General features: G+C 44.3%; 1 pseudogene; it reads left to right on the forward strand.

The window, feature by feature from the left end:
- Window positions 1-25,749: 25,749 nt before the first annotated feature.
- LOC120993580 lies at window positions 25,750-47,056 on the forward strand (annotated as a pseudogene).
- The last annotated feature ends 13,892 nt before the right edge of the window (window positions 47,057-60,948 follow it).

Here is a 60,948-nt window from a genome sequence, read left to right on the forward strand (position 1 = left end):
TATTTCTCATGACATCATCTCTTTAAGAGAGTCGCCACTGCAACCAGTGACCACATCCGGCGTCACGTGTGGACGGGACCAGCATGACAGTGGGATGGGGACACAGCATTTTATTTTTTTTTACATTTAGAAAAAATATAATATAGCAAATAAAAAAATAGATAGAAATATAATACTTCAGGAGCTTTACTCTTAAGGGTACTTTCACACTAGCGTTAAAGTTTTCCGGTATTGAGTTCCACATCAGTTTTGTCCTAATGCATTCTGAATGGAGAGCAATCCGTTCAGGATGCATCCGGATGTCTTCAGTTCAGTCCCTCTTACGGTATTTAGCCGGAGAAAATACCCCAGCAAGCTGTAGTATCTTCTCCGGCGCAAATTCCCGGAATACTTGCCTGAATGAATGAATGAATTTCCATTGAAATGTAATAATAACAGATCCGGTACCAGGTGTTCTGGTAAAACGGATCCAGTTTCCCGGTCTGTGCATTTGCAGACCTTTAAAAATGTGAAAAAAATTAATACCGGATCCGTTTTCCCGGATGACAGCAGAGAGACGGATCCGTTATTTTTAATGCATTTATCAGACAGATCCGGATACGGATCAAGAAACAAATGCAATCCGTTTGCACGCGAATTTACGGATCCGGATGGCAGTTCCGGCAACGTAACTTCCTGCCGGAATCCAACAACGCTAGTGTGAAACTAGCCTTAGTCTCAACACCTCTGCTTGCCTGTCAATGAATGAAAACCTTTGCTCCCAGAGGGAGGAAAGATTGCCCATACTCTAGAGCTGCTCGCTGTGTAACTGTGGCTGGACATGGACATTTAGGTCTCTTTCACACTACCGTATGGCTATTTCAGTGTTTTGAAGTCTGTTTTTTACGGATCCGTTTTTTTTGTTTCCATTGTGTTTCCGTTTCCGTTCCGTTTTTCCATATGGCAAAGAATTAGATGATCTACTAGTTGAGGAAATAGCTAAAATGACATTGAAGGGGGAAGTTATCATTATGGGAGACTTCAATCTTCCAGATGTAAACTGGAAAACCAAAATAGCTAGTTCTGCCAGGAGTACAGATATTCTAAATTCCCTACTGGGATTATCTCTACAGCAAGTAGTGGAGGAGCCAACCCGGAAGGAGGCCATTTTAGATTTAGTATTCACAAATGGGAATTTGGTATCTGATATTACTGTAGGGGAAAGCTTGGGATCTAGTGATCACCAGTCAGTGTGGTTTACTATAAGTACAGTGACTGAGTCACACCACACAAAAACAAAAGTTTTAGATTTTAGAATAACAGACTTTTCTAAAATTAGATTAGTGGTATACAAGTCCCTATCAGACTGGAACAGTTTCATTGGAGTCCAGGAGAAATGGGACTACTTAAAAGTGGCACTATTGAAGGCAACAGAAAATTGCATTAGGCTTGTCAGTAAAAGCAAAAAAAGGAAGAGACCACTGTGGTACTCAGCAGAAGTGGCCAAAATCATTAAAAACAAAAAGATAGCATTTAGGAATTATAAAAACAAACAAAACGAGGATGACAGACAAATTTATAAGATTAGGCAGAGAGAGGCCAAACAAGTTATAAGAGCTTCCAAAGCACAGGCAGAAGAGAAATTAGCTCAGTCAGGAAAAAAAGGCCAGAAGGCATTCTTCAGTTACATAAATGAAAAAAGGAAACTAAAACAAGGAATTACCAAATTAAAAACAAAAGAAGGAAGGTATATAGAAGAAGATAAAGAACTAGCTGACTGCCTCAATGAATATTTCTGTTCAGTTTTTACAAAGGAAAATGAAGGAGAAGGACCTCAGTTAGGAAAGAAGACTAATGAATCTTTTGATGCATGTGTCTTTACAGAGGAAGAGGTTCTAAGTCAGCTGTCTAAAATTAATACAAATAAGTCACAGGGGCCTGATGGGATACACCCAAAGCTATTAAAAGAGCTCAGCGTTGAACTAGCAAAACCATTAACAGATTTATTTAACCAATCACTGGCAACAGGAGTCGTCCCAGAAGATTGGAAATTAGCAAATGTTGTGCCCATTCACAAGAAAGGTAGTAGGGAGGAATCGGGCAACTATAGGCCAGTAAGCCTGACATCAATAGTGGGGAAATTAATGGAAACCATACTTAAGGAGAGGATTGTGGAACATCTAAAATCCCATGGATTGAAAGATGAAAAACAGCATGGGTTTACTTCAGGGAGATCATATCAAACTAATCTTATTGATTTTTTCGATTGGGTGACTAAAATAATAGATGGAGGAGGTGCAGTAGACATCGCTTATCTAGACTTTAGTAAGGCTTTTGATACTGTCCCACATAGAAAGCTTATCAATAAAGTGCAGTCTTTGGGCTTGGACTCCCATATTGTTGAAGGGATTAGGCAGTGGCTGAGGGACAGGCAACAGAGGGTTGTAGTCAATGGAGTATATTCAGTCCAAGGTCTTGTTACCAGTGGGGTACCTCAGGGATCTGTTCTGGGACCCATATTGTTTAATATCTTTATCAGCGAAATTGCAGAAGGCCTCGATGGTAAGGTGTGTCTTTTTGCTGATGACACAAAGATTTGTAACAGGGTTGATGTTCCTGGAGGGATACACTAAATGGAAAAGGACTTAGGAAAACTAGAGGAATGGTCAAAAATATGGCAACTAAAATTTAATGTGGATAAGTGCAAGATAATGCACCTGGGACGTAAAAACCCAAGAGCAGAATATAAAATCAGTGATACAGTCCTAACCTCAGTATCTGAGGAAAGGGATTTAGGGGTCATTATTTCAGAAGACTTAAAGGCAGGCAGACAATGTCATTGAGCAGCAGGAAATGCTAGCAGAATGCTTGGGTGTATAGGGAGAGGAATTACCAGTAGAAAGAGGGAGGTGCTCATGCCGCTCTACAGAGCACTAGTGAGACCTCATTATTGTGCTCAGTACTAGAGACCATATCTCCAGAAGGATATTGATACTTTGGAGAGAGTTCAGAGAAGAGCTACTAAACTGGTACATGGATTGCAGGAAAGATTAAAGGACCTTAACATGTATAGCTTGGAAGAAAGACGAGACAGAGGGGATATGATAGAAACTGCTAAATACATAAAGGGAATCAACAAGGTAAAAGAGAAGAGAATATTTAGAAGAAGAAAAACTGCTACAAGAGGACATAGTTTTAAATTAGAGGGGCAAAGGTTTTAAAGTAATATCAGGAAGTATTACTTTACTGAGAGAGTAGTGGATGCATGGAATAGCCTTCCTGCAGAAGTGGTAGCTGCAAATACAGTGGAGGAGTTTAAGCATGCATGGGATAGGCATAAGGCCATCCTTCATATAAGATAGGGCCAGGGGCTATCCATAGTATTTAGTATATTGGGCAGACTGGATGGGCCAAATGGTTCTTATCTGCCGACACATTCTATGTTTCTATGTTTCTATGTTTCTACAGTATAAAGTAATTACATAGAAAAAATTGGGCTGGGCATAACATTTTCAATAGATGGTTCCGCAAAAACGGAACGGATACGGAAGACATACGGATGCATTTCCGTATGTGTTCTGTTTTTTTGCGGACCCATTGACTTGAATGGAGCCACGGAACGTGATTTGCGGGCAATAATATGACATGTTCTATCTTTCAACGGAACGGAAAAACGGAAATACGGAAATGGAATGCATACGGAGTACATTCGTTTTTTTTTGCGGAACCATTGAAATGAATGGTTCTGTATACAGACCGTATGCGGAACGCAAAAAACGGTCCGCAAAATGGGAAAAAAAACGGTCGTGTGAAAGAGGCCTTAGGCCTAGTTCACACGAACGTATGGCTTTTATAGTTTTTTGCGGTCCGTTTTTCATGGATCCGTTGTTCCATTTTTTTTTTTTGTTGTGTTTCCGTTTCGGTTACGTTTTTCCGTATGGCATATACAGTATACAGTAATTACATAGAAAAAATTTGGCTGGGCATAACATTTTCAATAGATGGTTCCGCAAAAAACGGAATGGATACGGAAGACATACGGATGCATTTCCGTATGCATTCCGGTTTTTTTGCGGACCCATTCACTTTAATGGAGCTACGACCCGTGATTTACAGCCAAATATAGGACAAGCTCTATATTTGTACGGAACGGAAAAACGGAAATACGGAAACGGAATGCTTACGGAACACATTCCGTTTTTAATGCGGACCCATTGAAATGAATGGTTCCGTATATGGACCGTATAAGGAACACAAAAAAACGGCCCGTACACTCGCAAAAAAAACGTTTGTGTGAACTAGGCCTTAGGCCTCATGCACACGACCATTGTGTGCATCCGTGGCCGTTGTTCCGTTTTCCGTGATTTTCTGCGGACCCATTGACTTTCAATGGGTCCGTTGAAAACTCGGAAAATGCACCGTTGTTCATCCGCGGCCGTGATGCGTGATTCCTGTCCGTCCAAAAAATATGATCTGTCCTATTTTTTTGACGGACAACGGTTCACGGACCCATTCAAGTCAATGGGTCCGTGAAAAAACACGGATGCACACAAGATTGGCATCCGCGTCCGTGATCCGTGGCCGTAGGCTACTTTCACACAGACGGATCGCAGATATATACCCCTCTCTCAAATCTTAGAATAACATTCATCCAGTTCACAAATTCCCGCTCGGTGGGCAGAGTCTGTTGTATCCAGTGCTTGGCTATGAGAACTCTGAGAGTTTTAGACCATCCCTAAATTGCGCTTGAAACACATGCCTCAATTCTAGAAATTGATAAAAATGTAATATGCGGAAGACCAAATTCTGACTGAAGTTGTGCAAAAGATTTGATAGCTCCCTCCGTTTGGATCTGGTGAAGAAAGAAGATACCTCTATCTTTCCAAGGAAAAAAGCCTTCTAGCCTAAAAATTTCCGGTAGTTGTGGGTTATGCCACAGGGGAGTAGCAGTGTAATGTCCCTCTAAGCCTATCAGCTCTTTAAATTTAGACCAGACTTTGGATATCAGGGAGATTGTGGGGTAACCTTTAAAGCCAGTTTGTAGTTTAACTGTCTCTGCCAGACTAATGGGTATCCTCTGTTTCGTTATAAATGAAACTAACCTTTCTGAGGGTCCCAAATCTACATGCTGCCCCCAGCTCTTGACTCGAGATGTTGCAGCTGTGCGGCTATAAAATAGAGCCATGGAATTGGTAGTGCAAGACCTCCCTCCTCGTTGCCCCTCTGAAGAGTTTCCATACGGATTCTAGGTTGTTGCTTTTTCCATATCAAAGAATGGAAAAATGCCCTGAACTTTATAAATATTCGCTGTGGGATCTAAATGGGAGAGTTATGTAGCACGTAGAGTAATTGAGGCATTAATATCATTTTGATCAAATTGCATCTACCAATGACTGAAAGGGGAAACTTACACCAAGTATTAACTTTGCCAACAAATTTAGCAATTAAAGGGTCAACATTATTCTTTGCATAGTCCATGAGCATTGGTGGGATCACTATACCCAAGTATTTAAAACTTTGGACTACCTGTATTTGGGTATGTGACAGATCAATCTGTGACGGTAATGGATCTAGAGGGAGAATGACGGATTTGTCCCAATTGATCACTAACCCTGATCGTTTCCCGAAGTTAGTAATATCTCTCATAATAGAATGTATAGAATGTTCCAAGTCACCCACATAAAGAAGCATGTCATCGACGTACAAGGAGACCCTCTCTTCCCCAGAGCCCATCGGAAATCCCTTCCAATCAGGTGAGGAGCGCAGAAGACAGGCCACGGTTCTATAGCGAGAGCGAACAGCAGGGCGGACAACGGGCAGCCTTGCCTCGTCCCTCTATGCAATGAAAAATGTTATGATAGCCCCCTATTTGCTCTGATCCTGACTACTGGAGAGTTGTAAAGTAGTTGAACCCAGGGCTCGAGTCCTGCGGGAACCTGTGGGAACGGCGTTCCTGCACTTTTTTCATAGCACAACGCCGTTCCTTTCAGGGCCGCCCGTCTTTAATGCCAGGCAAAAGGACCAGGAAGCGGTGAAGGCTTTGTACTCACTGCTTCATGGTCCTCTGTAAGTAACGCTTGAAGTTAAAATATACCATCGGATTGGAGAAAACTCTGATCCGATGGTATATTCTAAATCCAAAGCATTCCCATGGTGATGGGGACGCTGCATCATTGGTGGGCAGTGTGCCCTCCCCGGTATTCCGGTATTAAAATCATTGGTGGGCAGTGCGCCCTCCCCCCGCCCTTCCCAGTATTAAAATCATTGGTTGGCAGTGCGCCCCGGATCAGAGCTTTTTCAGAGCTCAGTTTTCACTTCGTGAAAACTCAAATCCGACAGTATATTCTAACACAGAGGCGTTACCATGGTGATGGGGACGCTTCAACTTAGAATATACTAAGAACTTTTTACATGACTGCCCCTGCTGCCTGGCAGCACCCGATCTCTTACAGGGGGCTGTGATACACACAATTAACCCCTCAGGTGCCGCACCTGAGATGTTAATTGTGCGTATCATAGCCCCCTGTAAGAGATCAGGTGCTGCCAGGCAGGAGTGGGCAGACCCCCCTCCCCTGTATTTAACTCATTGGTGGCCAGTGCGGCCCCCCTCCCTCCCCTGTATTTAACTCATTGGTGGCCAGTGCGGCCCCCCTCCCTCCTCAGTATTATATTTATTGGTGGCCAGTGTGGCCTACCCTCTCCCCCCCCCTAATTAAAATCACCCCCCCATCATTGGTGGCCAGTGCAGCCTCCCCTCTCCCCCCCTCCCTAATTAAAATCACCCGCCCATCTTTGGTGGCCAGTGCGGACTCTCCTCTCCCCCCCTAATTAAAATCACCTTCCCCTATCATTGGTGGTAGCAGAGAGTTCCGATAGGAGTCCCAGTTTAATCGCTGGGGCTCTGATAGGTAACCATGGCAACCAGGACGCTACTGCAGTCCTGGTTGCCATGGTTACTTAGCAATTTTTAGAAGCATTATACTTACCTGCGATGTCTGTGACCGGCCGGGCGCTCCTCCTACTGGTAAGTGACAGGTCTGTGCTATAGGCAATGCGCCGCACAGACCTTTCACTTCACTTTAATTAGGGGGGGGGGGGAGAGGGGAGGCCGCACTGGCCACCAATGATGGGGGAAGGTGATTTTAATTAGGTGGGGGGGAGAGTAGGCCGCACTGGCCACCAATGAGTTAAATACAGGGGAGGGAGGGGGGCCGCACTGGCCACCAATGAGTTAAATACAGGGGAGGGGGGTCTGGCAGCACCTGCCTGGCAGCACCTGATCTCTTACGGATGGCTATGATATGCACAATTAACCCCTCAGGTGCGGCACCTGAGGGGTTAATTGTGCTGATCACAGCCCCCTGTAAGAGATCGGGTGCTGCTAGGCAGCAGGGGGCAGTCATGTATACAGTTCTTACTATATTCTAACTTGAAGCGTCCCCATCACTATGGGAACGCCTCTGTTTTAGAATATACTGTCGGATCTGAGTTTTGACGATTTAACTCAAATCCGATGGTATATTCTAACATAGAGGCGTTCCCATGGTGACGGGGACGCTTCAAGTTAAAATATACCATCGGATTGGAGAACTCAGATCCTATGGTATATTAACTCCTGACTTTACATTGAAAGTCAATAGGGGACGGATCCGTTTGCAATTGCACCATATTGTGTCAACATCAAACGGATCCGTCCCCATTGACTTGCATTGTAAGTCAGGACGGATCCATTTGGCTCCGCACGGCCAGGCGGACACAAAAACTACTTTTTTCTTCATGTCCGTGTATCCTCCAAAAATCAAGGAAGACCCACGGAAGAAAAAATGGACACGGATCACGGACCTATGGACCCCGTTTTTGCGAACCTTAAAAAAAACAGACCTATGGACCCCGTTTTTGAAAATGTCACCTTTAAGGTTTCCATTCACTGCCAGCAAGCAGAGGTGTGGAAAAGGTAGGAGACCTCTTCTGAACTAGCCTATGCTTAACCCCTTATAGGCTGCTTTAGTGCCATTATCCCTCTTTTTAATTTTACCACATGTCTTTGGAGCAGAAAGCAGCACCTAACCATCTGCCCATCACCTGAGATGTCAGTAAGGCTACTTTCACACTGGCGTTTTGGCTTTCCGTTTGTGAAATCCGTTCAGAGCTCTCACCAGCGGTCCAAAACGGATCAGTTTTGCCCTAATGCATTCTGAATGGAAAAGGATCCGCTCAGAATGCATCAGTTTGCCTCCGTTCCGTCTCCATTCCGCTTTGGAGGCATACACCAAAACGCTGCTTGACGAAACTGAGCCAATGTAAGACAATGAAGACGGATCCGTTTTCTCGGACACAATCTGGCATAATAGAAAACGGATCCGTTCCCTGTTGACTTTCAACGGTGTTCAAGACGGATCCGTCTTGGCTATAGAAGACATAATAGAACCGAATCCGTTCATGACGGATGCATGCGGTTGTATTATCAGAACGGAAGCGTTTTTGCAGATCCATGACAGATCCTCAAAAAACGCTAGTGTGAAAGTAGCCGGGCACGGACATCGCCGTCCTTTTCTAGATCGTGCAGGAACTCTGTACTGACCTCCCAGCACTGCCGGGGTCGCATAGCATTATATTGATTTATGATGCTATGTAACCCTTACAGTTCTGGGATGTATTGTAAAACACTGACAGCATTATGTTAGTGAACCAAATAGTGTGTAGAGCAACTTTATGCTCGATAAAGACTCGGTGTTAGTCGAAACGTTGCTGCTTTTTATGCACCTTTTTGTACATGTTTTATGGACTAACTGCTAATAAAGGATCTTTGAAAGAAAATGCTGCCATCAACTTCTATTTGAATAGCATTATGTTAGTGTTATCCAGTACACTCCAGACCTCTAAGGGTTATATAGCATCATAAATGAATATAATGCTTTGCGACCCGGTTAGTCCTACACAGGCGAGGATGGCGGATCCCACCGACATACTGTGGTGTGAAACCAACACAGCCGGTGCTTCTACATGTTCTAACAGGGTTTACCGATTTCTGGCTTCTTCTAACCTCATGGGGACCCAGTCCTATAAAACACACTAATAAATCTGCATGCCCAGTGCCTAGTTCTCTCAGCCGTGGACTGTGCGGGAGCTGTGTGCGTCCCTAGCCGACATGTCTCCAGAAGGTCACTTCCACCAGCAGCTCAGCTCCACAGCACAGATTCAAACTTGCCAGACAGCTGGAGATAAAAGCAGGAACCCAAGCCACGTCCACCCTCTATGCGTGTCTAGGTTGTCTGGAACCCGGGAAGGGTCCTTTCTCTGCCCCCCCCCCCTAATACTTAAAAAAAATCGTACTCCCTCACAGTAGTATTGCCATCATTGTACAACCTTCACAGTAGTTTTGTACAGATGTGTGCCCCCTCACAGTAGTTATGTCCACATTATGCCCCCTTAAAGTACTTATCCCTTCATTGTGCCCCCTTCAAAGTAGCTATGCCCTCATTGTGCCCCTCTCAAACTAGTTATACCCCCTCTGTGCCCTTTTCACAGTAGTAAAGCCCTATCTGTGCCCCTTTCACAGTAGTAAAGCCCTATCTGTTCCCCTTCACAGTTGTAATGCCCTCTTTGTGTCCCCTTCATAGTAATAATCCCTAGAGGTCCGTTTGTAAGCCCTCAGTTGTCACATAAACCAGAATGTCAAGGAACTGTAAAGACTGTGTAGAGTCCACTCTCGTAAATTTAAGCTGCACATGTATGTCATTCAAAAAGTCATGGAATGCCTGCAAATTGACCTCTGTCCCCAACCATATCATAAATATGTCATCGATATACCGCATCCAACCCCTCACATATCGGTAAAGGGCGGATGGCTATATACAGTACAGACCAAAAGATTGGACACACCTTCTCATTCAAATGACTATGAAAATTGTAGATTCACACTGAAGGCATCAAACCTATGAATTAACACATGTGGAATTTTATACATAACAAACAAGTGTGAAACAACAGAAAATATGTCATATTCTAGGTTCTTCAAAGTAGCCACCTTTTGCTTTGATTACTGCTTTGCACACTCTTGGCATTCTCTTGATGAGCTTCAACAGGTAGTCCCCTGAAATGGTTTTCACTTCACAGGCGTGCCCTGTCAGGTTTAATAAGTGGGATTTCTTGCCTTATAAATGGGGTTGGGACCATCAGTGGCGTTGAGGAGAAGTCAGGTGGATACACAGCTGATAGTCCTACTGGATAGACTGTTAGAATTTGTATTATGGCAAGAAAAAAGCAGCTAAGTAAAGAAAAACGAGTGGCCATCATTACTTTAAGAAATGAAGGTCAGTCAGTTAGTCGAAAAATTGGGAAAACTTTGAAAGTAAGGGCTATATGACCATGAAGGAGAGTGATGGGGTGCTGCGCCAGATGACCTGGCCTCCACAGTCACCGGACCTGATTCCAATCGAGATGGTTTGGGGTGAGCTGGACCACAGAGTGAAGGCAAAAGGGCCTACAAGTGCTTAGCATCTCTGGGAACTCCTTCAAGACTGTTGGAAGACCATTTCAGGGGACTACCTCTTGAAGCTCATCAAGAGAATGCCAAGAGTGTGCAAAGCAGTAATCAAAGCAAAAGGTGGCTACCTTGAAGAACCTAGAATATGACATATTTTCAGTTGTTTCACACTTGTTTGTTATGTATATAATTCCACATGTGTTAATTCATAGTTTTGATGCCTTCATAGTCATGAAAATAAAGAAAACTCTTTGAATGAGAAGGTGTGTCCAAACTTTTGGTCTGCACATGTATGTCATTCAAAAAGTCATGGAATGCCTGCAAATTGACCTCTGTCCCCAACCATATCAGAAATATGTCATCGATATACCGCATCCAACCCCTCACATATCGGTAAACGGCGGATGGCTATATATATGACTCTTCCAGGTATATCATGTAAATATTTGCATAAGTTGGGGCCATATTTGACCCCATTTCGGTCCCCCGACATTTGATATAAAACTCCTCCTCAAAGCAGAAATAATTACATGTCAACAAAAATTCCAACAGGGAACACACAAACTCACACAACTCCGCTGGATAGTTAGTAGAACCCAATGACCATTGTATCGCCTCCAGACCCCGTTCATGTTCAATGCTGGTACAAAGGCTAACCACGTCAAAGGACACTAGCCTGTATCCTTCACTGAATGTGATGTCTCTCAATTTATTAAGGAATTTGGTTTTGTCTCTCACGTAAGACGCGGCCCCCATCGCTGACGTTCTCAACATTTTATCTAAAATGATAGCCGCAGGAGCAAACACAGAGTCTGTCCCCACGACTATCGGGCATCCAGGTGGGTTTAGCAAAATCTTGGGCAACGTGTACAGTATTTGTGTTACCGGATGTTGATGTATGAGAAAGGAATGCAATTTTCCATCAATAAGATCATTAGCATAAGCATTATCAGCCAAAATCTTAATCTTCCTTATAATCTCAAATGTTGGATCCATACTAATGGGTCTGTGCACTTCCCTATCCTGCAACTGACTCCTAATCTCTGCAACATATTTATCCGAATCCATGATGACAATCACTCCTCCCTTATCAGCCGCTTTGATGGTTAATTCCTTACACCAGCTGACATAGAGGAGGGCATCACTTTCTTCCCTGGTCAGATTGGAACCCGTTTATCTAACATCTTTTTCCTCAACTTCATGATATCCGATCTGACCAGGGAAATATATGTGTCCACTGCCCTACGACTAAGCGGAGGCTGAAAGTCACTTGCAAGATGTAGGCCCAACCCCCTAAGTGTAAGCATACTGTGTTCTACATCCATAGTGCCTGCTGGACTGGACCTGTTCATCGGCTCTTGATCATTGAAGAACAGAAACATCCGAAGTCGATTTGCATAAAACTTTGTTCTAATACTGTACGGAGAAGGAGCTCTGTACAGTATTAGAATGTATTGGCTCAGATGAGCCGAAGTTATTGCGTTGCAAAGTCTAGCAAGACTTCGCGCAATAACCTTTATAAATTAATTTGTACTGTAAAAAAACATTTCCCGAACTCCTGTTCGGTTCCAAGTTGTAATTATTGTAATTATTATTGTTAAAATGATATACAGGAGATGCCCAACACGAAGCGCAAGGAAATTCAAATTTGTTCCAAATGGAAGTTTTCCTAAACTTCGGACTTAATTCTGCCTTAGATGTTTTACCTTACTCAACACCATCACTATATATAAGAAGATGTATAACATATCAAATGTACTAAATAATTCTAATGCTAGGACATGTCTGAAATACATTTGTCTTGGTTTGGTACAAATGGATAACATGAGAAAAGAGAACATCTGCATCAGGAGACATCACTGCAGGTAAGAGGTATATCGTACTGTTGGTAATGGTTACGGCTCATGCACACGACCGCGCCGTATTTTGCGGTCGGCAAATTGCAGATCTGCAAGACATGAATGCAGGCAAATTTGTGGAACGGAAAAGGCGGCTCATGATAGAAATGCCTATTATTGTCCACAAAATGGACAAGAATCGGACATGCTCTTTTTTTTTGCGGGGTCATGGAACAGAGCAACGGATGAGGACAGCAAACTAAATGTTGTCCACATATTTTGCGGCCCCATGGAAGTGAATGGGTCCAAATCTGAGCCACAAACTATGCAGCCTGGATTTGGACCTAAACAATGGTCATGTGCAGGAACCCTTAGTTCAAATATGCCGTTAACAGTAGGGCTGGGGTAGGGGCTGGATTGAGAATTTGGTAAGGTGGAGACACTATTTAAATTTTTACCACAGGCAGCAAAAAGCTAAAATCTGCCCCGGCCACAACTTTTGAACTGTATCTGTAGATCTGGGAGAGCAAAATCAGTATCTAAATGATGGGAGTAGTTGTCATTGTGATGCTAATGTCCAGGTGAGGATCTCTCACTATTGTTATGTGGACAATCACACGTCTCTGTGAATGTGGTAGACGATACACAAGGCGCGGCCTCATCTACACATCCCGGTGCGGTAATGTTTTCATTTTGTTGGAACTTTTGTCAATTTGCATTTTTCTCATTGACAACTGTTTTTTTTTATATCTATCAGATGACATGCTCTTGTAAATACTTAAGGATATAGCCTAGTCTGATGATTAAACAACAAATTCCTACAGTTTTTCATCTACATATTACAGAGGAGCAACGGTTACATATCTGTGGAACTTTTCTATTTTGATTTCACTTAATTTGCAATAAATCTTCTATAGATTGGTATAAGCACCTGTGGTGACTGTATCCTTTGTTTTCAGTGTGGGTCTTATTCAGACGTCTCACAGTGAGACAACAGGGACGATGCCCTGCTGGGGTGTATCATACCATCTGAACTGTGAGTTAACACTAAACAATATTGTACTCTGCTTATATTAGCTGTGAATAATGTACTGATTTGGGTGTATGATTATTTCTTGCCCAACAGGATGCGGAACACACCTTTGGTCTCAAGGAGCTCTGACCTAGGCACCATAACCACATACGATAGTGTCTGTCCGTGATTGGCCTGGAATGGTGCTATAATGCATATGTATTGGCCTTAATACAGCCCCCTGTATCATTTATATGTAGAGCGACCATCTGACTTTGTTTTTGTGACCTGGCTATATGCTAGTATTTATCCTGTTACATTTACACTGTATAGACTAACAGTATTGTTTTTAACCTCCTGATGATCCCATAGCATTGTCTAGGGGGAAACGCGTCGAGGTAAACCAGGTGTATCAGGTCAACCCTGACTATCTATATGTTTTTTGTATTCGTCTGTACTTTTTGTCTTTCTTTCATCCAGCTATTGTTGTACCAATGGTACTCTATTATCCTCACCTCATACCTGGGGCACTCTAGAACAATCCCTGTAGTACCCCTTTAGGGATATTTGAGGGATAGCAGTCTAGGTACGTGGACAGGGGGCCTCCACCATCAGGAGTCTTCCCTGGGCTGAGGTTGTAGGATAGGGGTAGATATAGGGATAACTATTCCCGTACCCCAGGTTATTATTTAGAGCTGGATGAAATTTATCGGCCACATATCCTGTATGTATTTTTGCATTTTTTGTGTTGTGTATAGTAGATCCAATTGAGATCTTTTTAAGGTATATCATTAAATTTGTGATTTTAGTTTTTTTTTTATCTATGCTGGAACCTTGATATACACTCACCTAAAGAATTATGCAATTATCTAGTCAACCAATCACATGGCAGTTGCTTCAATGCATTTAGGGGTGTGGTCCTGGTCAAGACAATCTCCTGAACTCCAAACTGAATGTCAGAATGGGAAAGAAAGGTGATTTAAGCAAATTTGAGCGTGGCATGGTTGTTGGTTGCCAGACGGGCCGGTCTGAGTATTTCACAATCTGCTCAGTTACTGGGATTTTCACGCACAACCATTTCTAGGGTTTACAAAGAATGGTGTGAAAAGGGAAAAACATCCAGTATGCGGCAGTCCTGTGGGCGAAAATGCCTTGTGGATGCTAGAGGTCAGAGGAGAATGGGCCGACTGATTCAAGCTGATAGAAGAGCAACGTTGACTGAAATAACCACTCGTTACAACCGAGGTATGCAGCAAAGCATTTGTGAAGCCACAACACGCACAACCTTGAGGCGGATGGGCTACAACAGCAGAAGACCCCACCGGGTACCACTCATCTCCACTACAAATAGGAAAAAGAGGCTACAATTTGCACGAGCTCCCCAAAATTGGACTGTTGAAGACTGGAAAAATGTTGCCTGGTCTGATGAGTCTCGATTTCTGTTGAGACATTCAAATGGTAGAGTCCGAATTTGGCGTAAACAGAATGAGAACATGTATCCATCATGCCTTGTTACCACTGTGCAGGCTGGTGGTGGTGGTGTAATGGTGTGGGGGATGTTTTCTGGGCACACTTTAGGCCCCTTAGTGCCAATTGGGCATCGTTTAAATGCCACGGGCTACCTGAGCATTGTTTCTGACTATGTCCATCCCTTCATGACCAGCATGTACCCATCCTCTGATGGCTACTTCCAGCAGGATAATGCACCATGTCACAAAGCTCGAATCATTTCAAATTGGTTTCTTGAACATGACAATGAGTTCACTGTACTAAAATGGCCCCCACAGTCACCAGATCTCAACCCAATAGAGCATCTTTGGGATGTGGTGGAACGGGAGCTTCATGCCCTGGATGTGCATCCCTCAAATCTCAAGATGCTATCCTATCAATATGGGCCAACATTTCTAAAGAATGCTATCAGCACCTTGTTGAATCAATGCCACGTAGAATTAAGGCAGTTCTGAAGGCAAATGAGAAATAGAACAGGTGTTCCTAATAATTCTTTAGGTGAGTGTATATTTTCTATACCCCGTGATATCTATGTTTATTGATTTTGCTGGAACTTAGTATTCCTTTTATTGCTATGGCTAATTTTCTCTCCGGTACACTCTTCACTGAAGCTCTTATCAGTGAGGCGAAGGATATTTTTTCGGACAGGGATATCCCAGGCCTGGTCACATCCTCATCGTGTAAACAGGTGTTTCACGAACTATATATTAAATATAAAGATAACATCAAATCCTGGTGGGAAATTAAATCTTATCGAGAGCTACTTGGAGCACAAAATAGTTCCCAAGGGGCAGCAGATCTGACTGTTAAATGGGAGGAAGAATTGACCCGGAGCTCTCTTAATTTAATGAATATCATTTTGGAGGAAGAAAAATTACTGTTTGAACGTACCTCCATTAAGCTGCAGGAGCAAATAGATTTAGCACTTAGACTCAGGGAGGATCCTGACTTCGGTAGACGCGAGTCATCTCTACAAACTTTAGTGGAGAGATTTCAAAATCTGCTGAAGGAGAGGAAACACAGGCAGTTTATCTGTGACCTCACTGAGTTTAGGGAAAATAGGGCATACAAACAGCCTATTGCGAATAATCCTCCTGTAGCCTCTGAGATCTCCTCCTCCGACATCGAATCATCAGATACTGAGCCCCAATATCGCTCCTACGGTAGAGGAAACTTTTTTGGTGCCAAGAGGCGTGGTAGAAAATGGCCACGTGGAGGGGGCGGGAGACGTGGGGCACCACGAGGGTCTTATCACCCTGTCGTGCCCTCGTCTCCATCCCAACCTGTTTACTCCAATATGCCATCTTTCTCTTAGTCTGTACCCTCTTTTTTAGAGAAGGCCCAGCCTCCCTATCACTTACGGGAGCGGGGACGGGTAGACAAAATGTAGCAGATGGTCTACAGATCATAAATCTTACCTCCCGTGAACTAAGTACAACTGAGACTGATGTGTTAAGAAAAGGCTTGTCATTTGTACAAACTACGAACTTCTGGCTTTTCAGTTGGACCAAGGATTTACAATTGTTTGGCAGACGCCTGAAATGGCAGAAGTTTTCAAACAGTCCAATAAACAAATTTGCGATAGCTTGGAACTTGATGTTTCAGATTATGCTGACTTTCAGACACTGATGGACCTTGAAGAGGAGGGGAGACGAAACCCAGGACAGGGCCCATATACTGGAACCCATATACTGATCTCAAACAAAAGAGCAAAAGGATGCCCCCTCCTTTCAATTATGAATGCATAGATATTTTTCTTCAGATGGTAATATCGGACCTGGAGAAGTTCGAGCATATGCATCCTGACAAATATAATTTGTCACGGGTAGAGATGTCGGCACTACAGTCACTGGAACGCGATAAATCAATAATCATAAAGCCCTCCGATAAAAGAGGAAACTTGGTGATCTTGGACCAGTCACTGTATACACAGATGTGCATGGACCTACTCGAAGATAGGGGGGGGTATGGTGTACTATCCACAAATCCCACTATTCAGTTCAAGATAGAATTAAAAAATATCCTTGATGAGGGTATCCGTGATAAGGTTATCTCTCCGGCGGAATATGACTTCCTTCTGCCGAACTTTCCCTACACTGCCACTTTCTACGGACTTCCCAAGGTCCATAAGGGGACCAGCCCACTGAAGGGTAGACCAATTATTTCAGGGGTGGATTCCCTTACCCAGAACAGTGGCATCTATATCGATCATGTCTTGAGTCAGTTCGTCGTGTCCCTACCAGCGTACACTAGGGACACGATGGACTTTCTCAATAAAATCGACACTATTAGTCTGGACCCTGGGTGTCTCCTTGCGAGCATTGACGTGGAGTCCCTTTATAGTTCTGTTGTTGGAACGCATATGCGTTCCAACAACAGAAAGTGGGGCTAGACCGGAAACAGTGTGATTTAGGCGATCGGCACTAATTGGCAGCGCTTTAAATGCAGCTGTAACATGAGTAAGAGATCGCCTACCAGGGGGAAGGGTGACTGAGGGGAGGCCTTCATGATGTAAGTTTAATATATCTTGGACAGTGTAATTATAGTTCCTTAATCTACTGGGGTGTTTTTTGGTATAAGCACCTGTGGTGACTGTATCCTTTGTTTTCAGTGTGGGTCTTATTCAGACCGTCTCACAGTGAGACAACAGGGACGATGCCCTGCTGGGGTGTATCATACCATCTGAACTGTGAGTTAACACTAAACAATATTGTACTCTGCTTATATTAGCTGTGAATAATGTACTGATTTGGGTGTATGATTATTTCTTGCCCAACAGGATGCGGAACACACCTTTGGTCTCAAGGAGCTCTGACCTAGGCACCATAACCACATACGATAGTGTCTGTCCGTGATTGGCCTGGAATGGTGCTATAATGCATATGTATTGGCCTTAATACAGCCCCCTGTATCATTTATATGTAGAGCGACCATCTGACTTTGTTTTTGTGACCTGGCTATATGCTAGTATTTATCCTGTTACATTTACACTGTATAGACTAACAGTATTGTATTTAACCTCCTGATGATCCCATAGCATTGTCTAGGGGGAAACGCGTCGAGGTAAACCAGGTGTATGACTATCAGGTCAACCCTGACTATCTATATGTTTTTTGTATTCGTCTGTACTTTTTGTCTTTCTTTCATCCAGCTATTGTTGTACCAATGGTACTCTATTATCCTCACCTCATACCTGGGGCACTCTAGAACAATCCCTGTAGTACCCCTTTAGGGATATTTGAGGGATAGCAGTCTAGGTACGTGGACAGGGGGCCTCCACCATCAGGAGTCTTCCCTGGGCTGAGGTTGTAGGATAGGGGTAGATATAGGGATAACTATTCCCGTACCCCTGGTTATTATTTAGAGCTGGATGAAATTTATCGGCCACATATCCTGTATGTATTTTTGCATTTTTTGTGTTGTGTATAGTAGATCCAATTGAGATCTTTTTAAGGTATATCATTAAATTTGTGATTTTAGTTTTTTTTTCTCTATGCTGGAACCTTTAAATCTTCTATAGACAATCATAAAAAAAGAAACACATGCAAAAATAAATAAAAGATCCCCTAGCCCTCCGCCAGCCCACTCAGAGAGAAATGAGGAGGGAAAAAAAAAAATTAGAAATATTTCCCCAACCATTTCAACCTTAATTTTTTTTTAAATTACCCAATTCCCCATGATCTTTATAGTACTGCAAAGTGAATTTACCACAATACTCTGAACCCGAAAACCTGGTGAATCATAATTTATTTATATTTTTTATTACCCTTTTAAAAAGTCTTTAGGCCTAAAAGAATGCGAGCTTTTTTCTCTAGTATACAACTACTTCTTCCAATGATAGTATCAAAGAACTTATCTTGGTAAATATAATGATTAATATTGAGCGATTCAAAGTATCTAAAGTGGACTTTAATCCGAATTTCAGGAACATTCTGATTCGCCATGAAGCAGAATTTCCTTGTGCTTCATGGTAATGAGACTTAAATGTAATGAGTCCATTTTCATTGAAATGTTACATATTTACATAGTTAATATGGTTGAAATAAGACATAAATCCATCAAGTTCAACTGTGGGATCTGTGGGTATGCAAATCCCAGAAGGAAGTGAGACTCAGATTTTTACACATTTTCATAAGTATTAATGTCATTTACTTTTAGGAATTTATCTAAATCATTTTTAAACTGTCCACTGTTCCTGCTGTGACCACGTCCTGAGAAAGTCTATTCCACAGATTCACAGTTCTTACAGTAAAGAAGCTTTGACGCTTCTGTAGACTGAACTTTTTCTTCTCCAGTCGGAGGCAGTGCCCCCTTATCTTTTAAGGACATTTTATATACAACTGTTTTTCACCGTATTTGTTGTATGGCCCATTTATATTTTGTATAGGTTAATCATGTCCCCCTTAGTTGTCTCTTCTCCAGACTAAATAATTTTAATTATTTTAGTCTTTCCTCATAACTAAGATCCTCCATGGCCTTTATCAGTTTAATCGCTCTCCTCTGTACTCTCTACAGCTCCAGGGCATCCTTTCTATCGACTGGTGCCCAGAACTGAACTACATATTCCAGATGAGGCCGCACCAGCGCTTTGTAAAATGGTAATTCCTGCCTCGTGAGTCCATGCCTCGTTTAATGCATGACAATATCCTGCTAGCCTTGAAGTAGCTGATTGACATTGAATGCTGTTATTTACTCTACCATCTACAACAGACCTGGGCAAACTACGGCCCGCGGGCCGTATACGGCCCGGCGGACCTTTTAATCCGGCCCCCGGGCGGAGCCAGAGGCGTGCCAAGCAACGATACCCCTCCTCCGCGAATGAAGAGGACTTCCGACTCGGCGTGCTGCGTGTGGCATGGCGCGGTGGCAGGGAGGCAGCGTCAGCGGCAGTACTGTCTAGGTAAGACACAGCAGGGGGGGGGGTGCCTCGTGCGAGCCGTACCCGGGACCCGGCCGGCCGCAATTATCCCCTTCTCTGTAACAGCGCAGCGCCCGCGGCTCTCATAGTATCGGCTGTGACTGTCTGACACTGACAGTCACAGAGCCGACAAGCATGAAGCTGCGGCCGCCTCCCCCTGTGCTGTGTGTAGTCAGTGTGACTAACACATGGCTGATCATCTCTGAGCATTACGTTTCTAAAGGCAAGGGGGGGGGGGAGGGGTGTGTACTATTGTAAGGGGGGGGGGTGTTCTGTATATGATGGGGGGGCCGGGGGGGTGTTCTGTACACAAGGGGACAATGGCTGGATTCACAGGGGACAATGGCTGGATTCACAGGGGGACAATGGCTGGATTCACAGGGGGACAATGGCTGGATTCACAGGGGACAATGGCTGGATTCACAGGGGACAATGGCTGGATTCACAGGGGACAATGGCTGGATTCACAGGGGGACAATGGCTGGATTCACAGGGGGACAATGGCTGGATTCACAGGGGGACAATGGCTGGATTCACAGGGGACAATGGCTGGATTCACAGGGGACAATGGCTGGATTCACAGGGGACAATGGCTGGATTCACAGGGGGACAATGGCTGGATTCACAGGGGGACAATGGCTGGATTCACAGGGGGACAATGGCTGGATTCACAGGGGGACAATGGCTGGATTCACAGGGGACAATGGCTGGATTCACAGGGGACAATGGCTGGATTCACAGGGGACAATGGCTGGATTCACAGGGGACAATGGCTGGATTCACAGGGGACAATGGCTGGATTCACAGGGGGACAATGGCTGGATTCACAGGGGGACAATGGCTGGATTCACAGGGGGACAATGGCTGGATTCACAGGGGACAATGGCTGGATTCACAGGGGACAATGGCTGGATTCACAGGGGACAATGGCTGGATTCACAGGGGACAATGGCTGGATTCACATTGGACAATGGCTGGATTCACAGGGGGACAATGGCTGGATTCACAGGGGACAATGGCTGGATTCACAGGGGACAATGGCTGGATTCACAGGGGACAATGGCTGGATTCACAGGGGACAATGGCTGGATTCACAGGGGGACAATGGCTGGATTCACAGGGGGACAATGGCTGGATTCACAGGGGGACAATGGCTGGATTCACAGGGGACAATGGCTGGATTCACAGGGGACAATGGCTGGATTCACAGGGGACAATGGCTGGATTCACAGGGGACAATGGCTGGATTCACAGGGGACAATGGCTGGATTCACATTGGACAATGGCTGGATTCACAGGGGGACAATGGCTTTCACTAATATGAGTCACAAATAGTGAAAAATGTTCATTGTTTTGGGAAATTTTGTTTAATAAATTTAAATTTTTTTCTTGTAAGGCAACCTCACTTTTTCATTGTTTAACTATAACAAGTACTCGTACCAGTTGTCCAACAATGATATTTACTGCTTTTTATAAAGAAATACAATTGATTTTATGCAGTATTGAGTTTAGCCTTTTGGCCCGGCCCTCCAAAATATTTTCAGTTTCTCATGTGGCCCCATCGAAAAAATAATTGCCCACCCCTGATCTACAAGGACACCCAAATCCTTCTCTATAAGTGACTCTCCCAGTGTTACATCCCCTAGGACATATGAAGCACAGAGATTATTACCAAGATGCAAAACTTTACATTTGTCCACATTGAACCTCATTTGCGAAGTTGATGCCCAATCACTCAGAATGTTCAAGTCAGCTTGCAGTTTATGGACATCTTTCATAGACTGTACAGTACTACATAGCTTAGTGTCATCTTCAAAAATAGAAATGGTGCTATTAATCCCATCCTAGATATCATTAATAAATAAATTAAATAACATTGGGCCCAGCACTGAACCTTAGGGTCACCACTTATAACCCGGGACTATTCTGAATAGGAATCAGTGACCACAGCTCTCTGGACACAGTCTTTCAGCCAGTTTTCAATCCAATTACAAACTATACTTTCCAAGCCTATAGACTTTACTTTACCTATTAAACGTCTATGATGGACAGTATCTAAAGCCTTTGCAAAATCCAGAAACGCTACATACACAGCCGCCCCTCTGTCCAGGCTACTACTCACCTCCTCATAAAAACAAATCAGGTTAGTCTGACAACTTCTGTCCTTGGTAAACCCATGTTGGTTATCACTTAGAATATTATTGACAGTCAAATACTCCTGTATATTGTTCCGTAAGAGTCCTTCAAACATTTTTCCCACAGAGATGTTAAACTAACTGGTCTATAATTACCTGTGGAGGACCTAGATCCTTTTTTGAATATGGGCTCCACATTTGCCTTGCGCCAATCACTTGGCACTGTACCAGTCCCTAGAGAATCTTTAAAAATTATAAACAAGGGCACATCAATGATTGAACTGAGCTCTTTAAGTACTCTTGGGTGTAATCCTTCTGGACCCGGAGCCATTTTCACATTTACCTTCTCTAACTTATCTTGGACCATATCTACAGTTAGCCAATTGAGTAAATTACTGGATGTACTAACAGACCCAGCACCAAATCATATCAGTTACAACTTAAAAGTAGCATCCTGACACCCTTAATAACAACAAATACTTGTGTAAAGTTGTCACATAGTTATTTACCTCTGAGGCCCCATGCACACGACCGTGTCAGTTTTTCGGTCCGCAAACCACTGATCCACAAAACATTTATACCGTCCTTGTGCACAGTGTGGACATATTAACTTCAATACGTCCATGATCTGCATAAGACAGTGAGGAATAGGACCTTTCTTCATCTTTAAATAGAGACTTTCATATATGTGAATTATAGATGGAGAGTCATGTGGTTATAGGTCTGGATGGAATGCATCTCATCAGGATGTAAAATGCTCATTGTTTACACTGATTCTCACATGAAAAGGTCTCGGAGTATCCCTGGAATCTCTTACAGATGCTAAATAGGAGTGTGAACAATAGGTCTCTACCCTGAAAATACAATGTGTAAATGAAGGACCATCTCGGGAGGCTAGAAAATGCTAAACAGTTTGATGAGGAAAAGGCACCATTATTCTTCCATTGTGTATTGTAATGAGGGAAGCCAGATCTGATGATCCTAAGTTTCACTGATTATGGAGGTGGGACTTGGCATCTCCTTGGGGGAGGAGAAGTAGCAGATAGCTATAGCCACCAAAGGGGTATAAAAGACCCAAGCATGGCTCAGAATGCTAGAATTCACCAAGGGAATTTACTTGGATCACTGACTTGCTGAGGAGAAGACACTGACTGGAGATCAAGTCCTGAGTGTGTGAAGGGTCCATGTCTGGTAAGTATCATTGAACTGACTGTAAGGCCTCTTGCACACAAACATATTTTTTTTTCGTTTACGTTCTGTTTTTTGCGTTCCGTATGTTCATTTTAATGGATCCGCCCAAAACAAAAAAAAGAAACAGAAGGTACTCCGTATGCCTTCCGTTTCCGTATTTACATTTTTCCATTCCGTTAAAAGATAGAACATGTCCTATTATTGTCCGCATAACAGACATGGATAGTACTGTTCTATCAGGGGCCAGCTGTTCTGTTCCGCAAAAAACGGAATGCACACAGACGCCATCTGTATTTTTTGCGGACCGCAAAATACTGAAAAAGCCATACGGTTGTGTGCAAGAGGCCTAAGTGGAAGGAATTATAAGATATTGTAATCTGTGCTGTGTATAAGGACAATGTGTCTCTGTAATGTCTCCTGTGTATGTCTCCATGTAGATCTCCATATAACTCCCATCATAACTGGACACTGATTTTCCACCATTTACAATACACATTTTCTACACTTCTTCTTGTATTCCAATTCTTGCCCTGAACCTTAGAATCAGACCCAGTAAGAGGGAGGAAATTCTTACAATGGGAATAACTCTTTCATGGTGGTTCAGTGATGGCAGCAGTGACTGGTGATTGTCCGCACAGTAGTGTGTAAGTAATTGTACACGCAGTGTCCATACATGTGATAGTACATACATGTAACTGTGTCGGGAACACGGACAATGACCGATCCTGACTGCCATCACTGGACCGCTCCAAAGCATCAATAATAGGAGAAAAGAAGATTACTGACAGGGGGAATCTTTAATTGGTGTCTGATTTGTCAATACGTTATTTTCACCGTAGACACTTTTATTTCCAGCACCTCTATAGTTATCTGTACATATAATATAATAAAGGTCTCTATACAGAAAGCAGTCAGTACAGTATATAGTAAATATCACCCCAAAGTCATCTATTACAACAAGCTTAGAAGTGTCATAAAGCCGTCCAGAATGTCTTTTGAAGCTTTTTTGTGTCCTTATGACTTGAATAAATTCATTATTATGAAAATGAGCGACAGGAGGACAATCTTCTAGTTTGGAACTATATTAAAAGGAGGAATAAAGTAAATTGTTAAAAAAGCATCATGGTGATTATTATTACTATTATTATTAATAATTCATTTATTTTCCATCATATTCCTGGCACTAGACCTATCTGATATAAAATGTGTATAAAATGTCATGCAGAAACAATGCAAATCAGAAAACAGATTCTAGAGTTTTCCCATAAGAAAAATGTGTCAAAGCCTCAGTTCTCCACCTGGGTCCATGTGCCAGTCTCTAGGGGCTGTTGGGATCCATGTACCAATCTGTAACTCCTCATCTCCCACAATTAATTAAATAAAATGATAGAGAATACTGACATATTACTTTATTATAATTGTATTACCAGATTCCTCTCATTTTTTATAATGGTAGTGTCATCGTGTTGTTCACTGTGACACGAGTGGCCATGTTTCCTCACATTGGTTGCTCTGGCATACTAACTGCGGTAAATGCTGTGTATACGGATGAGCGACTTGACTTCAGATGAAACATCCGAAGTCGATTCGCATAATACGTCGTTCTAATACTGTACGGAGCATTGGCTCAGTTGAGCCGAAGTTATTGCTTTGCGAAGTCTGGCGAAACTTCACGTAATAACTTCATAAATTCATTTGTGCTGTAAAAAACATTTCCCTAACTCGAGGAAAAAGAGAACCTTTTATCTTATAACATTTTTCTTTCTCCAGGTGAAGACCGGATAAAAGGCTCCCAAGGTCATCTAATTCTATCTCCTTCTTATGAAATAGAAGGTAATCAATCCTAAATTAGCACTAATAGAACTGGACACAATCTGAGTGAGATGTCTGCAAATTTTGAATATGGAAAAGATTTTGAAAATAATGCAAATCTTTCTGTGCACAAAGAAATTCAGAAAGATGAACCGTCATGTTCTGAAAGAGAAAAAACTTTTAATGTGATATCAAGTGTTGCTGAAAATCAGAGAAATCCCACAGGAGAGAAGCCATATTCATGTTCAGAATGTTTGAAGTGTTTTTGGCAGAAATCACATCTTGTTAAACATCAGAAAACTCACACAGGGGAGAAGCCATTTTCATGTTCAGAATGCGGGAACTGCTTTAGTCGAAAATCACATCTTGTTGTACATGAGAAAACTCACACAGGGGAGAAGCCATTTTCATGTTCAGAATGCGGGAACTGTTTTAGTCAGAAATCACATCTTGTTAAACATCAGAAAACTCACACAGGAGAGAAGCCATTTTCATGTTCAGAATGCGGGAACTGCTTTAGTCGAAAATCACATCTTGTTGTACATGAGAAAACTCACACAGGGGAGAAGCCATTTTCATGTTCAGAATGCGGGAACTGTTTTAGTCGGAAATCACATCTTGTTAAACATCAGAAAACTCACACAGGAGAGAAGCCATTTTCATGTTTGGAATGTGGGAAGTGTTTTAAGAGTCAAGATTATCTTAAGATACACCTAAGAACTCATACTGGGGAGCAGCCATATTCATGTTCAGAATGTGGGAAATGTTTTAATCATAAATTAAGTCTTGTAATACATCAAAGAATTCACACAGGAGAGCAGCCATTTCCATGTCTGGTATGTGGGAAGTGTTTTAGTCAGAAAACAAGTCTTGTGAAACATCAGAGAATTCACACGGGAGAGAAGCCATTTCCATGTCCTGAATGTGAGAAATGCTTCAGTCAGAAAACAATTCTTGTGCAACATCAGAGAATTCACACAGGAGAGAAGGGATTTTCATGTTCTGAATGTGGGAAGTGTTTTAGTCAGAAAACAAGTCTTGTGAAACATCAGAGAATTCACACAGGAGAGAAGGGATTTTCATGTTCTGAATGTGGGAAGTGTTTTAGTCAGAAAACAATTCTTGTGCAACATCAGAAAATTCACACAGGAGAGAAGCCATTTTCATGTTCAGAATGTGGTAAATGTTTTAGTTATAAAACAATTCTTGTGCAACATCAGAGAATTCACACAGGAGAGAAGGGATTTTCATGTCCCGAATGTGAAAAGTGTTTTAGTCAGAAATCAAATCTTATTCGACATCAGAAAACTCACACAGGAGAGAAGCCATTTTCATGCACTGAATGTGGAAAGTGTTTTAGTGAGAAATCAAGTTTTGTGAGACACCTGAAAATCCACACAGGAAAGAAGCCTATTTAATATACAAAATGTGGGAAATTCTTTGGCTGTAAATTAAAGGGGTTGTCTGGGCTTTTATCCCCTTCACTTATTATAATGTAACTGTACGTCATAATAAGAAGCTAAAAACTGAAAAAACTGAAGCTCATAAACATCCAACTTATGAAAAAATACTTCATTATTACATATTACCGTATTTTTCGCCCTATAAGACGCACCGGCCTATAAGACGCACCTAGGTTTTTGGGGAGGAAAATAAGAAAAAAAATATTTTTAACCAAAAGGTGTGCTGTATGTTTGGTGGGTTTGGAACTAATGGTGGTCTGTGGATGGCACTATTACTGGGGATCTGTAGATGACTGACACTGTTATGGGGGGATCTGTGGATGACGGACACTGTTATGGGGGGATCTGTGGATGACAGACACTGTTATGGGGGGATCTGTGGATGACAGACACTGTTATGGGGGGATCTGTGGATGACGGACACTGTTATGGGGGGGATCTGTGGATGACGGACACTGTTATGGGGGGGATCTGTGGATGACGGACACTGTTACAGGGGGATCTGTGGCTGGCACTGTTACAGGGGGGGGATCTGTGGCTGGCACTGTTACAGGAGGGGATCTGCGGATGGCACTGTTATGGGCTGGGGGGATCTGTGGGTGGCACTGTTATATATGTGCCATCCACAGACCCCCCAGCCCATAACAGTGCCATCCACAGACCCCCCCCCCCAGCCCATAACAGTGACATCCACAGACCCCCCCAGCCCATAACTGTGCCATCCACAGATCGCCCCCCCCTCCCCCCCCCCCCCCCCCCGCTGCCGCCAGTATACAAATATAAGATGTTATATTCATTTATTGGTTATTAAACATGCCCCCTCAGTCCTATTACTACCTTACATCCTAATCGCTTCTGTAGAATTCAGGCAGCTCAAGCCGGGCGGCCGGCGCGTCTCTCACTGACGTCACTTGCCTGCGCCGCCGGCTTCATTCAGGCACATGACGAGAGTGCTGCCGCCCGCCCGGCTTGGGCTGCCTGAATTCTACAGAAGCGATTAGGATGTAAGGTAGTAATAGGACTGAGGGGACATGTTTAATAACCAATAAATGAATATGACATCTTATATTAGTATACCGGAGCGGCGGGGCGGGGCTATACTACACTGACTGCACCGCCCCGCCGCTATTGCCAGCCCCCAGATCCTCCTCCCAGTCCCTCCCTGAGTCCCCGCTCGCTCTTACATCGCAGCTTGCGATGTAAAACGGCAAGCATTCGCCCCATAAGACGCAGGGGCATTTCTCCCCCATTTTGGGGGAAGAAAAAGTGCGTCTTATGGGGCGAAAAATAATAATGTTTATAGTACCACAAAAAAATGAGGGTGGGGAACAGGAAAAACACCATCCCGGCATAATGCAGACCACTAAATCCAAGTAAAGTGCATACAGTCAGAAAATTCATCAGTTGCATTATATGATAATGGATTTTAAAGGTGAGCCAACAAAAATAAATGACATGAAAAAACAGCAAATGGCAATACAGCCAGAGACTGCAAAAGTCCTCATGAAAGACACCCTGTCGTGTAAACACCTGGTGGCTAGAGTATATGCCATCTAAATCACAATAAAGCCTGGGGTCCTACAAACAGACTAAGGCCCCTTTCACACGGGTGAGTATTCCGCGCGGGTGCAATGCGTGAATTGAATGCATTGCACCCGCACTCAATCCTGACCCATTCATTTCTATGGGGCTGTGCACACGAGCGGTGACTTTCACGCATCACTTGTGTGTTGCGTGAAAATCGCAGCATGCAACTCTTTGTGCGTTTTTCACGTAACGCAGGCCCCATAGAAATAAATGGGGTTGCGTGAAAATCGCAAGCATCCGCAAGCAAGTGCGGATGCGGTGCGATTTTCAGGCGCGGTTGCTAGTTGACGATCGGGATGGGGACCCGATCATTATTATTTCCCCTTATAACATGGTTATAAGGGAAAATAATAGCATTCTGAATACAGAATGCATAGTACAATAAGGCTGGAGGAATAAAAAAAAATAAAAAAATATTTAACTCACCTTAATCCACTTGTTTGCGCAGCCGGCATCTCTTCTGTCTTCATCTGTGAGCAATAGGACCTTTGATGACGTCACTACGCTCATCACATGATCCATCCCCATGGTGATGGATCATGTGATGGGCCATGTGATGAATGCAGTGACGTCATCAAAGGTCCTTTTGCTCACAGATGAAGACAAAAGAGATGACGGCTGCGCGAACAAGTGGATTAAGTTGAGTTAAAAAATATATATATTTTTTTAACCCCTCCAGCCTTATTGTACTATGCATTCTGTATTCAGAATGCTATTATTTTCCCTTATAACATTATTATAAGGGAAAATAATACAATCTACACTACAACTAACCCAAACCTGAACTTCTGTGAAGAAGTTCGGGTCTGGGTACCACAGTCGGTTTTTTATCACGCGCGTGCAAAACACATTGCACCCATGCGATAAAAACTGAACATCGGAACGCAATCGCAGTCAAAACTGACTGTAATTGCGTACCTACTCGCGCGGGTTTGCCGCAATGCCCCGGCACGCATCCGGACCTAATCCGGACACGCTCGTCTGCAAGGGGCCTAATACTCTACACAGTACGTAAATGCAAGAGACTCACCTAAAGATAATAGGGTCTGAGTGCCGGGATGGCGTTACCCCGACGCACGTTTCGGCGTGCCTTCGTCCGTTGAAATTTGCTGTTTTTTTATGTCATTTATTTTTGTGGGCTCACCGTTAAAATCCATTATCATATAATGCAACTGATGGTCTGTATTATGCCGGGATGGTGTTTTTCCTGTTCCCCACCCTCCATTTTTATGGTACTATATACATTATTTAATATGTAATAATAAAGTATTTTTTCATAAATTGGATGTTTATGAGCTTCAGTTTTTTGCTTCTTATTTGGTGATCTCATCCAAGTCACATGTATATTTGGTAGTCCCTATATGTAGCCGCAACACTTTAGTGGACACCGTCATGGCAGGGACACCCATGGTCGAATTAGTTTTTTAATGCTGTAGGTCATAATGCCTGAGGGGATGTGTCTGACCTGACAGGGAGCGTAGATTGCGTTGCGTCCGTCATTTAATCCCTCTGGTGCCGCGATCAACGCAGATCTAGTGCTCAAGACCAAAAAAAATCAAGGAGCCATTGGATCCTAACCTGAATAATTTAGGAGCCCAATGAAATTTTTAGTCGCCAAATTTAAAATACATATAATTATGGTATAATAAAAAAAAGACATGTCTTACCTTGTGTAGTTGCCCATATGTCCCTCCTTTTGATTCGTTCTTCTAACCCCATCAATCTTGAGGCTCACTGTACTTCATTACACCCCCTCACTGCTCCTCCACCCTTTCTCACCCACATGGCGACTGTAGTGTTCCAAAAAAATAAAAAATAAAAAAATAAGATAAAAATAAACTGGGATGCTTAGGAGCATGAGGCTTCCTAGGCTACAGCCCATACAGTTTAAATCGTTAAGCACCAATTTCAATGACCTCTCAGACATGCAGATTCACGTTGGTGATCATGCTTCCTTGATCCCTAGGTGCTGGGCCTTGGCTCATTCGCTTCCAGGCCTCCGCTGCTTGCCTTGTGTTTCTCCATAAAACCTTTATCTTGATACCGCTGCAGCCAATCACTGGCCACAGTGGAGATCTGCTTCCTTTGCCTCACATGACCATTTAACATAATGCAAGGAAAGCGGTGATCAGTTATTGGCTGTAATGGCGTCGAACAGCACGTTTTTATGAAGGGAAGCTGGTGAGGAAACGAACTGGGACCCGGCACTGGAGATCAGGTAAGTATGATCACCAACAAAAGGTCCTGCCGGTCTCAGAAATTAGTGTATACAAACCGTTTAAAGAGTTAATTTTTTTAGGGGGGTTCCAAATCAATATTCTTCTATATGTGACACAGAATGGGTTAAAATAAACTATCCCCACTACACTCCTTAAAAGGCCAATCACGTAAAGGGTTTCTGTCATGAGAAATAACGTTATGTAGCTGACTGACATTAGCGATGTGATAATGTCCGCAGTACATAACAGTATGCCTTATATCTCCCTGCCTGCCGCCGTTCTCTTAATATAACGACTTTTATAATATGCTAATGAGCCTGTAGGTGCTCTTAGGGCGTTGCTGCAGCACCTAGAGGCTCGGTCTACTCGCCCTTTGGCACGCCCATGTCCAGTTGTTTGACGTCTGAGTTCTCCTCATCGTCCCGTAAATCCCGCGCCTGCTCCGTCTGGTTTAGTATTCGGCGCAGGGAGTGAAGGACGCGCTCCTGCTGCCGGCTTCCTCACTGCCGTGATGCCGCGAGCACTGTGACGTATTCGGCAGGGAGATATAAGGCATACTGTTATGTACTGCGGACATTAGCACATCGCTACATAACGTTATTTCTCATGACAGAAACACTTTAAGAGAGTCGCCACTGCAACCAGTGACCACATCCGGCGTCACGTGTGGACGGGACCAGCATGACAGTGGGATGGGGACAGAGCATTTTATTTTTTTGACATTTAGAAAAATATAATATAGCAGATAAAAAAAATAGATAGAAATATAATACTTCAGGAGCTTTACTCTTAAGGGTACTTTCACACTAGCGTTAAAGTTTTCCGGTATTGAGTTCCATATCAGTTTTGTCCTAATGCATTCTGAATGGAAAGCAATCCGTTCAGGATGCATCCGGATGTCTTCAGTTCAGTCCCTCTTAAGGTATTTGGCCGGAGCAAATACCCCAGCAAGCTGTAGTATCTTCTCCGGCCCAAATTCCCGGAAGACTTGCCTGAATGAATGAATGAATTTCCATTGAAATGTATTAATACCGGATCCGGTACCAGGTGTTCCGGTAAAACGGATCCAGTTTCTCGGTCTGTGCATTTGCAGACCTTTAAAAAGGTGAAAAAAATAAATACCGGATCCGTTTTTCTGGATGACAGCAGAGAGACGGATCCGGTATTTTTAATGCATTTATCAGACAGATCCGACCCCGGATCAAGAAACAAATGCAATCCGTTTGCACACGGATTTTTGGATCCGGATGGCAGTACCGGAAACAGAACCTCCTGCCGGAATCCAACAACGCTAGTGTGAAACTAGCCTTATTCTCAACACCTCTGCTTGCCTGTCAGTGAATGAAAACCTTTGCTCCTAGAGGGAGGAAAGATTGCCCATACTCTAGAGCTGCTCGCTGTGTAACTGTGGCTGGACATGGACATTTAGGCCTCTTTCACACGACCGTATGGCTATTTCAGTGTTTTGCGGTCCGTTTTTTACGGATCCGTTGTTCCGTTTTTTTTGTTTCCATTGTGTTTCCGTTCCGTTTTTCCGTTCTGTTTTTCCTTATGGCATATACAGTATACAGTAATTACATAGAAAAAATTGGGCTGGGCATAACATTTTCAATAGATGGTTCCGCAAAAACAGAACGGATACAGAAGACATACGGATGCATTTCCGTATGTGTTCCGTTTTTTTTGCGGACCCATTGACTTAAATAAAGCCACGGAACGTGATTTGCGGGCAATAATAGGACATGTTCTACACCCCAGGTCACTACACCCCAGGTCGCCTCCTCCGGTCAGCTAACCAGAATCTCCTCCATATCCCCAAGACCCGCTACAAATCAAAAGGCGAACTAATGTTCGCAGTCCTAGGACCCCGAATATGGAACTCTCTACCCACGGAGATTCGCTCAGAAGAAAACCATCTGGCCTTCAGGAAGAAGCTCAATACCCACCTTTTCTAAAGGTACGCCTTGAGGCGATTTAGTTCGCAATTGTAGCGCTGTACAAGTTATTAATTCCTGTTCTATCTTTCAACGGAACGGAAAAATGGAAATACGAAAACGGAATGCATGCGGAGTACACTCCGTTTTTTTGCGGAACCATTGAAATGAACAGTTCCGTATGCAGACCGTATATGGAATGCAAAAAACGGCCTGCAAAACGGAAAAAAAACGGTAGTGTGAAAGAGGCCTTAGGCCTAGTTCACATGAACGTATGGCTTTTATAGTTTTTTGCGGTTCGTTTTTCACGGATTTCGTTTTTCCGTTTTTTGTTTCCGTTTCGGTTCCGTTTTTCAATATGGCATAAACAGTATAAAGTAATTACATAGAAAAAATTGGGCTGGGCATAACATTTTCAATAGATGGTTCAGCAAAAAACGGAACGGATACGGAAGACATACGGATGCATTTCCATATGCATTCCGTTTTTTTTGCGGACCCATTGACTTTAATGGAGCCACAACCCGTGATTTACAGCCAAATATAGGACAAGCTCTATATTTGTACGGAACAGAAAAACGGAAATACGGAAACGGAATGTTTACGAAAAATCCGTTCATGATGGATGCATGCGGTTGTTTTATCAGAACGGAAGAGTTTTTGCAGATCCATGACAGTGTGAAAGTAGCCTAAGGAGCCGGGCACGGACATCGCCGTCCTTTTCTAGATCGTGCAGGAGCTCTGTACTGACCTCCCAGCACTGCCGGGGTCGCATTGCATTATAGTGATTTATGATGCTATGTAACCCTTACAGTTCTGGGATGTATTGTAAAACACTGACAGCATTATGTTAGTGAACCAAATAGTGTGTAGAGCAACTTTATGCTCGATAAAGACTCGGTGTTAGTCGAAACGTTGCTGCTTTTTATGCACCTTTTTGTACATGTTTTATGGACTAACTGCTAATAAAGGATCTTTGAAAGAAAATGCTGCCATCAACTTCTATTTGAATAGCATTATGTTAGTGTTATCCAGTACACTCCAGACCTCTAAGGGTTACATAGCATCATAAATGAATATAATGCTTTGCGACCCGGTTAGTCCTACACAGGCGAGGATGGCGGATCCCACCGACATACTGTGGTGTGAAACCAACACAGCCGGTGCTTCTACATGTTCTAACAGGGTTTACCGATCTCTGGCTTCTTCTAACCTCATGGGGACCCAGTCCTATAAAACACACTAATAAATCTGCATGCCCAGTGCCTAGTTCTCTCAGCCGTGGACTGTGCGGGAGCAGTGTGCGTCCCTAGCCGACATGTCTCCAGAACGTCACTTCCACCAGCAGCTCAGCTCCACAGCACAGATTCAATCATGCCAGACAGCTGGAGATAAACGCAGGAACCCAAGCCACGTCTACCCTCTACGCGTGCCTAGGTTGTCTGGAACCCGGGGTGAGTCCTTTCTCTGGCACCCCCCCCCCCCCCCATACTTAAAAAAAAAATCGGACTCCCTCACAGTAGTATTGCCATCATTGTACAACCTTCACAGTAGTTTTGTACAGATGTGTGCCCCCTCACAGTAGTTATGTCCACATTGTGCCCCCTTAAAGTACTTATCCCTTCATTGTGCCCCCTTCAAAGTAGCTATGCCCTCATTGTGCCCCTCTCAAACTAGTTATACCCCCTCTGTGCCCTTTTCACAGTAGTAAAGCCTTATCTGTCCCCCTTTCACAGTAGTAAAGCCCTATCTGTGCCCCATCACAGTTGTAATGCCCTCTTTGTGCCCCCTTCACAGTAATAATCCCCACTGTGTCCCCTTCATAGTAATAATCCCTAGAGGTCCGTTTGTAAGCCCTCAGTTGTCACATAAACCAGTGTCAAGGAACTGTAAAGACTGTGTAGAGTCCATTCTCGTAAATTTAAGCTGCACATGTATGTCATTCAAAAAGTCATGGAATGCCTGCAAATTGACCTCTGTCCCCAACCATATCAGAAATATGTCATCGATATACCGCATCCAACCCCTCACATATCAGTAAAGGGCGGATGGCTATATATATGACTGTTCCACGTATGTCATGTAAATATTTGCATAAGTTGGTGCCATATTTGACCCCATTGCGGTCCCCCGACATTTGATATAAAACTCCTCCTCAAAGCGGAAATAATTACATGTCAACAAAATTTCCAACAGGGAACACACAAACTCACACAACTCCGCTGGATAGTTAGTAGATCCCAATGCCCATTGTATCACCTCCAGACCCTGTTCATGTTCAATGCTGGTATATAGGCTAACCAAGTCAAAGGACACTAGCCTGTATCCTTCACTGAATGTGATGTCTCTCAATTTATTAAGGAAATTGGTCGTGTCTCTCACGTAAGACGCGGCCCCCGTCGCTGACGTTCTCAACAGTTTATCCAAAAACGATAGCCGCAGGAGCAAACACAGAGTCTGTCCCCACGACTATCGGGCATCCAGGCGGGTTCAGCAAAATCTTGGGCAACGTGTACAGTATTGGTGTTACCGGATGTTGATGTATGAGAAAGGAATGCAATTTTCCATCAATAAGATCATTAGCATAAGCATTATCAACCAAAATCTTAATCTTCCTCATAATCTCAAATTTTGGATCCATACTAATGGGTCTGTACACTTCCCTATCCTGCAACTGACTCCTAATCTCCGCAACATATTTATCCATATCCATGATGACAATCACTCCTTCCTTATCAGCCGCTTTGATGGTTACTTCCTTACACCAGCTGACAGAGAGGAGGAAGAACAGAAACATCCGAAGTCGATTTGCATAAAACCTTGTTCTAACACTGTACGGAGAAGGAGCTCTGTACAGTATTAGAATGTATTGGCTCAGATGAGCCGAAGTTGTTGCTTTGCAAAGTCTAGCAAGACTTCGCGCAATAACCTTTATAAATTAATTTGTACTGTAAAAAAACATTTCCCGAACTCGGGTTCGGTTCCAAGTTGTAATTATTATTATTACAATGATATACAGGAGATACCCAACACGAAGCGCAAGGAAATTCAGATTTGTTGGAAATGGAAGTTTTCCTAAACTTCGGACTGAATTCTGCTTTAGATGTTTTACCTTACTCAACACCATCACTATATATAAGAAGATGTATAACATATAAAATGTACGAAATAATTCTAATGCTAGGACATGTCTGAAATACATGGTACATCTGCATCAGGAGACATCACTGCATGTAAGAGGTATATCATACTGTTGGTAATGCTTACGGCTCATGCACACGACCGCGCCGTATTTTGTGGTCGGCAAATTGCAGATCTGCAAGACATGAATGCCGGCCATGTGCGTTCCACAGATTTGTGGAACGGAAAAAGCGTCTCATGATAGAAATGCCTATTATTGTCCGCAAAATGGACAAGAATCGGACATGTTCTATTTTTTTGCGGGGTCATGGAATGGAGCAACGGATGAGGACAGCAAACTAAATGCTGTGCACATATTTTGCAGCCCCATTGAAGTGAATGCGTCCAAATTTGAGCCGCAAACTATGCAGCCTGGATGTGAACAACGGTCGTGTGCAGGAACCCTTAGTTCAAATATACCGTTAACAGTAGGGCCGGGGTAGGGGCTGCATTGAGAATTTGGTAAGGTGGAGACACTATTTCAATTTTTACCACAGGCAGCAAAAAGCTAAAATCTGCCCCAGCCACAACTTTTGAACTGTATCTGTAGATCTGGGAGAGCAAAATCAGTATCTAAATGATGGGAGTAGTTGTCATTGTGATGCTAATGTCCAGGTGAGGATCTCTCACTATTGTTGTGTGGACAATCACACGTCTCTGTGAATGTGGTAGACGATACAGCAAAACACTCTTAATCCAGCTCACCTTCCTGGTTAGTATATACTTCCGACTCCAAACCTTTAGGGGAGTGTCCCCGTTGCAGACTGCAAATAACTTGGAAAAGATTGGTCTTGGATTCAAATAGACGATACACAAGGCGCGGCCTCATCTACACATCCCGATGCGGCAATGTTTTCATTTTGTTGGAACTTTTGTCTATTTGCATTTTTCTCATTGACAACAGTTTTTTTTATATCTATCAGATGACACGCTCTTGTAAATACTTAACCACTTCAGCCCCCAGTGCTTAAACACCCTTAATGACCAGGCCACTTTTTACACTTCTGACCTACCCTACTTTCACGGTTTATTGCTCGGTCATGCAACTTACCACCCAAATGAATTTTACCTCCTTTTCTTCTCACTAATAGAGCTTTCATTTGGTGGTATTTCATTGCTGCTGACATTTTTACTTTTTTTGTTATTAGTCGAAATTTAACGATTTTTTTGCAAAAAAAATGACATTTTTCACTTTCAGTTGTAAAATGTTGCAAAAAAAACGACATCCATATATAATTTTTTCTCTAAATTTATTGTTCTACATGTCTTTGATAAAAAAAAAATGTTTGGGTAAAAAAAAAAAATGGTTTGGGTAAAAGTTATAGCGTTTACAAACTATGGTACAAAAATGTGAATTTCCGCTTTTTGAAGCAGCTCTGACTTTCTGAGCACCTGTCATGTTTCCTGAAGTTCTACAATGGCCAGACAGTACAAACACCCCACAAATGACCCCATTTTGGAAAGTAGACACCCTAAGGTATTCGCTGATGGGCATAGTGAGTTCATAGAACTTTTTATTTTTTGTCACAAGTTAGCGGAAAATTATGATTTTTTTTTTTTCTTACAAAGTCTCATATTCCACTAACTTGTGACAAAAAATAAAAACTTCCATGAACTCACTATGCCCATCTCGAAATACCTTGGGGTGTCTTCTTTCCAAAATGGGGTCACTTGTGGGGTAGTTATACTGCCCTGGCATTTTAGGGGCCCAAATGCGTGCAAAGTAGTTTGAAATTAAAATCTGTAAAAAATGGCCGGTGAAATCCGAAAGGTGCTCTTTGGAATGTGGGCCCCTTTGCCCACCTAGGCTGCAAAAAAGTGTCACACATGTGGTATTGCCGTACTCAGGAGAAGTTAAGCAATGTTTTTTGGGGTGTCATTTTACATATACCCATGCTGGGTGAGAGAAATATCTTGGCAAAAGACAACTTTTCCCATTTTTTTATACAAAGTTGGCATGTGACCAAGATATTTATCTCACCCAGCATGGGTATATGTAAAATAACACCCCAAAACACATTGCCCAACTTCTTCTGAGTACGGCAATACCACATGTGTGACACTTTTTTGCAGCCTAGGTGGGCAAAGGGGCCCACATTCCAAAGAGCACCTTTAGGATTTCACAGGTCATTTTTTACACTTTTTGATTTCAAACTACTTACCACACATTAGGGCCCCTAGAATGCCAGGGCAGTATAACTACCCCACAAGTGACCCCATTTTGGAAAGAAGACACCCCAAGGTATTTCGTGATGGGCATAGTGAGTTCATGGAAGTTTTTTTTTTTTGTCACAAGTTAGTGGAATATGAGACTTTGTAAGAAAAAAAAATCAAAAAAATCAAATCATCATTTTCCGCTAACTTGTGACAAAAAAATATAAAATTTTAGGAACTCGCCATGCCCCTCACGGAATACCTTGGGGTATCTTCTTTTCAAAATGGGGTCACTTGTGGGGTAGTTATACTGCCCTGGCATTCTAGGGGCCCTAATGTGTGGTAAGTAGTTTGAAATCAAAATGTGTAAAAAATGACCTGTGAAATCCTAAAGGTACTCTGGAGAAGTTGGGCAATGTGTTTTGGGGTGTCTTTTTACATATACTCATGCTGGGTGAGAGAAATATCTTGGCAAAAGACAACTTTTCCCATTTTTTTATACAAAGTTGGCATTTGACCAAGATATTTATCTCACCCAGCATGGGTATATGTAAAATGACACCCCAAACCACATTGCCCCAACTTCTCCTGAGTACGGCGATACCAGATGTGTGACACTTTTTTGCAACCTAGATGCGCAAAGGGGCCCACATTCCTTTTATGAGGGCATTTTTTGACATTTGGATCCCAGACTTCTTCTCACGCTTTAGGGCCCCTAAAATGCCAGGGCAGTATAAATACCCCACATGTGACCCCATTTTGGAAAGAAGACACCCCAAGGTATTCAATGAGGGGCATAGATCCTTTTATAAATATGGGCTCCACATTTGCCTTGCACCAATCACTTGGCACTGTAGCAGTACCTAGAGAATCCTTAAAAATTATAAACAGGGGCACATCAATCATTGAACTGAGCTCTTTAAGCACTCTTGGGTGTTATCCAATCTAACTTATCTTGGACCATATCTACAGTTAGCCAATTGAGTAAATTACTGGATGTACTAACAGACCCAGCACCAAATCATATCAGTTACAACTTAAAAGTAGCATCCTGACACCCTTAATAACAATAAATACTTGTGTAAAGTTTATATTATGTAGTATGAGACTGGCACTCCCTCGCATGGAAATAGAGCAATAGTAATAGTGTTGTTACACAATATTTAATTGGCAAAATATATTAAAATACAACATCACAATACAATATTAAAATAACAATCGCTGCATCGGAGACAATATCAGTCCCTAAAATACCTAAAATCTAAAACTTCAATAAAAACTCTAAAAAAAAGTCCAAAAAGAAGGGGACCATACGTTCTGAATGTGCAAAAATATTGCAAGCCAAAAGTGTCAGTCTATTCCTTATAATAGTATTGGCATTCCTTTCTTGTATGCAATATAACATGCAAAATCCATGCAAGGCACCTTTTCAAATATTCGGAATTGTCCGATATAAATATTCAATAAAGTATCCAATCGGACACCAAGTTGTTACTCACAGGTGAATGTCGATTATCCTGCAGTCCCAACAAGTGACCCCCACTGGAAGTTCGGCTACTAATATCCAGAGATACACAAAGAAATTGGAGGGCTCCAAAGATAAAGACCCGGATTTTCAGCCATTCAAACTGGTCAGTACAAGTTTAAGTTCACCTCTGGCGATATTACACCCTGATCGTATAACCGGATCTGAGATTTGTGGATAACGATCGGGAGGGACCAGAGACGAACGAACCAGGTGGGACGCTAATCACTGAGAACCATGTGAATAAATACCGTGAGTAAAAATCGAAAGGATTGAATTTTGGGACTGCAGGATAATCGACATTCACCTGTGAGTAACAACTTGGTGTCCGATTGGATACTTTATTGAATATTTATATCGGACAATTCCGAATATTTGAAAAGGTGCCTTGCATGGATTTTGCATGTTATATTGCATACAAGAAAGGAATGCCAATACTATTATAAGGAAAAGACTGACACTTTTGGCTTGCAATATTTTTGCACATTCAGGACGTATGGTCCCCTTCTTTTTGGACTTTTTTAGAGTTTTTATTGAAGTTTTAGATTTTAGGTATTTTAGGGACTGATATTGTCTCCGATGCAGCGATTGTTATTTTAATATTGTATTGTGATGTTGTATTTTAATATATTTTGCCAATTAAATATTGTGTAACAACACTATTACTATTGCTCTATTTCCATGCGAGGGAGTGCCAGTCTCATACTACAAAATATATACTTTTTATTACGCCTTTGTTGATTTGAGTGAATCAATTTGAGACTAGAGCACCCAATCCAGAATTGTAAGGAAAGTGAGCGGTTTGTCTATACTACTTGTGTAAAGTTGTCACATAGGTATTTCCCTCTGAGGCCCCATGCACACGACCATGACGGTTTTTCGGTCCGCAAACCACTGATCCACAAAACATTTATACCGTCCTTGTGCACAGTGTGGACATATTAACTTCAAAACGTCCATGATCTGCATAAGACAGTAAAGAATAGGACCTTTGTTCATCTTTAAATAGAGACTTTCATATATGTGAATTATAGATGGAGAGTCATGTGGTTGTAGGTCTGGATGGAATGTATCTCATCAGGATGTAAAATGCTCATTGTTTACACTGATTCTCACATGAAAAGGTCTCGGAGTATCCCAGGAATCTCTTACAGATGCTAAATAGGAGTGTGAACAATAGGTCTCTACTCTGAAAATACAATGTGTAAATGAAGGACCATCTCAGGAGGCCAGAAAATGCTAAACTGGTTGATGAGGAGGTGGCACCATTATTCTTCCATTGTGTATTGTAATGAGGGAAGCCAGATCTGATGATCCTAAGTTTCACTGATTATAAAGGTAGGACTGGGCATCTCCTGGGGGGAGGAGAAGGAGCAGATAGCTATAGCCACCAAAGGGGTATAAAAGACCCAAGCATGACTCAGAATGCTAGAATTCACCAAGGGAATTTATTCAGATCACTAACTTGCTGAGGAGAAGACACTGACTGGAGATCAAGTCCTGAGTGTGTGGAGGGTCCATGTCTGGTAAGTATCACTGAACTGACTGTAAGGCCTCTTGCACACAAAAGTTTTTTTTTTTCCGTTTCCGTTCTGTTTTTTGCGTTCCGTATGTTCATTTAAATGGATCTGCCCAAAACAAAAAAAAGTAACGGAAGGTACTCCGTATGCCTTCTGTTTCCGTATTTACATTTTTCCATTCCGTTAAAAGATAGAACATGTCCTATTATTGTCCGCATAACAGACATGGATAGTACTGTTCTATCAGGGGCCAGCTGTTCTGTTCCGCAAAAAACGGAATGCACACGGACGTCATCCGTATTTTTTGCGGACCGCAAAATACTGAAAAAGCCATACGGTTGTGTGCAAGAGGCCTAAGTGGAAGGAATTATGAGATATTGTAATATATGCTGTGTATAAGGACAATGTGTCTCTGTAATGTCTCCTGTGTATATCTCCATGTAGAACTCCATATAACTCCCATCATAACTGGACACTGATTTTCCACCATTTACAATACACATTTTCTACACTTCTTCTTGTATTCCAATTCTTGCCCTGAACCTTAGAATCAGACCCAGTAAGAGGGAGGAAATTCTTACAATGGGAATAACTCTTTGGCTGCATTCACACGTCCGTGTGTGTGCATCCGCAAAAAACGGACATCGGCGATGTGCATTCCGCATTTTGCGGTCCGCACATCGCCAGCACTTAATAGAAAATGCCTATTCTTGTCCGAAAATGCGGACAAGAATAGGACATGTTCTATATTTTTCGGGAACGGAATTGCGGACCCGGAAGTGCGGATCCGCAATTCCAGGTCCCATAGAAATGAATGGGTCCGCAATTCCGTTCCGCAAAAAGCGGAACGAAAATGCGGACGTGTGAATGGACCCTTTCCTGGAGGTTCAGTGATGGCAGCAGTGACTGGTGATTGTCCGCACAGTAGTGTGTAAGTAATTGTACACGCAGTGTCCATACATGTGATGGTACATACCTGTAACTGAGCCGGGAACACGGACAATCACCGATCCTGGCTGCCATCACTGGACCGCTCCAAAGCATCAATAATAGGAGGAAAGAAGATTACTGACAGGGGGAATCTTTAATTGGTGTCTGATTTGTCAATACGTTATTTTCACCGTAGATACTTTTATTTCCAGCACCTCTATAGTTATCTGTACATAGTAATATAATAAAGGTCTCTATACAGAAAGCAGTCAGTACAGAATATAGTAAATATCACCCCAAAGTCATCTATTACACACAAGCTTAGAAGTGTCATAAAGCCGTCCAGAATGTCTTTTGAAGCTTTTTTGTGTCCTTATGACTTGAATAAATTCATTATTATGTAAATGAGCGACTGGAGGACAATCTTATAGTTTGGAACTATATTAAAAGGAGGAATAAAGTAAATTGTTAAAAGAGCATCATGGTGATTATTATTACTATGATTATTAATAATTCATTTATTTTCCATCATATTCCTGGCACTAGACCTATCTGATATAAAATGTGTATAAAATGTCATAGAGAAACAATGCAAATCAGAAAACAGATTCTAGAGATTTTCCCATAAGAAAAATGTGTCAAAGACTCATTTCTCCACCTGGGTCCATGTGCCAGTCTCTATGGGCTGTTGGGATCCATGTACCAATCTGTAACTCCTCATCTCCCACAATTAATTAAATAAAATGATAGAGAATACTGACATATTACTTTATTATAATTGTATTACTAGATTCCTCTCATTTTTTATAATGGTAGTGTCATCGTGTTGTTCACTGTGACATGAGTTGCCATGTTTCCTCACATTGGTTGCTCTGGCGTACTGGCTGCGGTAAATGCTGTGTATAGGGATGAGCGAATCGACTTCAGATGAAACATCCGAAGTCGATTTGCATAATACGTCGTTCTAATACTGTACGGAGCATTGGCTCAGTTGAGCCGAAGTTATTGCTTTGCAAAGTCTCGCGAAACTTTACGTAATAACTTCATAAATTCATTTGTGCTGTAAAAAACATTTCCCGAACTCGAGGAAAAAGAGAACCTTTTTTCTTATAACATTTTTCTTTCTCCAGGTGAAGACCGGATAAAAGGCTCCCAAGGTCATCTAATTCTATGTCCTTCTTATTAAATAGAAGGTAATCAATCCTAAATTAGCACTAATAGAACTGGACACAATCTGAGTGAGATGTCTGCAAATTTTGAATATGGAAAAGATTTTGAAAATAATGCAAATCTTTCTGTGCACAAAGAAATTCAGAAAGATGAACCGTCATGTTCTGAAAGAGAAAAAACTTTTAATGTGATATCAAGTGTTGCTGAAAATCAGAGAAATCACACAGGAGAGAAGCCATATTCATGTTCAGAATGTTTGAGGTGTTTTTGGCAGAAATCACATCTTGTTGAACATCAGAAAACTCACAAAGGGGAGAAGCCATTTTCATGTTCAGAATGTTTGAGGTGTTTTTGGCAGAAATCACATCTTGTTGAACATCAGAAAACTCACAAAGGGAAGAAGCCATTTTCATGTTCAGAATGCGGGAACTGTTTTAGTCAGAAATCACATCTTGTTGTACATGAGAAAACTCACACAGGGGAGAAGCCATTTTCATGTTCAGAATGCGGGAACTGTTTTAGTCAGAAATCACATCTTGTTAAACATCAGAAAACTCACACAGGAGAGAAGCCATTTTCATGTTTGGAATGTGGGAAGTGTTTTAAGAGTCAAGATTATCTTAAGATACACCTGAGAACTCATACTGGGGAGCAGCCATATTCATGTTCAGAATGAGGGAAATGTTTTAATCATAAATTAAGTCTTGTAATACATCAAAGAATTCACACAGGAGAGCGGTCATTTCCATGTCTGGAATGTGGGAAATGTTTTAGTGATAATTCAAGACTTGTGCAACATCAGAGAATTCACACGGGAGAGAAGGGATTTTCATGTTCTGAATGTGGGAAGTGTTTTAGTCAGAAAACAAGTCTTGTGAAACATCAGAGAATTCACACAGGAGAGAAGGGATTTTCATGTTCTGAATGTGGGAAGTGTTTTAGTCAGAAAACAATTCTTGTGCAACATCAGAGAATTCACACCGGAGAGAAGGGATTTTCATGTCCCGAATGTGAAAAGTGTTTTAGTCAGAAATCACATCTTATTCGACATCAGAAAACTCACACAGGAGAGAAGCCATTTTCATGCTCAGAATGTGGGAAGTAGTTTAGTGAGACACCTGAAAACTCACACAGGAGAGAAGCCTATTTAATATACAAAATGTGGGAAATTCTTTGGCTGTAAATTAAAGGAGTTGTCTGGGCTTTTATCCCCTTCGCTTATAATGATGTAACTGTACGTCATAATAAGAAGCTAAAAACTGAAAAAACTGAAGCTCATAATTATCCAATTTATGAAAAAATACTTCATTATTACATATTAAATAATGTTTATAGTACCATTAAAAAATGAGGGCGGGGAACAGGAAAAACACCATCCCGGCATAATACAGACCATTAAATCCAAGTAAAGTGCATACAGTCAGAAAATTCATCAGTTCCATTATATGATAATGGATTTTAACGGTGAGCCCACAAAAATAAATGACATGAAAAAACAGCAAATGGCAATACAGCCAGAGACTGCAAAAGTCCTCATGAAAGACACCCTATGGTGTAAACACCTGGTGGCTAGAGTATATGCCATCTAAATCACAATAAAGCCTGGGGTCCTACAAACAGATTAAGGCCCCTTTCACATGGGCGAGTATTCCGAGCGGGTGCAATGCGTGAATTTAATGCATTGCACCCGCACTCAATCCTGACCCATTCATTTCTATGGGGCTGTGCACACGAGCGGGGATTTTCACGCATCACTTGTGCGTTGCGTGCGTGAAAATCGCAGCATGCTCTATATTCAGCGTTTTTCACGCAACGCAGGCCCCATAGAAGTGAATGGGGTTGCGTGAAAATCGCAAGCATCCGCAAACAAGTGCAGATGCGGTGCGATTTTCAGGCACGGTTGCTAGTTGACGATCGGGATGGGGACCCGATTATTATTATTTCCCCTTATAACATGGTTATAAGGGGAAATAATAGCATTCTGAATACAGAATGATAAGCACAATAAGGCTGGAGGAATAAAAAAATAAAAATAATAATAGTTTAACTTACCTTAATCCACTTGTTTGCGCAGACGGCATCTCTTCTGTCTTCATCTGTGAGCAATAGGACCTTTGATGACGTCACTACGCTCATCACATGATCCATCACCATGGTGATGGATCATGTGATGGGCCATGTGATGAACGCTGTGACGTCATCAAAAGTCCTTTTGCTCACAGATGAAGACAGAAGAGATGCCGGCTGCGCGAACAAGTGGATTAGGGTGAGTTAATTTTTAATTTTATTTTTTTAACCCCTCCAGCCTTATTGTACTATGCATTCTGTATTCAGAATGCCATATTTTCCCTTATAACATTGTTATAAGGGAAAATAATACAATCTACACTACAACTAACCCAAACCTGAACTTCTGTGATTGCGTACCTACTCGCGCGGGTTTGCCGCAATGCCCCGGCACGCATCCGGACCTAATCCGGACACGCTCGTCTGCAAGGGGCCTAATACTCTACACAGTACTTAAATGCAAGAGACTCACCTAAAGATAATAGGGTCTGAGTGCCGGGATGGCGTTACCCCGACGCACGTTTCGGCGTGCCTTCGTCTGTTGAAATTTGCTGTTTTTTCATGTCATTTATTTTTGTGGGCTCACCGTTAAAATCCATTATCATATAATGCAACTGATGGTCTGTATTATGCCGGGATGGTGTTTTTCCTGTTCCCCACCCTCCTTTTTTAATGGTACTATATACATTATTTAATATGTAATAATAAAGTATTTTTTCATAAATTGGATGTTTATGAGCTTTCAGTTTTTTCCTTCTTATTTGGTGAGCTCATCCAAGTCACATGTATATTTGGTAGTCCCTATATGTAGCCGCAACACTTTAGTGGTCACCGTCATGGCAGGGACACCCATGGTCGAATTTGTTTTTTAATGCTGTAGGTCATAATGCCTGAGGGGATGTGTCTGACCTGACAGGGAGCGGAGATTGTGTCGTGTCCGTCATTTAACCCCTCAGGTGCCGCGATCAACGCAGATCTAGTGCTCAAGACCAAATAAATATGAAGGAGCTCCTAACCTGAATAATTTAGGAGCCCAATGAAATTTTTAGTGGCCAAATTTAAAATACATATAATTATGGTATAATAAAAAAAAAGATGTCTTACCTTGTGTAGTTGCCCATATGTCCCTCCTTTTGATTCGTTCTTCTAACCCCATCAATCTTAAAGCTCACTGTACTTCATTACACCCCCTCACTGTTCCTCCACTCATTCTCACCCACATGGCTACTGTAGTGTTCCAAAAATAAATAAATAAATAAACTGGGTTTCTTAGGAGCATGAGGCTTCCTAGGCTACAGCCCATACAGTTTAACGGGTTGTGCACCAATTTCAATGACCTCTCAGACATACAGATTCACGTTGGTGATCATGCTTCTTTGATCCCTAGGTGCTGGGCCTTGGCTCATTCGCTTCCAGGCTTTCGCTGCTTGTCTTGTGTTTCTCCATAAAACTTTTATCTTGATACCGCTGCAGCCAATCACTGGCCACAGTGGAGATCTGCTCCCTTTGCCTCACATGACCATTTAACATAATGCAAGGAAAGCGGTGATCAGTTATTGGCTGTAACGGCGTCGAACAGGACGTTTTTATGAAGGGAAGCTGGTGAGCAAACGAACTGGGACCCGGCACTGGGGATCAGGTAAGTAGCATCACCAACAAAAGGTCCTGCCGGTCTCAGAAATTAGTGTATACAAACCGTTTAAAGAGTTAATTTTTTTAAGAGGGTTTCAAATCAATATTCTTCTATATGTGACACAGAATGGGTTAAAATAAACTATCCCCACTACACTCCTTAAAAGACCAATCACGTAAAGGGTTTCTGCCATGAGAAATAACGTTATATAGCTGACTGACATTAGCGATGTGATAATGTCCGCAGTACATAACAGTATGCCTTATATCTCCCTGCCTGCCGCCGTTCTCTTAATATAAAGACTTTTATATGACTTAAAGGATGGAAGATACTCAGGCCATAAACCACCCGTCTACCTTACCGCCCCTTCCTGTTCCCCAATTAACACACAGAGACATCTTCTTGGGAAAAGAGCCTTCTCGGCCAATTTATTCAACAACATTAATTATCACTTCACAGAAATACGTAATAACACGCATAACATATCAATTACCATAACAATTACCATAACATCTGAACCATTGAATAGGATCCTAGAAGGCAACAGGTAAGCTGTGTTCTCCACCATTCACCTCCACTTGTAATATCGCCTTACCCTCGGCCGCGGTCACCGACCCGAGAGCACCGAATACTCCAACTGTAATTAGTCTCCCCTGTAGGCCCATCTGCCCAACAGGAGCCCCATGCACAAGCTTACCAAACCTCCTGAGATGCACACTCCACCTTGGCATGCACCTCTTAAACCTATCATTGCCTTCCAGGACCCTCCATTACCACGCCACGAACGACCATAGGAGAAACCTCACCTATGGGAGTCCTGCCACACCCGAAAAGCCGTCTCCAGACCCTCCTGAATCCCTAAGGCCCACATGTCAATACCCACCTCATTCAGGTGAACACCATCAGACCTAAGGAACTGAGGCGATGCCGCCTCCAGCTCCCGGTGCCGCACCACAATTCCACCATGGCGCCTCACAAAACGTCCAACCTCCCTATTAAGTTTAGCCCGGGCCTTGTTAAGCCGGTCAACCGACCTCGCAAAACGCCAGACTCTCCGAGCCACCACCTCGGACCAAACCACCAACACACCCGGAACATCCGACCACAAACGCAGAAGATCCAGCTTCATATCACGAATCACCTCCCTAGTACTGCGAACACCCAGGTCATTCCCCCCAACGTGCAATACAACAATATCAGGTGACCTATCTAACGAAACTGAAGCATGAAATTCCGGAAGCACCCTACCCCACAACAGGCCCCGTATGCCAATCCAGCGCACTTGCATGTCAGCCGGGTCGAACCCCAACTGCCGTCCGTTCCTCCGCACGTCCGCCCGCAATGCTCCCCAGTACACGTAGGAGTGTCCGAAGATCCAAGCCATACAAGCCGACCCTGTAAACACATAAAATTAAAACCTAACTCACCGGTCAGCGTAATAAAATACTGCATAAACAACCGAACATTGATCCCCTTGGCACTCACAACATGTGAGTACGAACATACGACTGATAACACCTAGATTTCCACCGGCCAATACGTTTAATGGCCTCCTCCCCCAGGCCCCATCTGGCCGCCTCCGTTGCCGCCCCAATCCTAAAGGAATGGGACGCAAAGTCCTGAGCCGGGTAACCCGCTGCAACCAAACACTTCCGAAAAACTGCAACAAACTGATACCTTGACAATGCCGACCCATCTACATGCATCAACAACGAACCCACCTCATCCGGCCTAACCACCAACAACTCCTCCACACACCTGACCGGACACAAGACCGAACCAAGCAAAGGGCGCAGTATAATAACCACCCCTTTGCCCTCCTGATCCATCTTAGACCTACGCAATACGCAACGCAAACCCCCCCCAGAAAAGCACACATCCTGCCGCAACAAACCTCCCCCACACGACCGATTTCCCGACACCAATTCAGACACCCTGAACGTCCCGAAAAAGGCCAAGGAAAAAGCAGCCCTAAACAAACAAACCTCATAAGGCGTCAAACACACCACACCAACCATCTCCCACAACGACTGCAACACTGCCCACGAAACCGGCCTACGTGTGTCTGGCCGCGCGGCACTACGCCTATAACCCTTCAAAGCTTGCCTAACCAGAAAGCAGTTAGACACATCCATGAGACCCCGCAACCGCAACCAAAAATTGACGGCCGCCACTCGCTTGGAAACCACCGAAACAGACACCCCCGAACTATAAGACAAACCGATAAAATATACCAACAACATCTGAAAATCCTCCACTACCTCACAACCCCCCACCTGATCCAACAACTGCTCCCACTGGGACCACACCGAAGAATACGCCAACCACGTACTCCTACTCACGGACCGGCGAATCAACTCAGAGGAGACCCCAAGGCCACGTTCCAGAGCCACTGAGGATATGATAGACCCGTCTCGTCCGCATCCGGCACCAGCCCGCGAAAACGATCCCACTGAAAGCGAGAAAGTGAATCAGCAATGTCGTTATCAACACCCGGAACATGCACAGCCACAAAACAGGCATTCATTCGCAAGCCACTAAGCACTAAATGGCGAAGCAAGCGCACCACCGGGGGCGAATTAGCAGACTGACTGTTAATCGCCTGAACCACCCCCATGTTGTCACAGCAAAATCTCACTCTTTTATTCCTGAGCACTTCCCCCCACAACTCAACAGACAAAATGATCGGAAACAATTCCAACAAAACCAGATTCCTCAAAAAACCTGCCTCCACCCAAACCTCCGGCCAGGCACCAGCGCTCCACTGCCCCCCGCAAAAGGCCCCATAACCACAAGACCCCGACGCATCCGTACACTACTCCAAATCAACACTGGACACAGGCGCCCCCATCCACACCGAACGCCCATTAAATTCCGCCAGAAAACGCTCCCACACCAGCAGGTCATCCCGAACCTCAGATGATAATCGCAAAAAATGGAAGGGCCTCCGCACCCCAGCCGTCGCCATGGCCAAGCGCCTGCAGAACACCCGGCCCATTGGCAGAATTCTGCATGCAAAATTCAACTTCCCTAGAACCGACTGCACACGCCGCAACTACACATTTTTCGCCCTCCTCAAAAAAGCAATATCATCACACAAGTCCGCCACCTTCTCCTCCGGCAACCGACACTCCATGGCCACACTATCTATCACTATACCCAAAAATTTTACAGACGTCGCCGGGCCCTCCGTCTTTTCCGGTGCCAACGGGACACCCAAACGACCAGCTATGCTCTCCATCGTGTGAAGTAACACCGAAAAAACTCGCGACTCAGCAGGTCCCAGAAACAAAAAATCGTCTAGGTAATGTAACACGGAAGTCCAACCCGCCTCCTGCTTCACCACCCACTCCAAGAAGGAAGCAAACTTCTCAAACAAAGAACATGAAATTGCACAACCCATCGGCAGACAACAATCAACATAAAAACTGCCTTCCCACTTAAACCCCAACAAGTGCAAACTGTCCGGATGAATGGGTAACAAACGAAAAGCGGCCTCTATATCCGTCTTCGCCAACAAAGCCCCTTTTCCAAAACGACGCACCCACCGAACCGCCTCATCAAATGAAGTATACGAAACCGAACAAAGCTCCTCAGCAATACCATCATTAACAGAACTACCCTCAGGAAACGACAAGTGGTGTATGAGCCTAAACTTGCCCGCCTCCTTTTTTGGGACCAAACCCAACGGTGACACCCACAAACCTGACAACGGGGATTCCGCAAATGGGCCAGCGACCCGCCGCGACCTCCTTGCCAATCTTCTCCGCTACCACGTCCGGCCTACGCAAAGCCGATGTCAAGTTACGGGGAGCCACCACCGGACTGACCGAAAAACACGGGATCCGAAAACCATCCCTGAAACCAACAAACAACAAAGCCGCTGCAGCCCTATCTGGGTACCTCTCTAACCATGGCAACATCTCTTCCACCTTCACCGGCGTCACCCCTCTTCTGCGCCCCATCAACTCCTTTTCCTCGCCCCCGCTTGAAACACCGTGACAGACTGTGCGCCCCACCGCATCCGGAACACTCGTGCTTGAACCGACAGTCAGCGAGGTATCTGCAATAACCTTCATTGAACTGCCAACAGCAACCCTTCTTTTGCCCGCCACCAGGCTCAGGCACCGAGGGACCCCCGGCTGCCCCACGAAAGGACTGATGACCCACCTTCGGAGCCGCCATAAGCCGCATCCAAAGACCGATATCTTTGTGATCCCAGCGAATACTCGCCCGGACTGCCTTCCGCTGACGAAATTGCTCGTCATACCTCAACCATGCCACACCCCCATACGTCCTATAGGCCTCACCAATGGCATCCATGTAACAGAAAAGCGCGGAACAGTGTTCCGGTGCTTTTTCTCCCACCACACTTGCCAAAATGGCAAAAGCCTGTAGCCAATTTAAATACGTCCGCGGTATCAACCGGTACCGACGCTTCTCCTCCTCCTCCTTTTTGGACTCATCAGGCCTAACCCTATCCAAACTAAAATCTATAGACTCAGAGATGGTGGCTCACTTCAGGCGGGGTTCTGGATTTGGTGCTGCTAGCCCAATATAGAGGAACACCCCTCCTCTAGTGTTAAATAAGGCTAAAAATGGAAGTAAGGGCGAGCACTCAGCACCTGGACCCAATTAGTATTGTATTAAAAATTTTATTAAATCACAATATAGCAATATAACACATGTATATGGACCATATAAACTAAAATCTAAAATACATAATATAAAATACCACATAGGGGATGGTTAAATAGTGTCAGTCTCTTGTATTCAAAGCTACTGGTATAAATGTAGCAAATCTGAGAAATTTTGTAGCACCGATGCGCTTCACTGTCCCATGCGCATATTCAAATAGTCAATAGATTTTGCTGACTCGTGTGCGCTGCTCCAGTGTTAGCATAGCAATTGTACAGGTGGATTAAACAATGCCTGCTACTGAATATATACGTTCCTCAGTGTCCTTAGATACCGATAATCAAATAGCCGTGCACATTTAGCTGGTGTGCCTCATCGCATAAGGTTTACACATGTAGTATTCCTACCTTCCTCTCAATCTCGAGGACGTCTCTCTGGACGTGTGCGTTGAATGAGCGGCAAGAAACTGTTCCGGCGTCTAGCTCGTGACTCCTGTGGTTCGCTGTTCCCGGATCTCGCGGGATTTAGGAAGTGGTATGTATCCTGGACTGCACGGCAATACTTTACAAGTTCTGTACTCGGCGTCCTAGGAATCCAACTTCTTCCAATTATTGTAGTGTTTGCATGGCCATGCATAGAGTGCTGAGATGCTTCTGTTACAGGTGTGCGGTCCAGACGCGTTTCGGAAACTCCTTCCCTTCGAAGGAGTTTCCGAAACGCGTCTGGGCCGCACACCTGTAACAGAAGCATCTCCGCACTCTATGAATGGCCATGCAAACACTACAATAATTGGAAGAAGTTGGATTCCTAGGACGCCGAGTACAGAACTTGTAAAGTATTGCCGTGCAGTCCAGGATACATACCACTTCCTAAATCCCGCGAGATCCGGGAACAGCGAACCACAGGAGTCACGAGCTAGACGCCGGAACAGTTTCTTGCCGCTTATTCAACGCACACGTCCAGAGAGACGTCCTCGAGATTGAGAGGAAGGTAGGAATACTACATGTGTAAACCTTATGCGATGAGGCACACCAGCTAAATGTGCACGGCTATTTGATTATCGGTATCTAAGGACACTGAGGAACGTATATATTCAGTAGCAGGCATTGTTTAATCCACCTGTACAATTGCTATGCTAACACTGGAGCAGCGCACACGAGTCAGCAAAATCTATTGACTATTTGAATATGCGCATGGGACAGTGAAGCGCATCGGTGCTACAAAATTTCTCAGATTTGCTACATTTATACCAGTAGCTTTGAATACAAGAGACTGACACTATTTAACCATCCCCTATGTGGTATTTTATATTATGTATTTTAGATTTTAGTTTATATGGTCCATATACATGTGTTATATTGCTATATTGTGATTTAATAAAATTTTTAATACAATACTAATTGGGTCCAGGTGCTGAGTGCTCGCCCTTACTTCCATTTTTAGCCCTATCCAAACTAAACTTTTCCAACTGAAGCAAAGAGAATATCTCCACATACTCGTCCTTCCAGATCTTCTCTTTAACCTCCGCCTTCAAATGAGCCCCCAGCGGCCCCTCAAAACAGACGTAGACCTCGCCCTTAGCTGCGTCCGCCAACCGCACCTCGTCCCCGACTTTTCCTTTTTCCCCAACACCGACCGACACATCCCCAGTCCCCGGAGCCGCCACATCCGCCCCAACACTACTCGAGCCAGCCCCGCCAGACTGACACCTCGTAACACCGGACGCCACTGGAGCCCATACCGCCGCAGGTAACTGCCGCACACCCGACCCCAACCTAGACAAAAGCGACACCATCCCCTCTAGCAATTCCTGCTCCAACCCCTGGCCCTGCAAAACACCCCCCCCCCCACCGATTGCTCAACAGGAGCCCATTGCTGACCCGAAGGCCCCTCACCTGACCGGCCCTGAGGTATCCACCCAGCAGCCACGGTCCGCCCGGACACTCCAGCCATCGATGGTCCGCTCAGCTGCGCCGCCGCCGGACCGGCTCCATCCTCGTCCATCCGCCCGTCGCCAGCTTCTGAGTCGTCCTGGCTCACCTCGCCGTCCTCCACTTCCGCCAGCTGTCCAGGCCCGCCAACAGGCGGCCGCCGTCTCTCTTCGCCCCCGGCAACCAACGTAAACCGACTCCGTCCAGGCTTACCGGCAGGGGAACCGGCAGCCGCATCCGAAATACCTCCATCACTGCCGTCGTCCTGTACTGCAGCACCTCCGAGTCCAGCTCCCACAGCAACCTCAGCCTCCTGAACAAATCCAGCTGCAGTACCTGGGACAGCCACCGGTGTCGCTGCCGCGCTCCGCCCGCTCCTCTGCAGTCTCATAGAAGAACGCCGCCGGCCCTGCGACAAGGGCCGCGGCGCAACACGCACCACTGCTGACCTCACTCCAGGACCCAGGCCCCCACCGGAAGGCCGTGGGGCCGCACGCTCCTCTCCCCGCCGTGGCCGACTCGCTGCCCGCTCCTCAGGTAAGGGACGACGCCTGGCTCGCTCCCCATCCGACAAGGCCTCAAGGGGAGACGCCGCACCTCCATAGCTCCTCCCACGCCGTGAATAGGACGAGGCGACGGGCACAGCCCGGTCCTCTCCCGCTGGTGCCCGGCGCCGACCAGGATTCCTCCCGCTGCGGCGGCGAGGCGCCGGGCTCACTGCCCTCACCGCCCGCAACGAAGGGTCCCTGCTGGGGCTCCTTAAGCGCCGCCGCACCCGTGGGGTAGCCTCAGGGCTCAGCCTCTCTGGGGGCACAGACCTCCTAGCCCTAGGCCTAGTAGCAGGGGCGGCCGATGTGGGGACCGGACACGCCAATACAGCTTGTAGACTCTGCTGCAACCAATCGGCCCCATGTCTCTCCGCCGCTGCCTTCACCGCATCCAATAAAACGTCCAAAGACTCCATAACTCCCAGCAAAATCCTTCCCAAACCTTAAAAACCTTCCTGCTTCTTCCACAAGCGCCGTCTGATAAACTCCGCCCCCACTCTCCTCATATACTGCCCAGGAAAATAGATGACCAAGACCCCTCCCCACGACCTAACCTTAACCCTCAACTGCCTGAACTTCCCCCCAAGTCAAAGAGCACTATGCCCAGGCTGCACCTAGCTCCGTTGCTCCCAATATGTGTCATGCCCCACGCTGACGATGTGCGGAGGTCGGCCAGGATTGCAGCACGAGTTTAGTGTTTGTTTTGGAGTCGTGCTGGATCCGCCCCTCATCAGGTGCACTGGGTGGAGTCATTAGTTTAAATAGCTCCTCTGCCCAGTGCCCTGAGCGGATTATATTCATTATTGGGATCTTGGAAGCTAGGAAGGAAGGTTGGCTGTCAGCTCCAGCTCAGGAAGATAAGTGTTGTTTCTAGTTGGTTGTTTTGTGTCATCTTTCCCATCCAGGTTCTGTGCGAGCAGGCTGCTCGTATTTCCCACTTCACCATCTCAGGGAATTCAGGGTTTTGTCAGCCCAGGCACGGGGACATCTCAGATCTACCTTCAAGATCTGTAGATGGGCTGAGCAGTGCAGAGAAAGAGGTCAGGGATTAGCTAGGAGGTGACCCTTCCCTGTCTCTCGCCCAGAGCCTGGTTGGTTCGTTATCTGTCATACTGAGTGCACGCCCGCCGTGACATTATAATCCGCCATACTGTGACTGCCATCACTCAGCGCTTTTGTGATGGCGTCAATTGATTCACTGGTTGACCGCATGCAGGGTTTATCCCTAGAGGTTGCGGATCTGCGTGGTACTGTCACACAGTGTCAGAGGTTTCTGGCATCAGGTACAGGTCAAATTGGTGGGGAGCCTAAAGTCGCTCTTCCCAACAGATTTACAGGGAGTACGGATGATTTTTTCCGCTTTAAAGAGTCATGCAAATTGTACTTTCGACTGCGTCCATTTTCGTCAGGCAATGAGGATCAGAGGGTTGGTATCATCATGTCTCTGCTTAAAGGGGACGCTCAATCCTGGGCTTTTTCTCTGCCGTCCGGTTCTCTGGCACTCCGGTCAGTGGAGGAATTTTTCCAAGCCCTGGGATTGATTTACGATGACCCAGATCGGGTCTCGATGGCAGAATCGAAATTGCGTAACTTACTGCAGGGTGAACATACTGCAGAGGGTTACTGTACAGAGTTTAGGAGGTGGGCTACTGAGTCAGGGTGGAACGACCCCGCGTTACGTAGTCAGTTTTGTCAGGGGTTATCTGAAAGGTTGAAGGATGCCCTGGCTTTTCATGAGTATCCGGATACTTTAGAGAATGCAATGTCTTTGGCTATACGGTTGGATAGACGTATCCGAGAGAGGGGTAAGGGTCCCTCCGTGCAGGGGATCACTCCTGCGTGTGGTTTTGTTTCTTCTTCTGCCCAGGGTGATATTGCTTATAACTCTGGAGTAGCGGAGGAACCCATGCAATTGGGTCAGATTTCTTGCCATTCTGATAGTAGAGACTTTAGGAAATTGCACAAACTATGTTACTTTTGTGGAAAGAGGGGTCATTTTATTTTTTCTTGTCCTCATGTTAAATCACAGGTGGAAGAGAAAAGGAAAAAAGAAAAAAAAAACTCCCTCACACTTGGTAGTATGAATGGTGTGGTGGAGCAGACAGGTATGCAAGCTCCCTGCAGTTCCCGTTTTCTCCTTTCAGCTATGGTGGTGCTAGAGTCAAAAAATGTGTTTGTTGATGTATTCCTTGATTGTGGTGCTGGGGTAAACCTAATTGACTTTCTTTTTCTTCAAGGCCTGGGACTAAGTACTTGCACGTTAGAGAACGAGATTCGTGTTTTTGCAATTGATTCTTCCCCTCTTTCTCAAAGGAGTCTCACTCACATTGTGCATGGTATTCATTTAAGGGTGGGTGATTCACATGCTAAAATTATTTCTTGTTTTGTCATGAAGGATTTGCCAGCTCCTATAGTTTTGGGGTTGCCATGGTTGATTAGACATAACCCAATTATAGACTGGCAAGCGAAACAAATCATTGGTTGGAGCGAGTTTTGTTCGGACAATTGTCTTGTCACATCTATTTCTGAAGTGTCCATTACGGCTTTACCTCCGTATCTCTCGGATTTTGCGGATGTTTTTTCGGAGGGTGGGGCTCAGGAATTGCCCCCTCATCGGGACTATGATTGTCCAGTTAATCTCATTCCTGGCGCCAAGTTGCCAAAGTCTCGGCTTTACAACCTCTCTCAACCCGAAAGAGAGGTCATGCGAAAGTATGTCGCCGAGAGTTTGGCAAAGGGTCATATTAGACCATCTAAGTCTCCAGTGGCAGTAGGTTTGTTCTTTGTGAAGAAAAAAGATGGATCACTGAGACCGTGTTTGGATTTCCGGGAGTTGAACCGTATTACAGTCCGGGATCCATATCCCCTGCCCTTGATCTCTGATCTTTTTGATCAGATTGTTGGAGCCAAGGTGTTCTCCAAGTTGGATTTGAGAGGAGCCTACAATCTGATCAGGATCAAGGAGGGGGATGAGTGGAAAACGGCCTTCAATACGCACGAGGGTCATTTTGAAAACCTGGTGATGCCTTTTGGGTTGACGAACGCGCCAGCAGTATTTCAGCGATTCGTCAATGACATTTTTCATCACTTGGTGGGGAGGTTCGTAGTAGTTTACCTGGATGACATTTTAATTTATTCTCCTGATCTGAAGACCCATCAGGATCATGTGAGTCAGGTTTTGACGATCCTTCGGGAGAATAAGTTGTATGCCAAATTGGAGAAATGTTTGTTTGCGGTGCAAGAGCTTCCGTTCTTGGGATACATGCTTTCTGATTCCGGTTTTCGTATGGACCCCGAAAAGGTCCGGGCGGTTCTGGAGTGGGACCGACCAGAGAATCAGAAAGCTTTGATGCGGTTCTTGGGGTTTACAAATTATTATAGGAAATTTATTTCAAATTATTCTACCCTAGTAAAACCTCTTACTGATATGACCAAGAAGGGCGCCGATGTCTCTGTCTGGTCGGATGAGGCGTTGCAGGCCTTTTCGGCTGTTAAGGAGCGTTTTGCGTCCGCTCCCATTCTGGTGTCTCAACCATTCGTAGTGGAGGTTGATGCATCAGAGGTGGGGGTTGGGGCGGTGCTGTCACAGGGTTCATCTCCTGGCAAGTGGGTCCCGTGTGCCTTCTTCTCCAAGAAGCTCTCGGTTGCCGAGAGGAATTATGATGTTGGAGATAGAGAGTTGTTGGCTATCAAGTTGGCCTTTGAGGAATGGCGCCACTGGTTGGAGGGGGCGTCTCACCCCGTTACGGTGTATACTGACCATAAAAATTTGGCTTACCTGCAATCTGCCAAGCGTCTGAACCCTAGGCAGGCCAGATGGTCACTTTTTTTTACCAGGTTCAATTTCGTGGTTACCTTTCGCCCAGGGGTCAAGAATGTCAAGGCTGATGCCTTGTCTCGCAGCTTCCCTGGGGGAGGTGATTCAGAAGATCCAGCGCCGATTTTGGCGGATGGAGTGGTGGTCTCCGCTCTGTACCCTGAATTGGAGATGGAGGTGTTGGGAGCTCAGGAGGGGGCTCCTGGTTCGTGTCCCCCAGGGAGGTTGTTTGTTCCTGAGGGCCTACGATACAAGGTGTTTAAGGAACATCACGATACTGTTCTCGCTGGACATCCTGGTGGTAAGTCCACCTGTGATCTGGTGTCCCGGAGGTTCTGGTGGCCAGGTTTGCGTAAGAGTATTGAGAATTACGTGGCAGCTTGTGAAACCTGCGCTCGGTCTAAGGTTGCTCATACTCGACCGCCTGGTTCACTTCTTCCATTGTCTATTCCATCTCGTCCTTGGACACATTTGTCCATGGACTTTATTACGGACCTACCGAGTTCCTCCGGGAGAACAGTGATTTTGGTGGTAGTCGATCGTTTCAGTAAAATGGCTCACTTTATACCACTAACAAGTCTGCCTAACGCTAAGACTCTTGCACAGATTTTTGTGGATAATATTGTTAAATTGCACGGTATTCCTTCGGATATTGTCTCTGATAGGGGCACGCAGTTTGTCTCCAGGTTTTGGAGGGCGTTCTGCTCTCGACTTGGCATTCAACTTTCTTTCTCGTCGGCTTTTCATCCACAGTCGAATGGTCAGACGGAGCGTACCAATCAAAACCTGGAGACCTACTTGAGGTGCTTTGTGGCTGAGAATCAGGAGGACTGGTCCTCATTCTTGTCCTTAGCAGAATTTGCATTGAATAACCGTAGGCAGGAGTCCACGGGTAAGTCGCCATTTTTTGGCGCATACGGTTTCCATCCTCAGTTTGGTACCTTTTCTGGGTCTGGTTCCTCCGGGATGCCAGAGGAGGAGAGATTCTCTTCTGCCTTATCCTCTATCTGGCGGGGGATTCAAGGGAATTTGGAGAGGATGGGTGAGAGGTATAAACGAATGGCTGACAGGAGACGTGTGACTGGTCCGGACCTGTGTGTGGGTGATTTGGTGTGGTTGTCCACTAGGAATATCAAGTTGAGAATGCCATCTTGGAAACTGGGTCCAAGATTTGTTGGTCCATATAAGATTTCTGCTGTGATCAATCCTGTGGCATTTCGACTTGATCTGCCGCAGACTTGGAGGATCCATGATGTCTTCCACAAGTCTTTACTAAAAAAATATGTTAAACCAGTGGTACCATCGCCATTGCCTCCTCCTCCTGTTCTGGTCGAGGGAAACTTGGAGTTCGAGATCTCCAGGATTCTCGACTCGAGAGTTCTGCGGGGTTCCCTCCAGTACCTGGTTCACTGGAGGGGATACGGTCCTGAGGAGAGGATGTGGGTTCCGGCGTCAGATGTCAACGCCAGCCGTCTGGTGAGGGCCTTTCATAGGTCCCATCCGGATAAGGTTGGTCCAGGGTGTCCGGAGGTCACCCGTAGAGGGGGGGTACTGTCATGCCCCACTCTGACGATGTGCGGAGGTCGGCCAGGATTGCAGCACGAGTTTAGTGTTTGTTTTGGAGTCGTGCTGGATCCGCCCCTCATCAGGTGCACTGGGTGGAGTCATTAGTTTAAATAGCTCCTCTGCCCAGTGCCCTGAGCGGATTATATTCATTATTGGGATCTTGGAAGCTAGGAGGAAAGGTTGGCTGTCTGCTCCAGCTCAGGAAGATAAGTGTTGTTTCTAGTTGGTTGTTTTGTGTTATCTTTCCCATCCAGGTTCTGTGCGAGCAAGCTGCTCGTATTTCCCACTTCACCATCTCAGGGAATTCAGGGTTTTGTCAGCCCAGGCACGGGGACATCTCAGATCTACCTTCAAGATCTGTAGATGGGCTGAGCAGGGCAGAGAAAGAGGTCAGGGATTAGCTAGGAGGTGACCCTTCCCTGTCTCTTGCCCAGAGCCTGGTTGGTTCGTTATCTGTCATACTGAGTGCACGCCCGCCGTGACAATATGCTAATGAGCCTCTAGGTGCTATTAGGGCGTTGCTGCAGCACCTAGAGGCTCGGTCTACTCGCCCTTTGGCACGCCCATGTCCAGTTGTTTGACGTCTGAGTTCTCCTCATCGTCCCGTAAATCCGGCGCCTGCGCCGTCTGGTTTACTATTCGACGCAGGCGCAGTGAGTGAAGGACGCGCTCCTGCTGCCGGCTTCCTCACTGCCGTGATGCCCGGAGCACTGTGACGTATTCGGCAGGGAGATATAAGGCATACTGTTATGTACTGCTGACATTAGCACATCGCTTATATCAGTCAGCTACATAACGTTATTTCTCATGACATCATCTATTTAAGAGAGTCGCCACTGCAACCAGTGACCACATCAGCAGGTGTCACGTGTGGACGGGACCAGCATGACAGTGGGATGGGGACACAGCATTTTTTTTTTTTTTACATAGGGGATATGATAGAAACTTTTAAATACATAAAGGGAATCAACTCGGTAAAGGAAGAGAGCATATTTAAAAGAAGAAAAACTACCACAAGAGGACACAGTTTTAAATTAGAGGGGCAAAGGTTTAAAGGGTTTCTATCACTTTGTTTCACCTATTTAGCTTTCAGACACTAGCGATCCGCTAGTGTCTGCTTTATCTAACCATCCTAATATAAGAGCTTATTGTCCTGCCGTTTAGCTAAAAAAAGAACTTATATAGATATGCAAATGAGCCTCTAGGTGCTATGGGGGCGTGATTAGCACCTAGAGGCTCCGTCTACCTTAACAAACTGCCGCCGCCCAGCGCGTCCCTCCAGCCCGCCCATCTCCAGCTGAAGCGATCCTCTCCGTGCGCGTCTCTGTTCTGCGCATGCGCAGTGAATGTCTGATGCTTCCCTGCTCAGACATCTCCACTGCGCCTGTTCCTCGGAGCACTATGACGTCATCGGCGCAGGCGCAGTGGAGATGTCTGAGCAGGGAAGCGATCAGACATTCACTGCGCATGCGCCGAATACGAGGCGCATCGCATTCCGGAGGAGATGGGCGGGCTGGAGGGACGCGCTGGGCGGCGGCAGTTTGTTAAGGTAGACGGAGCCTCTAGGTGCTAATCACGCCCCCATAGCACCTAGAGGCTCATTTGCATATCTATATAAGTTCTTTTTTTAGCTAAACGGCAGGACAATAAGCTCTTATATTAGGATGGTTAGATAAAGCAGACACTAGCGGATCGCTAGTGTCTGAAAGCTAAATAGGTGAAACGAAGTGATAGAAACCCTTTAAAAGTAATATAAGGAAGTATTACTTTACTGAGAGAGTAGTGGATGCATGGAATAGCCTTCCTGCAGAAGTGGTAGCTGCAAATACAGTGAAGGGGTTTAAGCATGCATGGGATAGGCATAAGGCCATCCTTCATATAAGATAGGGCCGGGGGCTATCCATAGTATTCAGTATATTGGGCAGACTAGATGGGCCAAATGGTTCTTATCTGCCGACACATTCTATGTTTCTATGTTTCTATGTTTCTATAATATAGCAAATAAAAAAATAGATAGAAATATAATACTTCAGGAGCTTTACTCTTAAGGGTACTTTCACACTAGCGTTAAAGTTTTCCGGTATTGAGTTCCATATCTAAAAGGCAATATATACATAAACAATAGTAGCAGTAAGGCTACTCAAGTGCAACCCCTCTAAGAACCAGACCCTAACCTGGGGACATCT

Source organism: Bufo bufo, chromosome 3 (assembly GCF_905171765.1).
Source record: "Bufo bufo chromosome 3, aBufBuf1.1, whole genome shotgun sequence".
NCBI classification, from domain to species: domain Eukaryota; kingdom Metazoa; phylum Chordata; class Amphibia; order Anura; family Bufonidae; genus Bufo; species Bufo bufo.